The sequence below is a fragment of the Quercus suber genome, unplaced genomic scaffold, assembly GCF_002906115.3.
Source record: "Quercus suber isolate HL8 unplaced genomic scaffold, Cork oak 2.0 scaffold_785, whole genome shotgun sequence".
NCBI classification, from domain to species: Eukaryota; Viridiplantae; Streptophyta; class Magnoliopsida; order Fagales; family Fagaceae; genus Quercus; species Quercus suber.
Window position 1 is genome coordinate 103,717 of NW_027070221.1, and position 72,089 is coordinate 175,805.

The 72,089-nt window shown below is 33.8% G+C and overlaps 5 protein-coding genes and 1 long non-coding RNA gene across 25 annotated transcripts; 5 read left to right on the forward strand and 1 right to left on the reverse strand.

The window, feature by feature from the left end:
* Window positions 1–909: 909 nt before the first annotated feature.
* On the reverse strand, window positions 910–5,252 carry LOC136064868 (uncharacterized). Its single transcript, XR_010626521.1, has 2 exons — window positions 4,813–5,252; window positions 910–3,242 (listed from the first exon to the last, which is right to left on the reverse strand). It is a non-coding gene; the product is annotated as an uncharacterized LOC136064868 (long non-coding RNA).
* Window positions 5,253–11,707: 6,455 nt separating this feature from the next.
* On the forward strand, window positions 11,708–13,360 carry LOC111999913 (receptor-like protein kinase HERK 1). Its single transcript, XM_065767240.1, has 2 exons — window positions 11,708–11,748; window positions 11,837–13,360. Exons 1-2 carry the CDS (start codon window positions 11,714–11,716, stop codon window positions 13,014–13,016), a joined length of 1,215 nt encoding a protein of 404 aa, XP_065623312.1. The 5' UTR covers window positions 11,708–11,713; the 3' UTR covers window positions 13,017–13,360.
* Window positions 13,361–17,827: 4,467 nt separating this feature from the next.
* LOC111999912 (PWWP domain-containing protein 1) lies at window positions 17,828–23,801 on the forward strand. Its single transcript, XM_024032018.2, has 2 exons — window positions 17,828–19,104; window positions 20,853–23,801. The coding sequence occupies exons 1-2, from the start codon at window positions 18,084–18,086 to the stop codon at window positions 23,336–23,338; spliced, it is 3,507 nt and encodes a 1,168-aa protein (XP_023887786.2). The 5' UTR covers window positions 17,828–18,083; the 3' UTR covers window positions 23,339–23,801.
* Window positions 23,802–27,129: 3,328 nt separating this feature from the next.
* LOC111999914 (protein SRC2 homolog) lies at window positions 27,130–28,391 on the forward strand. The gene has a single exon (XM_024032020.2). The coding sequence runs from the start codon at window positions 27,324–27,326 to the stop codon at window positions 28,230–28,232; it is 909 nt and encodes a 302-aa protein (XP_023887788.2). The 5' UTR covers window positions 27,130–27,323; the 3' UTR covers window positions 28,233–28,391.
* A 7,903-nt stretch (window positions 28,392–36,294) lies between these two features.
* On the forward strand, window positions 36,295–40,858 carry LOC111999911 (putative disease resistance protein RGA3). The gene is made up of 2 exons (XM_024032017.2): window positions 36,295–40,493; window positions 40,579–40,858. Exon 1 carries the CDS (start codon window positions 36,552–36,554, stop codon window positions 40,443–40,445), a length of 3,894 nt encoding a protein of 1,297 aa, XP_023887785.1. The 5' UTR covers window positions 36,295–36,551; the 3' UTR covers window positions 40,446–40,493; window positions 40,579–40,858.
* Window positions 40,859–50,467: 9,609 nt separating this feature from the next.
* LOC112024212 (putative disease resistance protein RGA3) lies at window positions 50,468–59,515 on the forward strand. Of its 20 annotated transcripts, none has more exons than XM_065767220.1 (10): window positions 50,468–54,205; window positions 54,438–55,380; window positions 55,581–55,725; window positions 55,852–55,915; window positions 56,037–56,231; window positions 57,326–57,404; window positions 57,730–57,817; window positions 57,934–58,072; window positions 58,187–58,298; window positions 59,106–59,515. In XM_065767220.1, the coding sequence occupies exon 1, from the start codon at window positions 50,695–50,697 to the stop codon at window positions 53,290–53,292; it is 2,598 nt and encodes an 865-aa protein (XP_065623292.1). In that variant the 5' UTR covers window positions 50,468–50,694; the 3' UTR covers window positions 53,293–54,205; window positions 54,438–55,380; window positions 55,581–55,725; window positions 55,852–55,915; window positions 56,037–56,231; window positions 57,326–57,404; window positions 57,730–57,817; window positions 57,934–58,072; window positions 58,187–58,298; window positions 59,106–59,515. The 20 variants fall into 20 exon arrangements, with proteins under 20 accessions (XP_065623292.1, XP_065623291.1, XP_065623304.1 ...); XM_065767219.1 differs by having other exon boundaries at window positions 54,438–55,149; window positions 55,238–55,380; window positions 55,581–55,915; XM_065767232.1 differs by lacking the exon at window positions 55,581–55,725 and having other exon boundaries at window positions 54,438–55,149; window positions 55,238–55,330.
* Window positions 59,516–72,089: the final 12,574 nt, after the last annotated feature.

The window sequence follows — 72,089 nt, forward strand, 5'->3', positions numbered from 1 at the left end:
TCTATTACATAACTTGATTTGGGTAATTTGGTATTTATTGTTATCTATTTTATTTTTACTTTTTTTTTCTTCTCATCTCATTTTATTCAATATTTTAACTCGGCCACATTCTCCATATAATTAAATTATTTATATTTTCTCTTATTTTTTATTTTAAAAAATTAAACATATAATATTTTATTTAAATTCAAATAAATAAAATTGTACTCATTTTTTTAACATTTACACTTTTTCCAACCTTTTGCGTTCCCTTTACTTTTTCATCTTCCCACCATCCTCTATCTTAATATCACTCTTCATTTTTCCCTTTATCTTTCTTTATATTGTTTCTTCTTCTTATTATCCTTTTAGTAGAAATTTGACATTCTCTCTTTCATTATATGCATAATTTTTCCTTACAATTTTTTTTCTCTCTTTCTCACTCAATTTTTGGTGGATTTTTTTTTTTTTTTTTTTTTTTGCATATCTGCTTTGGGTTGATAAATTTTTGTGTATTTTTGAACTCAACTTTAGGTTGATGCGATTTAATTGTGTATTAATTTTTTTTTTTTGGGTTCACTTTGACTGTTAAATTTTATCATATTGCATTATAAAGAATAAAAGATAGTATATAAGAATGTAATATTATTATATTACATAGCATGATTTGGATAATTTGGTGTTTATAGTTATATCTTTTACTTTTACTTTTTTTTCTTCTCATATTATTTTATTCAACACTTAAATTCAACCACATCCTCCATATGTTCAATTATTATTATATTAGATTCTATATTTTTTAAAAGTCAATATTTGTTATTTGAAATAATGTTTTAAATTAGAAGTTTTTTATTTTTTATTTATTTTAGTGTAACATAATATATTTTGTAGTTGGATATTATATATAGTAAGATTAGTATGAAAACACAATGCAATAAAAAAGTTATCTTTTATTTTATAGTGTGAGAACTGTCATGCCCCAAACTTGATACCTGGATTTGTGACCATGACCGACATGCTAATATCAAGCCTAAACCTGATATTAACAAGAACCAACTTAACTCTTACAAAACTTTTAGCAAAACTTCCCTTTTTCATTCATTCTTGTTTCTTTACTTCTTGATATAACTCTTCACTTGACATTCAGAGCATCTACACTGTACTAAAAAATAATATAATCCACCAGTTACTCAAATTCTAAATTTCACATAATACATTTCTGAATACTTTGAGGTACACCACTTTCTTTAGATCCTAAAATACACAATACTACAAAACTAAACATCAAATTGCTAATTTGGAATCTATACTTTTTAAAACTAAAACCAACTCATTCCAAAACTCGACTAAGACTCCCTATGCTCCAAATTAAAACCTGTTGACTAAAATATAATAGGGTGAGCTGCGAAGCCCAGTAAAGGTAAGATATATGAGAATTTAATAAGGATGCATGTAAATCAATTCATTTCATTTTATAAATATTTGGATAAGATAACATCTTTTCATGCATAGTATTTTATACTATTTATAATAATAACTTATACGCTCTTCATATGAAAATAATTGTTCTCCTTTTTTCTTATCAGAATAATATTATCAAAACTTTTCGGATTGAATTTCTTTCATTCCTTACAAAGTCACCATATATATTTTCATTACAAAATAATTATTTTAACTTAAATCAGATAATCGGTAGCTTTGTCTTAAACTGGAAGCATCTTAAAGAATAATAAAACTTTCCTTCATAAACTTCTTTTCGTAAAATATTATAACTTTCATAATCATAAAACTTAACGTTTCATAAAAACAGATATCTGTTAACTTTTTAATATAAGCTTGTACTAACTTCTTCTTTTCATGAGAGTTTTTAACTTTCCACAATGCATTTAACAAAATAATTCTCTCCTGCTCCAAATTAAAACCTATTGACTGAAATATAATAGGGTGAGTTGCGAAGCCTAGTAAAGGTAAGATATATGAGAATTTAATAAGGATGCATGTAAATCAATTCATTTCATTTTATAAATATTAGGATAACAGAACATCTTTTCATGCATAGTATTTTATACTATTTATAATAATAACTTATACACTCTTCATATGAAAATAATTGTTCTCCTTTTTTCTTATCAGAATAATATTATCAAAACTTTTCAGATTGAATTTCTTTCATTCCTTACAAAGTCACCATATATATTTTCATTACAAAATAATCATTTTAACTTAAATTAGATAATTGGTAGCTTTGTCTTAAACTGGAAGCATCTTAAAGAATAATAAAACTTTCCTTCATAAACTTCTTTTCGTAAAATATTATAACTTTCATAATCATAAAACTTAACGTTTCATAAAAATAGATATATGTTAACTTTTTAATATAAACTTGTACTAACTTCTTCTTTTCATGAGAGTTTTTAACTTTCCATAATGCATTTAACAAAATAATTCTCTCATGATTAATAAACTTCTTTTTGTAAAATATTATAACTTTCATAATCATAAAACTTAATGTTTCATAAAAACAGATATTTGTTAACTTTTTAATATAAGCTTGTACTAACTTCTTCTTTTTATGAGAGTTTTTAACTTTCCACAATGCATTTAACAAAATAATTCTCTCATAATTAATAACACAATATAGCTGTTCATAAATACATATTGGTTAGTCCATATCTGATAAATCTATACCTATTTGGGAGGCTTCTAGCACAACAATGCTAGGCATCCAGCATTCCCCACAATGACAGGTATTCTCGGGATCACATCATAATACATATCTTCCAACCATCGAGGTAGGTTGGCTTCCTCCACAAGTTGGCCGTAACCAACAAGGGCGGGTACAGCAGAGCCAGTCCCACTTAATGGCCAATCATATAACATTTTCCATGGAAAGCCAGTAATTAACCCCTACTGGCAGAGTTTAGATCACCAGAGAACATAACCCGAAAACATTTCATACTTATACATCGTATTGAAATTCATAGTTTGCATTTCCATTGTTTTCTTTAAACATCATGTTCGTGGAATTAGTAATAGCATCAATATGCTTAAATCATATACATAAGGTTTCGAAAGCTCACAAACATATCTTTGTCTGAATAATGATTATATGTCATATCTCTAATAAAAAACCTTTTAATGCATAATATACTTCAAAATAACCTCATGATTTACGAAATGCCCATATAATTTATCCCTTACCTGAAAGCAGAGGAACTGAGAGCCTAAAGTCGAAGGAGCTTAAACTTGAAAACTGGTAACACCTAAACCAAAATCAAAACTTATTACTATCCATTATTCCTTATCATAAATTTACACATTTATCTCAAAGCCTATCTCTTAGAATCAAGGAAATCCTAATCCCACCTCAAAGAGGTTCCCTAAACACAAAATACATTCATCAACATCATAATGTACCAAACTAAAGAGAAACCCACATTCTCATATTCATATCATATCTCCAAAAGAGCCACTTCATTTCAAAAGGTGCTTTGAGCTTAGGGCAATAATGCATGCATAAACATAAAATCCTATAAGCATGGTCATGTAACCATATACACTCATAAGGCAACATACAGCATGTGGAACAAAATAGCTTCATAAATATAACCGTCGAATGGTTTAGAACCTCTCCTTTAGAGTACTAAACCTTGAACCAAGTTATACAAAATTAATCTATGATCTAAACATACCAAAAGATAAGCATATTAATTTATAGCTCAAAACATTCACCCTAACTTCAAAATTAAATCCACAAAGTTAGAGTTATCCTATCCTGTTTACTGCTCATTTCAGCAGCAAAAGCCCCATTTGTAAAATACAAATGGGCTGTCCACACATATCCAAATGTCATGAAATTTTACAGAACTACTTCCCTAGATGTCTAGTATCTATCATAAAAATTTCGGAGTCAAAGCATAAAACCATGATTTATTAAAAATCATACAAGACAACATGTTCAAATCTGTCCTGACAGAAATTTATGCAATTTAGAAATTAAACCATTATTTTTATATTGATCCAAATTCTGTGAGACCGCTTCCATTACATCCATATGTGTCTTAGATTTCATAAAAACTACTCCTAGCATCCTAATTCACAAAATATGATTTAATACATATTTTTCTTGTTGTAAACATCAAATCTGTCACAGAGACAGTTTCAGTACATATTCTTACAAAATCATCAATAAATAGCAATAGGCCTTATGAAATTGGGTATTTTTATACCCATACTATACATACTAAAATATGATAATAAGCATTCAATTGATCACAATATCATCCAACTTTAAAATCACTAAAATAGAATCATAGATCAGCCTCTAAAATCAGAATAGAGGATAAAGAAGTAAAAATAAACAAATGAAGTTTTGATTACTTACTCCCAAACTTTGAAGCTGAAATTTTAGTGTTAACCTTTTAATGTCTTCTTTAGAGAGGGATGTATTGTTTTGGTGAGAGAGGGAGGGCTGCCATGTAAGAGCAAAGGAAGAAGAAGGAACAAGAACAAGGAAAAGAGTAGAGAAAGGGGGGCTGGACTTTCTGATCTGGTGCAGCCAAGAAAATAAAATAAGGAGAGTGGACATGGGGTGGATACGTGGGATGCTAAGGAAGAAAATCACAGCCCACCTTTTTTTTTTCAACTTTTTGGCATTCACACTTACACTTTTCTACAAAGAATAATATCACTTTACACACACACACACACATATATATATTTATATATAACTTACAAGTTCATGATCTCCTAATTTCACAAACCACAAATACCATTACTAAAATTCCATGAAGAAATCATGTATTCTGAGATGAGAGTAGCTAGAACCCTTACCAAGTTTATGGTTCTTGAGGGGAATTAGAGGTAGAGAGCTTGAGAGAGTTTTCTTTCTTTTGGTGTTGGAGCCGTGGGCATGAGAAGGAGGGAGCTTCTTGATTGTTCTATTGGCTTGGAGAGAGTCAAGTAAGAGGTAAGATGGAGACTTATCTTTCTTTGGTGTGTGGACCCATGAGTTTGACAAAAGGAACCCAAGAGAGCTTCCTAGCTCTTTCCTTATGAGAAAAGAGAGTAAAGTGAGGGGAGAAATTTCAGATTTTCTTCTTGGACCCGTTGGAATAGGGAGGGAGAGTTTCATGGAATTTCTAGTTACATTGAAAAGTCAAAGAAGAGATTTGGTGGAGTTTTTTTCATTGCATGGCCGCCCAAGAGGTCTTTGGGTTTGTCCACATGCATGGTACTTTGTCATTAGGTGTGTTGAATTTCCATTGGTTGCTCGTGGGTGGAATTTCTACTATAATATCTCATACATCATACATATTTAAAACACCAACAACTACATATATATATATATATATATATATCTCATAACTTAACCATTTAATATAATTTTGCACATACTAACTATATATTTATAATACAAATAGTCATTTCAATTATTTATAATCTTTACAATTCTTATTCAAAGATATTATAAAATAATATGCTTATTAAATACTCTTATATTAATTATAAAAAGAAAGTAGCTTAAAATAGTAATTAACCACTTAAACACATAGTTTAATTATAAAATTGGGTCGGGATGTTACAAGAACTATTATACTAACTTATAACCAAACATGAACCCAAAAAAAAACTAATAACCATGAATACTATTAATATGTATGCGAATCTATTTTTCTCCAAAACATAGATCAACATCTCTTTCTTTCTCACAAATGATAAATCATATATCATAAAGTGAAAATATAAAATGAAATAAAATGAAAAAACAATTTTTTTTCATCATATGAACATATGAATAAATCCCGCAATATATAACTCTTCAAATTCATAAAACACATGATTACTTAGATTATATAGTAAAATAAGACCAACTTATCCATCATGACATTGCAATATTGTCTAGATATAATTATATAAAAGTAACATTTTGTTGATCTTGTCTTATAAACCAAAAGTACCATCTATATAGCTAATAATATCTTTAAAAAATAACATATGACGAAGAATTCTTAATTTAAATAGTAGATTATATATATAAATTATCTAATACAAACGTCTATTAGAAGATAGAATCAATAACTTTAATACGAAAATTTGGCAAAATGATTGAATAGAATACTACCTTCAACTTAGTGAGATTAAAATATTGTTTTATCTTCGACATATTATTATTCATTTATTTTGAAAAATTAAACATATAATATTTTACTTAAATTCAATTAATAAATTTGTCCTCATAAAGTGGAGGAATGTTAGGGACATATTTATTCTCACACCCAATGCATCAAAGGGAAAATGGCATACAAAACAAATTTCAATTTAGAAACACTAAATTAAAAAAAAAAAAAGAATTAATGAGGATATCAAACCAAATATAGCAAAAAGAAACTAATAATGCATATTTATTAATATAATAGAATCATCTCCAAATTTTGGTTAAAAAATTAATCAATAATCAACAATTAAATACAATACTACATTTAAACTTAAAACTAATCAAACTCTAACTATGGAAACCATATTTCCAATCATAACTAAAAAAAGATATCTTCTCCAGTAATAATTGAAGTTACATAAGAAATAAAATTAGAAAATTTTAAAATCATTTTTTTGACATTTCATTTAACCTAATTATATATATATATACACATATATATTCATTCACCCTTACTTTTGAAAATCTAATGAATGATGGTACCTCTCATTAACATCTCTGTTATGCAAATCATCAATCAGTAAATTTATGATAATAGTAAGAAACGTTACAAATAAGATTAAAAAAAAATGATAAAATTAATTAGCCACTAGCATTATGCAGTAGTAGTCTATGGTTTTACCTATATAAAGAAGTGAAATATATAGAGTTTATATATGTAAAGATTCACGTTAAATAAATAAATAAATATATAAACGTTTAAGAAAAAGTATATGTATGGTTTTTATTAACTTAAAAGATAATGAAAAACCAATTGTTAATAAATAATAACTAAAACAATAATATTATCACGCGCAACGCGTAGGTTTGCGACTAGTTTATATAACACGAGACAATTTGAAAAATAAAAAACCAATAATCCTAGTTTATATAATTTGCTTAAGCACTGCTAAACATTTTACCTCATGACCACTGCCTTGAGTCGTTGGCAGCCAGCACTCAATCTTTGAACCTAGGTGGGATGACTTTGACTCCGACTCTGACTGTGAATGACCGAGGAAATGAGCTTCCAATGACATATTTTTGGAAGCTTTGGAGGTTATTTAGTTCATGATATGGTGTTTTTCCCCAAACTTGAATGTGAGCTTGTTAGTTGTTCTGTAGTTAATTGGTTGAAATTTGAGTTACTGGAGAACACACACCAGTCACCACATGTTTGATGGGAAGGCCATTTTTCATGTCTATCTTGTATTCCTCATTAGATAGGCCTATTAAGTATTAGCAACAACTCAAGATTCCATTTTGATGTTAATAAACAATTGTAATTTTGAGCATCATCCATGACAACCCTTTCATTGTTGAGCTTCTTGACTATATGACAGATTCTTGGCTTATGGGGAGTTGGTGCTTTGCCCAAAATCTAACGAAAGGGTTGAGAGTTGAGAGTTGGTTCTTAACTCTTACCAAGCCCATATTAAACATATTATCAAATCCATTTGATTTTGATTTTCTTTCTTTTTGTTTGGTTAGGAGTGGAAAAGTGAAAAGATGAAAAAAAGTAAGTTTGTATAAATTTACTCATATACCCTTGATAAAAAATGGTGCCCAAAAAGTGACAAGCAAAAAAAAAAAAAAAAAAATCAAAATTTATTAAAAAATAAAAATATAAAAAATAAAAATCATGTCCTGAAAATAAAAATCATGTCTAGTTAAAAAAAAAAAAAAAAAAAGAAGAAGAAGAAGAAGACAAACAAAACAAAGCACCATGCCACAGCCTAGGAAATCAAAAGAAAAAGGGAAATAAAAAAAATAAAAAGAAGACAACATCCTAAGAAGGTTAAAAAATAAAAAATAAATAAATTTGAGTGAAACCCATGTGCACTGCCCAGGTCAAGCAAAAGCTAAGAAAAAAGAAAAAAGAAAAAAGAAAAAAGAAAAAGAAAAAAAAAAGAAAGGGGCAACAAGATGGCAATTCATCATTTACCCTCAAATTACTCCCTACCTAGTTTTCTCTCCATTTTGAGGGGAAAACTTTTTGGTGGGCCCAAAAATAAAACACTCGAGGCCCACCATTTTTTTCTCTTCCTCCCTTCTAATCAAACACACTCTAAAAATTTTTTTCATTCTCTCTCTCTCTCTCTCTCTCATCCTCCCTAAAATCCACTCTACTAAACTTTTTTTTTTTTTTGGAGAATCCACGTTAAGAGGTGTTCAATTTTCTTTCTTTTGCCAAACAGTGAAAAACACTGTTTTTCACCATATTTTTCTCCCTTTGTTTTCCATCCTCCCTATTATTCCCCAACCAAACACAGTGTAAGGGTTTTGATGGCAGTTAACCTATGAAAGGATATGTTGTGGTTAAATGCAAATTCTGCAGATCAAGGTTGGATAAGAGTGGAGATATGTTATTGTGGGGTCAAAGAGTTTGGCAACCCCGGCCCATTTTGTAATGAGCCCAAGGCCCACGCCGAGGAGGATGGAACGTCTGAGGACAAAGGTAGAAAGTCCAAATTGCCACGGAGCATCGCCGAGGACAACCCTGTCCTCGGCCAACCAAGGCCATAGAAAGGAGGAGCAACAGACCATCAAAGGTAGCTTCCCAAAGCATCCAAAGAGAAAGGACAAGTACAATGTGTTAGCCATGGAAGCATGGTGGAGGAGCAATTCCCAGATAAATTGTCACCTCTGCATTAAATGCCCACAACCAATGTTCTGGCCGCATTAATGAGGAAGTAATCCTTGAACAGTGCTGCCTTGGTTGCTGCAACCCACAGAAAGAATGGGAAGGCGGCTGATGGGACAGACACTCAAGTAGTGACCTACATGATCAATAAATGGAGGGCCAAGATCAACTGAGGAGGAATATATAATATAAGAAATCCTTCAAGAAAGGGAGATAGGCAATTAGAGGCAGAAAACACGATAGCAACTTGTATGATCCTTTAAACCTTCGTAGTGAAGTACTGGAGAAAGAATAAGAGCTACTAGTGCCTCCAGTGAGGGTCAAGGAACAGAATTTTCCACTTTAATCTACGTCCTTGTTATTCAATCCACACGTAACCATGTTTAGTTATTGTTATCCTTACCAAGACCTAGTTCTTAAACTCACTCTCTACAAATTTATTGTATTGGGCTAGCTGGGCCTGAGTTTACTCATCCAGTATTAGGAGTGCTTAAACCTGATCTCTATAGTTATATTTATTGATGTTGACAATCAATATCAATATATATATAAAAGCAGAGACCATATGCGGGAGTGCATGAGGTCTTGCCAAATGGCACTCTAATTTTGCTTTGTGTATTTTTTTTTTCTTTTTACCTCTTTCATTAAGTATTTTTACTATTATCCAAAAGTTCATATTAACTTATTTTACTGTTAGCTTATTAATGTCTCATTAATTTACTAAACTTACACCACACCTTTCTCTATTCTTCATGTCTTTTAGTACACCCACCATTTTAGTATTTTAAAAAAAGCAAAAAAATAATAATTAAGGACTAATAATAATAACTAACCAGATAAGGCCTTGAAGAAAGATAGAGAGACACAAAAATGTTGTGGATTGTTATATAAAATGCATTGTTTCACTATACATTACCAAAATAAAAAAATCTAAGACTGACAAAACATTTGAAAGAGAGAGAAAGAGGGATCTAAGGGGTTACCACCTTTGTTATACAGGCCACCTACTACCATCAAGACACCGAAACCCCTACGGGTTTTTTTTTTTTTTTTTTTTTTTCTTTTTAAAATTAAGGGCTTAAATATGATTCAATTGGAATAAATTCACAGGACAGTTACCACTAAATATTTCAATTAAATAACATATAAATTTGACATTTTACAAGCTATTACATCAAACAAATGATGTCATATCTTAATGCTAAAAAAATAAGAACTATTGAGGAAGTCTGAATACATCGGAAATGAGCAAATTTTCTTGTTCAGATGCATTTACATGTCTTCCTTAAAGCAGAAATACCGTTCACATAAAAAAACTAGATCTTCTTTATGAGTTTCATTGCAAAAATTGCAATAACCATTGAATTCAATTTATTCAGAATTTCAGAAAATCTCTATCTTGCTCAATTATAGTTTGAGATGTCTCAAAACTCTCATATTTAACTTGCTTAAAATTGTTTTCAGCTTTGGCATTGTTAGTATCCATTTTTGTAAGACAATAGATCACAAATACTCTCTCTCGAGCACGAGAAGAAGAAGTTATTACTTATAATGTATTAAAAAAAATTCATGCAATTGTGAAATAAAAGAAGAAAGGTGTGAACACACAAATCCATGAAGCATTAAGAAGAAATTGTATGAGAAATTTGGAGAGAAATGGCATGAAGGTGAAAAATTGTATGAAGACAAGTATTCATGTTGGTGGCATGAAAAATAAAAGAAAAAGCTGGTGACATTATTTGCATGACTCACTTAATGCTATGTTTGGATGTTGGGGGAAGGAGGGGGAGTAGAGTAGAAGGAGGGAGAATAATTTAATTACCTTGTTTGGATAATTTTTAAGGAATGAGGAGGAGGGATTTGGAAGGGTTTGAACTACTTTTAACCCCTTATTTTTAATTCTCCCAAATTAGAGAGATTTGAAGGGAGAGTGGAGCATATGCTTGACCGAATGAATTATCAAATTTACCCTTATCATATTAACAAAATTACAAATGAAATGACTAATTATTTCCCTTTTCCTTACTTAATTTTAAAAACATTCAAACAAGGTGGAAGATAATCATTTTCTTCTACTCTCCTCTCCACTACTCTCCTCTACTCTCCCCTCTCTCCTCTCTCAAAACTTCTAAACATAGCATAAGAAAGTGAGGTTCCATAGCTTCACTATGTCACATAGAGTTATATAAACGACAGTAGACATTGTGGAATATGCTAATGTAGATTTAACAACATTTTATCCATCAAGGACAATATGGTTTGATGGATTATAGTCCAATGCACAATTGTAGACCTTTTAAACAGAAGATTTTGCTTGTTTTCCCTCACTAAAAACAAACTCACCACACTAATATATAGGTTTTTGTTCAATTGGAACCATCATCATCATCATCATTCCTTTTGAAACTTCAACATCCTGATCCTTATTATCAATGGTGAAGTTGGGATTTGATTTTAGGGTGACACAATATATAATTGATGCACATATATATTAAAAGTCAAAGTTAGAAAAAATCAAGTTAGATTTTAATAAGATTCTCAATTTTGAGTCATGTTTTCATTTAACTTTTGTGTCAAGTAAATTATTGAGTGCAAAATATAAAAATCAAAGAGTTCAAATCAAATTAGATTTTAAAATTAAATTTTAATTGAAGTTTAATTTTGCATCAAAATGAGGAGGACGATAGGAATAATTATGTGATAAAATATGTAATAATTGTTTTTTTTCTCCAACGCAACATATTAAAAAGGTTACGGTAGTTGTTACCAGAGAAGCTATCAAATCATTTGTGGTAACTGTTTTTTATTTCGGATAGAAAAAAAGAGTAGCGGTCACCATCATGTGGAAGACCTCTTTTTATATATATATATATATATATTANAAAGAAATACTCATGCAAAATAAAAGAATCAAACAAGAACCACTCAAGTAAATGCCCCCCTGTAATAATTGTTCTTGTAAGTAGTGGGGCATTTGTCATTATAACTATAGTAGTGGTGTTGGGTTTGAAATGCAGGAAAGGAGTATCTGATCAAAGTTCGGCAGTGCTTCTTTATGGAGGGACAAGTTTTAACAAGAAGTTAACTGAAAGAAGTGTTAATGCGTCCCTCCCTCCTAATCTAAACCTCAGTCTGAGGATATCTTTTGCTGATATAAAGTATGCAACTAAGAACTTCGATGCAAAGTTTTTGGTTGGTGAGGGTGGATTTGGGAAAGTATACAAAGGAACTCTTCGGAGTGGAATGAAAGTGGCTGTAAAAAGAAGTGAACCAGGCCATGGGCAGGGTCTTAAGGAATTCGAAACGGAGATCATAATCTTATCTCAAATCCGCCATCGCCATCTTGTTTCTTTGATAGGGTACTGTGATGAGGAGTCTGAATTGATATTGGTGTATGAGTTCATGGAAAAGGGGACTCTAAGAGATCAGCTCTATCATTCAAATGGCAATCCTGAGAGATCATCTTCGCGATTTGAATTATCTTGGAAGCAAAGACTTGAAATTTGCATTGGTGCAGCAAGGGGTCTACATTATCTACACACTGGCCCAGCTGGAGGGATCATTCACCATGATGTGAAGTCAACAAACATTTTGCTCAATGAAAATTATGTGGCTAAAGTTGGTGACTTTGGCCTTTCAAAGTCAGGCCTTTCGGATCCAGATCATTTCACCATGGGTGTAAAGGGTAGCTTTGGTTATCTTGATCCAGAATACTTTAAAACCCTACGGTTTACAGAAAAATCTGATGTGTACTCTTTTGGAGTAGTACTTCTTGAAGTTCTTTGTGCTAGACCAGCTGTTGACAACTCGCTTCTAAGGGAGGAGGCGAGCTTGGCTGAATGGGGGATGCTGTGGCAAAGGAAAGGCCAACTTGAGAAAATTATTGATCCATTGCTGCATGGTAAAATCAAGGCTAGTTCTTTGAAAAAGTTTGCTGAAATTTCTGAGAAGTGTCTGAAGGCAAAAGCTGCTGAGAGGCCTGATATGCATGAAGTGTTATGGGACTTGACATATGCACTGCAGCTTCAAGAAATTACAATTGACAGAGAGCCACATGAAGATAGTTCAACAAATACTTCATTGGAGTTACAGTTGCCTGTTATTTGTCATTTGCCTTCCACTAGAACCCTGATTGAGGAGGAGGATGCACAGATTAAAGAGGATGATGGTTCAAATACAACAGCTTGTGAAGTCTGAGCCCCAGTTAAGGATTGATGGTGCCAGATAGTCTCCACTAGTTTTAGGTACATAATAGTTCATAGGTTCTGTTTGTGGCTTCTCATCACCATAAAATTGTAATATTATTGATGTAGTACTGAATATGAGTTTCAATTTGTGTTATTTTTTAAAATCCGAATCTTAGATTTTAAGGATTTATTTTATAGTTTTCAATTGTATTTACTTTAAGGTTTTCCTAGTCAAAATATGATGTTCCTAATATATTAGCTAATCTTAGGAACATCATTACTTGGGAATTGAGATCTTATTTGGAAAATGAAAAGTATAACTCCTACTTTAAAAAAAAATATATATTTATTTTATGGTTGTCTCTCCTCTCTCTCACCAACTGCCATGTGTTGTCCCTCCATTCTCTTTGTTGAGTGCCATTGCAAAGTTCTTTTTTCACCGAAATTCGAAATGGTAGAGTTTTGCTCACCACAATGAAATGTGAAACAGTATGCTTTTCAAGTGTGAGCAAGTGAGTTTTTGGTTCACCAAAAAGACTGGACAACAAAACACTGCTCAAAAGTCTTTCTAATATATGTAATAGAAATCTCAAATAGCATAATTGAATCAACTCTCACTTTCTTTCGTTGTCCAGGTACTAATACAAAACACTTGAGGGATCAGAATTCAAAAGGTAAATAAAATTGTTAGGACTATTGATTCTGCTTATGATACGGTTTTGATGGCTCCAAAAAATTTTGAACTATAAAAATTTAAGGAAAAAAAAAAAAAGTATATGTGTAACTTCCTCCAACACAGTATGTAGGTTTTAAAAAGACCATCATCATAACTTTTTAAATGAGTCTTGTGATATGTTTAAAAATATAAGTGAGTAGTTTTATAAATCATCACGTAGTGGGATAAAAGAAATTCTCCAAGCTGGTTTGAAGGAAAACCATATCCAAACATTAAAAATTATGGCTTCATAAAGAAAAAATTATGTTATATTAGAGGTCATGCATTAATTACATTAATTTAAGAAATAAAATTCAATTGGAATAAATTCACAGGACAGTTACCACTAAATATTTCAATTAAATAACATATAAATTTGACATTTTACAAGCTATTACATCAAACAAATGATGTCATATCTTAATGCTAAAAAAATAAGAACTATTGAGGAAGTCTGAATACATCGGAAATGAGCAAATTTTCTTGTTCAGATGCATTTACATGTCTTCCTTAAAGCAGAAATACCGTTCACATAAAAAAACTAGATCTTCTTTATGAGTTTCATTGCAAAAATTGCAATAACCATTGAATTCAATTTATTCAGAATTTCAGAAAATCTCTATCTTGCTCAATTATAGTTTGAGATGTCTCAAAACTCTCATATTTAACTTGCTTAAAATTGTTTTCAGCTTTGGCATTGTTAGTATCCATTTTTGTAAGACAATAGATCACAAATACTCTCTCTCGAGCACGAGAAGAAGAAGTTATTACTTATAATGTATTAAAAAAAATTCATGCAATTGTGAAATAAAAGAAGAAAGGTGTGAACACACAAATCCATGAAGCATTAAGAAGAAATTGTATGAGAAATTTGGAGAGAAATGGCATGAAGGTGAAAAATTGTATGAAGACAAGTATTCATGTTGGTGGCATGAAAAATAAAAGAAAAAGCTGGTGACATTATTTGCATGACTCACTTAATGCTATGTTTGGATGTTGGGGGAAGGAGGGGGAGTAGAGTAGAAGGAGGGAGAATAATTTAATTACCTTGTTTGGATAATTTTTAAGGAATGAGGAGGAGGGATTTGGAAGGGTTTGAACTACTTTTAACCCCTTATTTTTAATTCTCCCAAATTAGAGAGATTTGAAGGGAGAGTGGAGCATATGCTTGACCGAATGAATTATCAAATTTACCCTTATCATATTAACAAAATTACAAATGAAATGACTAATTATTTCCCTTTTCCTTACTTAATTTTAAAAACATTCAAACAAGGTGGAAGATAATCATTTTCTTCTACTCTCCTCTCCACTACTCTCCTCTACTCTCCCCTCTCTCCTCTCTCAAAACTTCTAAACATAGCATAAGAAAGTGAGGTTCCATAGCTTCACTATGTCACATAGAGTTATATAAACGACAGTAGACATTGTGGAATATGCTAATGTAGATTTAACAACATTTTATCCATCAAGGACAATATGGTTTGATGGATTATAGTCCAATGCACAATTGTAGACCTTTTAAACAGAAGATTTTGCTTGTTTTCCCTCACTAAAAACAAACTCACCACACTAATATATAGGTTTTTGTTCAATTGGAACCATCATCATCATCATCATTCCTTTTGAAACTTCAACATCCTGATCCTTATTATCAATGGTGAAGTTGGGATTTGATTTTAGGGTGACACAATATATAATTGATGCACATATATATTAAAAGTCAAAGTTAGAAAAAATCAAGTTAGATTTTAATAAGATTCTCAATTTTGAGTCATGTTTTCATTTAACTTTTGTGTCAAGTAAATTATTGAGTGCAAAATATAAAAATCAAAGAGTTCAAATCAAATTAGATTTTAAAATTAAATTTTAATTGAAGTTTAATTTTGCATCAAAATGAGGAGGACGATAGGAATAATTATGTGATAAAATATGTAATAATTGTTTTTTTTCTCCAACGCAACATATTAAAAAGGTTACGGTAGTTGTTACCAGAGAAGCTATCAAATCATTTGTGGTAACTGTTTTTTATTTCGGATAGAAAAAAAGAGTAGCGGTCACCATCATGTGGAAGACCTCTTTTTATATATATATATATATATATATTAATGAAAAGAATAAAACTTCATTAAAAAATAAAAACAGTATATATATATATAATGGAGAAGAACTTGTTTAGAAAATAAGAACTCTTTTAAATTCAAACAAAATAGTTATAATTGCTTAAAACTTATTTGCTAATATTGTTTGGATATGAAGATAGCAAACTCCTATATGCTAAGGTCTAAAATCCTAATGGTTGAGGAGTTTAAGTTTGGAAACAACTTATTTAGTTGAAATTGAAATTTTTTTTGCTAAATATACTGTAGATAAATGTAAAAGTATAGTTGTCAGTATCATACGATACGCAATACGTATCGTATCATGTACAAAAAATTTTGTATCGTAAGTGTATATCGTAAGTGCTCGTAAATCGTCCGATACATAAGTGTGTATCGTATGAATCATATCGTATCGATGAATCGTACATATCGTACAATACATAGACATGTGAGTTTAAAATGAGTTTTTTTGTTAAAATATGTGGTTTTATTTGATTTAAACAAGTTAGACTTTTTTAACACAAAATTATTGGAAAACTTAATTGAGTCTAATTCCCATAAGTTTTTTTTCCCCCTCCCTTCTCTTTCTCCTACAAAATTTAGACTATACTTATAACACTCACTTTCATATATGCAAATATATTTTCTATGCTATTAATAATAAAATGAAAATATAATTATTTTTTATTTTGTTATTATTATTATGAGTCTAAAAAGCTAGAATGCCAAGAAAAAATATATAGAATAAATTATTAGAATAAAAAAACAAACACAAAAATAGTAAATGTTGATAATAATGAAGAAAATGTCTAAAAAATAATGTTGTAAGATGCTGAACATGATGATAACATTGACTTAGATAGAGTTAATTAGATAAGATGATGAAAAGATATTATACTTTGGTTCATATATCATGTATTTTCACTTCTAAGTTTAATCAATTTGAATGTGCATGATACAAACATAAGTTAATTTGATTTGTTTAGTTAGTTTTGTTAAATTTTATTGCATAAGTAATGATTAAATTGGTATTTAATTGAATATATTTCGAATTTATAATGAGTATATCTTTTATATATGTATATCTATAATTATTTTATAATTTTATTAGATGTTTGTGTATCTTAGAATACACATTCGATATGATACATGATACATAAAAATTAAAAATCGATTCACGATTTGACAACTATGGGTAAAAGTTAGTTGAATAGTACAGTGAGACTCGTGAATAGTATCAAAAAATACAGTAAGACCCATAAATAGTAACAAAAATAAACTGAAATTGCAAATAAGTTGAAATTTTCATCTTGTCCCAAAACACACTAAATAGGACAATGGGGTACAGCAAGCACCCCCTTAATTAAGTTTAACCATAGCTTAATCTCAATCCTGGAATCCCAATAATATTAGTCGCAAGACATCTTAAGAACCAACTTTGTAATTTTGTGAATTTAAACTCAAAAATCAAAACAATTCTACTTACTTTTTTTTTTTTTTAAAATAAAAAAACAATTCTACTTACTAATAAGACTATTTGAGTCCATTTACATGAGTCTGAGACCCATCATTAAATGTACTCCACATTTTTCTTGTCAATGTCTTGGCCGTTTCACTCCATTTATTACTCAAACTAACTCCAAATTTTCAATTTTTTTTTCTTTTTGGCAAATATCATCTTAGTTAATTATAAGACACAAAATGTTACTTTTAATTTATTGAGTTTAATTATTTTAGTTTATGAACATTAATCTTATTATTGATAAACATAACCCACTTTCTGAATTATAACGCTGAAAGCCAAAAATTGCTAAAATTTACTTTTTGAAAAAATAAAATTATAGCCAAAATATTGTTTATCTTTAATTTTTTTGAATGAAAAAAAAAAAAAAAAAAAAACGCTCATATTTACAACGTGTCAGCAGATAAGAGGCCCACGTAAACACTCACTAGTAACTGTTTATGTATTCTATAAAACCCAAAATAAGAGTAAGGCCCATGGATTTTTCTCGAAGCCCATAAAGAAAATCACAATCCTAGAGATTTTCTCGATATCCAAACATCTCTCTTCTCTCTCTCTTTCTCTCTCTAGGGTTTTTGATTTTCGTAGATTCACACACTTTCTCTCTCATTTTCTCGGCAATGAATGCTCACTGATAAGAAGGTATGCGAGAAGGTACGCTTACTCTCATTCGAGCCTCGAAGCGTTTCGTTCCCTTAGGGTTTCGGAGGTAACGGCTTTGAGCCCCGTGCTCCTCCAATGAACAGAGGTTCCTCCGAGTACAACAGGAATTCAGATTTGATCGAGGAGTCCGAAGCGAAACCGGCGGCGGCTAGGGTTTTGGAAGAAGAAGGCGGCGCTGGCGGTGCCGATGGCTTGGATTTAGGAGCGGTTTCTGACGAAGCTAGGGTTTCATCGATGGAGCTCGATTCGGAAGCTCCTGAAAGCGCGAGATCCGAAGAGGCTAGGGTTAGGGCTTCTGAAGACGACGAAGATGAAGAGGAGGAAGCTAGGGTTTTTGATGAGAGAAATGAGAAAGGTAAGGCTTTTGAGTACAATTCATTGTTATCCGAATTCGACGAGTACGTTGCAAATGAGAAGAGTGGGGTTTCAGGAATGTCAAGGGCACTGAGTTTTGGGTTTGAAGTCGGTGACATGGTTTGGGGGAAAGTGAAATCTCACCCATGGTGGCCTGGGCATATATTCAATGAAGCTTTTGCTTCGCCTTCCGTGCGTCGAAGTAGGAGAGAAGGCTATGTATTGGTGGCATTCTTCGGTGATAGTAGTTATGGGTGGTTCGACCCGGCTGAACTCATCCCATTTGATGAATACTTCGCTGAGAAATCGCGGCAAACGAATTCGAGGAACTTCATTAAGGCCGTGGAGGAGGCTGTTGATGAGATGAGTAGACGGCGTGGTCTTGGTGTGGTTTGTAAATGTAGGAGCGCGTTTAATTTCCGGGGCACGGAAGTTCAAGGGTATTTTGAGGTGGATGTGCCGGATTATGAGCCCCGGGGTGTTTATTCGGTGAATCAGATTAAGAAGGCGAGAGATGGTTTTAAGCCGAGCGAGTTTCTTGCCTTTGTAAAGCAGTTAGCTTTGATGCCAAGAGGAGGTGACCTGAAAAACATTAGTTTTGTCAAGAATAAGGCTACTGTGTTTGCGTTGCGAAAGGCTCTGTTTGAGGAGTTTGATGAGACCTATGCTCAGGCATTTGGGGTCTCGGCAGGAGGTGCAGGACGCCCACCCCGTGAACCGGTTAATTTAGATCGGCCTCGAGGTATAAATTTCATGCGTTTCCCTCATACTTGGTAGTTATTTTGATTATTTGTTGCACCCCACATTGCATGCTCTTATATCAAAATCTGTTTATTTTAACATCAATCAATTTGGTAGAATGTATTACAAAAATAATTTCAAAGTTGCTATCTTTTTTGTTCCTGATAGTTTCTCTCAGTATGCACTGTGCTCATTGGATGATGGTAGCTAGTTCAAATATTTTAATTATTAATGACTCCAACCACTCCAAAAAGATAGAAAATTTAAGATTTACAAAAAGGTGAAACCTTAAATGAATTAGTGATTGAGATAGTGGGCTCTCGTTTTTCTGGTATTTTTGTTAGACTTCACTTATTGCTAATGAATTAGTAAAATAAAAAAAAAAATTACGATTAGAGATTGGAAAAAATGAAATTCACAATGGATTTCCTAAGAACAACAGGCAGTTGAATTCCTACAGGAGAAGGAACCAATCCCCCTTTCATTTTGTTTCAGAATTGATAAAATGGGTTGTAATGGATTCTTAAGAGCCCAACAAAGTACTGTCTCATAGATGTCATATTTAAATTGGCTTCTTAATGAGTCAATGTGACTACACTGAAAGTTGGAAAGAAAACCTTTTTGAATTTCAATCTTGATGGCTTGGAGCAATTGGGTCGCAATTTCCAATTTCCAAGAAGCTGATGAAGGAAAATAACATACATATTGTACTGAATCAGTTTGATAGTACGCTGGTATTCCAAGCAGTGTTGGGCACGTGAGAGATCCTTTTTAATAAATAAACTCTCATAAGTTTGACGTGGTAATATATTGACATTCTGTGTTAGTTTGACCCATGCATTGGAGCAAAGCGCTCCTTTTAAAGATTGAGGAGTTGATTTTGGGATTTATTCAAATCATCCGTGAGAGCTATTGCTTAATGATTGAGGGTGGTAACTGATTATAACTTTGTTTGAAATTTGGAATGGAGGTTGATTTGGACTACAGATGGTCTTTTTGCAAATAATTACGTAGAAAGCTTTGATTGCTTTATTAGAATTTCTAAGTCTATGTTAGGTGTCTTCTGTAGATTTTTGTGGCATTCAATTGGTGCCTTATGATCTATTTGCTGCTGAAAATGTTAGGTTATGTTTGGTAACAGTTTTTGTTTTCTATTTTCAAAAACTTGTAGTGCCCATGTGCTTTTATTTCATAGAAATGTATGATGGATCACTTTGTAATCTTAGTTTGTTCCCCCTCACTATTCTGTTGTATACTTCTAATTTATGAGAATAGTGTTTTTAAGAATTTTACATTACTTATCCAAAATAAAAAAGAAAATATTAAAAAAGAAATCTTACTGTACAAAGCAAATACTGCAGGTCTTTTTACTTCTGTACTTTTAGCAAATCCCTCATATCAAATTTCCCAATATAATTTTACCCTATTTTTCTTCCAAAATTAGGCCACTTATTCTGATATTTGGTCCATATGTGTTTAATAACCAAGCATTTTCACTCAATTTGTTTTCCGTTTATACCATTATACATTAATAAAGAATTGATGAGGCCTTTTTGGCTTTCTCTTGGTACACCAATTTTACTAGCCAAACTTGTAGATTGTATCCTCATGTTCCTCAAGCCCCTCCCTGTGATTGGCATTCATTTTGCATTAGAGCAATGTCCTATTGCATCCCTGCTATACAAGTTAATCACTTCATATGAGCACTTTACATTATTTGTTTTCTGATTGGTTTGTTGCCTTCTCCAGCTCCTTTGAGCGGTCCACTGGTGATTGCTGAAGCTCTTGGTGGTGGGAAGAGCTCTGCAAAAGCTATGAAAATCAAGGACCAGTCAAAGAAAGACAGATACCTTTTCAAGCGGAGAGATGAATCCATTAGCTTGAAGACCCAGCCAATTACCCCTGGACAGGCAAGTTCCTCTGCCCCATCTGTTTACATGGATGGTTCTGTAAAGACTGCAGCTGGGGATTTTGTCTTGCAAAAGAGGGTTCCAGCAGTCCCTGTAAAGCAGATTCCTGCAAAAGATGAAGAGGTAGCATTTACCAGCAAGGATGGTGTAACCCCAAGTTTAGATGGACCTGGAAAAGAAGCTGTATCATTAGACCTGGCTGCGGCATACAGCAGTACTCTTGGCCAGCAAAATATTTCTTTTGATACGAAGCCCGCTCTTGATAAGGGGAAGGGTTCTCTGCAGGAAATGAAAGAGAGGTCAGGACCAGGTGAATCTGCGGGTCCCACAAGCACAGGCTGGTCTGATTTGTCAGGGGAGGGGGCATCCCCATGTGTAAAAGATGGTGCATCGCTATCTTTTCATCAGGAAGATGAGGCAAAAATGTCAAAACCATACGAAAGTTCTCAACCATCTGAGCTAACCTTTCCAGCGAGACCTGAAGTGGACCATGGATTGGATCAAGTTAAGGATGGTCGTAATGTTGTAGATTCTGTATCAATTGATGCAAAGCATTCAAGTGGCATGAGTACTGATGGTGGAGTCAAGAAGAAGGCAAAAATTATTAAAAGAACTACTGGGGACTTAAACTCTGAGAACTCTGTTATGGGGGAGAAGAAGAAGAAAAAGAGGAAAGACGCTGGTACAGAAATGAGCTCTGAACATCAACAGAAACGTTTGGCTACTGGAAAAGTGGGGACCTCAGTGGGGAAATTAGCAGGAAAATCCACCCAGATTGGTTTGGCTCTGAGGGATGATTTTCGGGTAGAACAACAGAAGAAAAATGCTGGTGGAAGTAACTCCTCATTAGAATCTGTTGGGACTCTTCCAACAGTTGGAATGGGAAATGCTGAAATCGAACTTCCACAACTATTGAGTGATCTGCAGGCCCTTGCTCTTGATCCTTTTCATGGTGTGGAAAGAAACAGCCCTGCAATTGTACGACAGTTCTTTTTGAGATTCCGGTCCCTTGTTTACCAGAAAAGCTTGGCAATGTCACCACCAACAGAGACTGAATCTGTTGAAGTTCGTCCCACGAAATATTCATCTGGTGTTGGTGCCTCTGACACTTCTACTGGTGAGCATGTCAGGGATTTGCCATCCTCAAAGCCAGTAAAATCTATAGTCAGACCTGATGATCCAACAAGAGCTGGGCGGAAACGTGGCCCTTCTGATCGCCAAGAAGAAATTGCAGCAAAGAGGGTAAAGAAGATCAATGCTTTGAAATCATTGGCTGCTGAAAAGAAGGCGGGTCAAAAAATGCCTGAAAGTCAGCGGGGAGAGGGAAGAGAATCAGTGGCGCCGGCCCCACCAAAGTCTTCCAGACCAGATCCTGTGAAGAAAGTGGAACCTTCAGCTAAGACAGTTGACCCCACCATGCTGGTGATGAAGTTCCCTCCCTTTACATCCCTTCCATCTGTTGCAGAGTTGAAGGCAAGGTTTGCTCGTTTTGGGCCGATAGATCAGTCAGGTCTCCGTGTCTTTTGGAAGTCCTCCACATGCCGTGTTGTGTTCCTGCACAAGCTTGATGCCGAAGCAGCCTACAAATATGCAGTTGCAAACAATTCCTTATTTGGCAACGTGAATGTGAGGTGCCACATTCGGGAATTGGGAGGTGGTGCACCTGAAGGTACTGAATCCGGCAAGGTCCGAGGAGATGACAATTCCAATGAGACCCCACGGGTGAAGGATTCTGCAGCAGCTGTACAAAGACCAGCATCAGCGCTTGTAAACCAGTCTCCTCTAAAGCCGGCAGTCCAGCTCAAATCATGTTTGAAGAAGGTGTCCGGTGACGAGTCAGGGCAGGTAACTGGTGGTGTTGGTGGTGGTGGTGGTAGTAGTAAAGGTACCCCGCGTGTAAAATTCATGTTGGGTGGGGAAGAAAGTAGTAGGACAGAGCAATTGATGGTTGGTAATAGAAACAACTTCAACAACAATGCTAGTAATGCAGATGGTGGTGCACCTTCTTCTTCTGTTGCAATGGATTTTAATAGTAAGAACTTTCAAAAGGTCATTCCTCCATCTCCATCGCCTATTCTTCCTCTTCCTCTTCCTCTTCCTCCTCCTCAATATGCTAAAGTCCCACATAATAATATGCATCATTCAGAAACAGCAGCAGCAGCACCCAGAAATAGTCACAATCTTATTATTAACACTCCCACTGCACCACCCAATGCAAACACAGTTGACATCTCACAACAGTTCCTTAGCCTTTTGACAAGGTGCAATGACGTTGTCACTAATGTGACGGGCTTGTTAGGCTATGTGCCTTACCACCCTCTTTGATGAAACTGGTATAAAATTATCCCATCATCATCAAAAAATGGATAACATGGATTATAGCATGAAATATGCGGGCAAAAATTTCACGTTGAGAGGGCTGCATTATTGCACTCCAAAAGCTACTTACATTATTGATCGCTCATGGCCATGGGAGAGTGCAGCAACTGGTACCAAAAGAAACGTGGGGTCTTATCGAAGAGGCCAAATTCAAGAGCGTATCTTGGGCTTATAGATGATGTAATTCGAATAGTGGATACTCCAAATGTACTGATATTGATAGTGGCATCTTTGTGTTGTCTTTTTTTTTTCTTTTTTCCATATTTATTGTTGACATATGAGGTGTGGGCCATAGAATATCTGCTCACGGCATTTCAGTTTTTTTTTTTTTTTATTAGCTTTGTTTTAAACTCAAATAGTGATGGAAATTTGCTCATACATGCATTTTGCATGGCCGGCATTGCCTTAACATGGTGCAACAACACTTGCATCTACCTTGCGTTGGGGTTCTGCGAGCAAGCTTTTGAACTTTTTCTTCGTGCCCGTGAGATTTTAGTGCATTACTGGCATAGTTATTGAGGTCATTTCGGAATTTGCACCCAATTGTAGCTCTCAAGATATTGGGTTTTGGCAACCAAATTTGTTTTTGTAAAGAATGAATATTTTTAAGACAAATAAATGCCTACCCACATGTCGGAACTAAGCTTCAATATAGGCTTCACGAGCCCAGTTAAACAAGCCTACTTAGAAAATCACTAACAAAGCTTGGACCCGTAGTTGATACGTAGTGGAATTCTTCCCAAAAAGCCTGTTCCAATTTCTAAAGTATGCCACTGTGTCCCTATCAATCAATCGCTTTCGCATGTGCTTGGGAGGAATCTGTGCGTCAAATCGTCGTCTTTCTATACGTTAAAACTCAACGGCTGAATCAGGGTCCACACTCCACAGTGACTCCTCCTCCACATTCCATTCCAAGAAAGTCCCTTTCGAAAAGCCACTGTCTAATGCTCATTAGCCATGACTTGTTAGTTGAAAACCTAAATGCCTTTTTCCTATACCAACTAGCCCCACGAAACTAACGTTAGATACCACGCTGAATGAGACGTCACATGATTTTTACCTTGACACCCATATAAAAGAGTATACATGAAGCATTGACTTTTTAATAGTAAATAATAGTGGAGTGGTGTCTAATTAAACTTTTCCGATCTTTATTTACGAGACATTCCAAAATATATTCTTAAAAACTCTTACGGATCAATAATGTGCTAGATTTAAATTAAAATTTCTAGATTTATTTTGCTCCAACCAATGAGCTCACCATCCAAATATTCCTATGAGAGTAAAGTAGCAATGCTAATGATACACAAATTTTCATATCTTGATGATAAATTTTGATTTGAGTAATATCATTTTGCACGAGTTCATTTGTATGTTTTTAGACTCCTTAAAACACAACTGAATTAACCTAGTTAATTAGCCAAGTTATTACTTAGTCTAAATTCCAGATCTAGGTCATCATAATCAAACAATCATATCATGCATAGCAGTAGAAAACATTTTGCACGAGTTCATTTGTATGTTTTTAGACCCCTTAAAACACAACTGGATTAACCTAATTAATTAGTCAAGTTTTTACTTAGTCTAAATTTCAGATCTAGGTCATTACAATCAAACAATCATATCATGCATAGTAGCAGAAAAGTAAATAACACAATGATATGATGACTCAGGAAAACCAAACCAGTAAAAACTTGGGGTGGATTTAATCTAACTATCCTTAAGGTAAACTTGAATCCACTATAGAAAGAATTGAAGTTTTACAATAGAATTTAGACCACTAACATTTTATTACTACTTACCAATAGAAACTTACTGACAGGACTGCGTGCAAGCTCCGAGACCATGAACTTCTTTTTTGGATTCTCCAACAAGTACAAACACTCCCGCTTGTGTATCTTTAAGCTCTTATGGCAGCAACTGAATGATCATCAAGTTCTTGAAGAAATTTCCTTCTTGATAATCCTAAACTTGTGTAAAGGAAAGCTCATCATAGAGATTTACACAAACCGCAATATGAGCAACATCTAAAACGTGGCTAGAGTTTGCCTTATATACCTAGGGCAAAAACATAAAACCCTAAACGTTTTAATGAGATAGAGCTGAGTTGGAATTCTGCAGAAAAACGCATTCTGCCCGATTTTCGATTGATGGAGCCTAAGCTTCGATCAATCGAGCCAGGCCGAAATGTATAGTAACTTCTGCGTCAACTCAATTCCAACTTTACATAAAACACAATTTTGAGTAAGCCTAAACAAGACTAAATAACCTGTTTTGATCATGGTTTGCCAATATTACACATTAAAGTTCTAAAGAGTTCTAAATACATAAATTCCTAAATTTTTAGAACCTAACATCATTATTAACACATCATGCCAACAATTATTGAAAAAAGATTATGAAATTTATGTTACATTTTTCAAGGTTTTGCTAAATTTCTACACTATAAACAAAATAAATTGATTAAAATAAGTTCATCTAGACCCAAACAAAGAACTAAAAAAAATGTTTTTTTTAACCTCTAATTTCTTTAAAAGAAAAAATAAGTGGAAAAGGAGAAGAAGAAAGGGTTTCTATATACCCACATAACTTGCACAATGCATATTGTTTTCTTTTAATGATTTTATTGATAATTATTATGCTTTTTTCAAATATATAATTCAATAATGGAGAGAGAAGTTGAATGATGCCAACTAATTAAATTACACACAAGGCTCTTGACATGGTAAGTGGTGAAAGAAAAAGAATTTTCTTTATTATACTGTACAAAAATACTAAGATTCAAAAGTAAAAGTTACCACTGTACACCTTTAATGCGATGGTCACTCTACAAGTATAAGTACTTGTAGAATGTGGGGGTAATGGCTGAGGTTCAAATTTTTAGGAGGGAACTTCATACACACATATACTTATATTATGCTAGAATATAATTCTATCTTGTAAAAAAAAAAAAGTAAAAGTCAACATTTTACTTAAACCGCTGAGATAAGAAAAGTTATAAATGGTAATGTATCAGTTCAATTTTACGATTTTACTACAGTATATACCTTCCAACGAAATAAAAGGGCCAGTAACACGCAAAAAACACGTCTTCTAATATACACGGCAATAAAGATTACCTCCCACCTAAGGAAAGGAAACATCCCACAAAAAATAAAAACAAAAATAAAAATAATCTTTTCCCACTCCCTAGAAATATCAAGATTTTTCATGAAAAAGAAATCTTTTAAGCATTAACCAAAAACTCAAATATTTATTGTGACTTAACTCCTAATTCCTTAATAACTCTATCTATAAGTGTCAAAATTGATCCAAACCTCTCGTCTTCCAAATCCTATTACACAATTTAATTCAAAACGCGTATATTATTAAAATAAAAAAAATAAAAAAAAAAAGCTAAGGTTACATCTTAAAAAAAAAAAAAATGCTAGAATCACAATTCTTTATACAAATTTTAACAAAATTTATTACGTGGTTCATTATAAGTGGTCGAGAAAAAATAATAAGTTTATATAAGTCTACAATATCAATCATAACTCATCACTTAACAAGAATTGTAACAAAAATTGCCTAAATAGATGTGGTATTTAATATTTTTTTTTATTAATTTTTTTTTTTTCACAATTTATTTTTATATATTTTTTAAAAATTTTGGATTCTTATCTAGAAGGGTAACAGTTTTGTCGTCACCTCCATAAATACCTCTATTCGGTTCTCACACGGTCACGATACCTCCCGAAATTTCACATCTCTTTCCTCACACACTCTCTCTATCACTATATATAGCCAATTCTCATCCAAATTCCCATACCAACAACAACAATAACTTCTCGATTTTCTTTCTTCAAAACAAAAAAACACCTCCTTTTATATATATTTTTTTCATATCCAAATTTTCTTTGTTCTTCTTTGATCCGAGAAAACTTCAAGAATGGAGTGCAGGCATTTGGATATCACGTTGAATTCGGCCAAGGACTTGAAGGACTTGAATCTTTTCTCCAAGATGGACCTGTACGCCGTCGTTTCGATCCACGGCGACTACTTCAACAACAACAACGCCAGTCAGCAGAGAACGCACATCGACAAGGACTGCGGCCCGAACCCCAAGTGGAATTTCCCCATGAAATTCACCGTAGACGTCAGCGCGGCGGAGCAGAACCGCCTCGCGCTCGTCGTGAAGATCAAGGCGGAGAAGAAACTCGCCGGCGACAAAGAAGTCGGCGAAGTCCACGTGCCCATCAAAGAGCTCCTCGAGAGCTACGGCGAGGAATCGAAGGACGAGAGGCGCGCGAGCTACAGCGTCAGAACCCCGTCCGGAAAAGCCAAAGGGGTGTTGGATTTCACGTACAAGTTCGGCGAAAAGTTCACCGCGACTCAACAGAAGGCAAAGAACGCGGACACGGACACGCCTGTTACGGCGTATCCGGTAGGATACGGGGCGGCGGGACCTAGCGGTGGCCCTGCTCCCGCGTACCCTCCGCCGGGAATGCTGGCTGCTGGGACGGTGGCGGCTGCTTATCCTTACGCGCACCAGCCGCCGCCGCAAGGCGGGTATCCGCCACCGCCTATGTACGGCGGATACCCGCCTCAACCGGCTTATAACGGCGGTTATCCGCAGTATCCTCACCAACCGGCCCCGTATCCGCAAGCCGGGTACGGCGGGTACGGCGCCAAGCCGCCTAAGAAGAGTGGCGGCAGCGGTGGGAAGATGGCGTTGGGACTAGGAGCTGGGTTGCTTGGTGGGTTGCTGGTCGGAGATATGATCTCTGACGTGTCTGAGATGGGCGCTTATGATTCTGGATATGATGCTGGGTTTGATGATGCGGGTGGTGATTTCTAAATTCTTAGGGTGGTTTCTTGGGGTTTGGATTTTGATTCTTGATTTTTGATGTTTTTTTGGGTTCAGTTTCGTTTAGGTAGATATATGCTGGCTGTGAATGTAAATGGCAGTATGAGGATTTGATATCGTACTAAATAAATTGCCGGATTTAAATCTGTATTTTGTTTTGGATGATTTTTTGGTTATTGTACATAGATTTTTTTTTTTTTTCTTAAATCATGTGTTGGCTATTGAATCCCTGATCTGATTTGTGAAGGGGAACATTATTATCTAGTTCTCACCCTAAATTGTTAACAAATTCATGGAAAACTATTGGAATTTGTAGGGTTTTTGATAGTTATTTGAATTTCTCTCAAGTTTTGATGGGGAATATTGAGTTTTTTTTTCTCTCAAATTTAGATTTTAGTTGGATTGGTTTTGCTTTTGCACACTATTGATTCATGTTGCAAATTTTAATGTCCTTTTTTAATTTAGTGTTTGCTATTGAATCCTTGATCTGGGAAGCATGATTATCTAGTGTCTCACCCTATAAAATGGTAAAAACTTCATGGAGGGGATGTTGGATTTTGTTGGTTTTATCATTAATGTTGGGTATTTGTTTCTCTTTTCTGGGAGTGATGGGAATTGGGGTTGAGAAACGAAAGGCTTTATCTCAGGAAAATTCTATTCAAATTCCGTCACCTTTGCCAATTCAATTCATGTAGGCATGGCTAATTCTGAATCTTCCTTGTGTTCTGTATTCATGGTCAAGTTTTGGTGAGGGAATATCATGAGTTTTTTTATTTTTTATACCAAATTCCTTGAGTTCTTTTGTCTACTTTGAATTCTTGATTGCTTGGGGGTGATTTTCAACTCATTGTGTTTGGAATATTTACGGGCATGCAAGATGGGGAAAGGAGGGGACCTTAAGGCTTAAAATTGGTTTTAGAATATCACTCTGGTGTGAGTTGGTGCTAACAAAGTAACAATTAGTATTACTATTTAAGGAGTGATTTAGATTTTCACTATTTTGACATTAATGATAGAGAGAGGTGATACTCCTAATATTTTTTTTAGAAACAAAAATTAAAGGTATAAACTCCTAATCCTAATAGTACTGTAGTAATTATCAAAATTTAAAAAAAAAAAAAGAAAAAAAAAAAAGAAAAAAAAAGGATTTGATAGGGTTTGAAGGATATACCCATGATGGATAGATTTTTTTTTTTTTTTTTTCCTCAAATTTAGATTTTAGTTGGATTGGTTTTGCTTTTGCACACTATTGATTCATGTTGCAAATTTTAATGTCCTTTTTTAATTTAGTGTTTGCTATTGAATCCTTGATCTGGGAAGCATGATTATCTAGTGTCTCACCCTATAAAATGGTAAAAACTTCATGGAGGGGATGTTGGATTTTGTTGGTTTTATCATTAATGTTGGGTATTTGTTTCTCTTTTCTGGGTGTGATGTGAATTGGGGGTGAGTTGGGGGTTAGGAGACAAAAGGCTTTATCTCAGCAAAATTCTATTCAAATTCCGTCACCTTTGCCAATTCAATTCATGTAGGCATGGCTAATTCTGAATCTTTTCCTTGTGTTCTGTATTCATAGTCAAGTTTTGATGTGGGAATATCATGATTTTTTTTTTACCAAATTCCTTGAGTTCTTTTGTCTACTTGAATTCTTGATTGCTTCGGGGTGATTGTCAACTCATTGTGTTTGGAATATTTACTGGCATGTAAGACGGGGAAAGGAGGGGACCTCAAAATTGGTTTTAGAATATCACTCTGCTGTGAGTTGGTGCTAACAATTAGTATTACTACTGAAGGAGTGATTTAGATTTTCACTATTTTGACATTAATGATAGTACTGTAGTAATTATCAAAAAAAAAAAAAAAAAAGAAGATATGACAGGATTTGAAGGGCATACACATGATGGATAGTTATGGTAGCAGAATAGTTGCGGATGGGATAAAATGAAATAACAAGCAGTATTTGCGGATCAGGATTGCATTTTATTTTTTCTTTTCAAATATATTCAGTTTGTTATTTTCAATTTGTATTCAAATCTAGACAGGAGTTGGGTCCTATGTTTTAGGATTAGATTTTGATGAGAATATCTCATCTTAGAATTGGCTATTTATGTACTCAAGAAAAGATCAATGAGCTAAGCACAGATAATTCCAACTCTGAATTTGCCTCTCAATTCTAAGAGGAGAATGGCCTCCCTTCCACATCACTGTATATTCAGCCCCTCACTTGCTTTAACACCAAATCCACCCCACACATCCTAGTTCATAACAAGCATATATAGCCATTAAACCCAGAAAGGGTTGGACAAAGTGAAAGTGCTCGCTACCAATTGTGGATCTTGTTGCCTATATTCCTCAACTGAAGAGTCACCAGTCACCACCATTAGTGGATGTCGCTGCCTATTCCTCTTTTGATCATTTAGGTGTAATGATGCTTAGACAGAACTTTAAGGCTGGTGTGGAGAGCATTTATTCGCGTTGGGGTTGTATTTTTATGTGTTTGGCATCCCTTGATGATTGTGTAAACTTCCAATTCGGTTCCACTCTCCACTAAATCATGAAAGATAAAAAGAAAATAAACTCCTAATCCTAATAGTACTGTAGTAATTATCAAAATTTAAAAAAAAAAAAAGAAAAAAAAAAAAGAAAAAAAAAGGATTTGATAGGGTTTGAAGGATATACCCATGATGGATAGTTATGGTAGCAGAATAGTTGCAGATTGGATAAAATGAAATAATAAGCAGTATTTGCGGATCAGGATTGTATTTTATTTTTTCTTTTCAAATATATTCAGTTTGTTATTTTCAATTTGTATTCAAATCTAGACAGGAGTTGGGTCCTATGTTTTAGGATTAGATTGTGATGAGAATATCTCATCTTAGAATTGGCTATTTATGTTCTCAAGAAAAGATCAATGAAGCTAAGCACAGATAATTCCAACTCTGAATTTGCCTCTCAATTCTAGGAGGAGAATGGCCTCCCTTCCACATTACTGCATATTCGGCCCCTCGCTTGCTTTAACACCAAATCAACCGCACACATCCTAGTTCATAACAAGCATATCATATAGAGCCGTTAAACCAAAAAAGGGTTGGACAAAGTGAAAGTCCTCACTACCAATAGTGGATCTTGTTGCCTATATTCCTCAATTGAAGAGTCACCAGTCACCACCATTAGTGGATGTCGCTGCCTATTCCTCTTTTGATCATTTAGGTGTAATGATGCTTAGACCGAACTTTAAGGCTGGTGTGGAGAGCATTTATTCGATTTGGGGTTGTATTTTGTTGTGTTTGGCACCCCTTGATGATTGTGTAAACCTCCAATTCGGTTCCACTCTCCACTAAATCATGAAAGATAAAAAGAAAGAGGTGAAATATTTAATGCATAGTGTGTGTATTTGTCTTCCTTTGTATAAGAGTGTACTTTATCTGAGTCTAGTATACGAGACACATTCACATGTGAGATAGGAATGCAACACACTTGGGGTATGGAACCAATATAAACTTTCAAATTTAAAAAGGAATGATGTTTTAAATCCATTTCCTTTAGATGTTTATTTTTGAGTAAATATTGAAATTTAGCATGACTACTTGTACATTACTTCTATTTGAAGGTGGATGAGTTGCAAACATGAAGTAATGGCATGTTTTTGTAACTTCTTGATTTTTTGTTTTTGATAAATTTGATAATTACTTCTTGAATATTGAATTTAATAAAAAAAAAATGAAGGTGCCAAGATTTTCATTCTACACTTCCTAAGTTTGAGCATAATTTGGAAGTGAAAATTATGCAATAATAAATGAAATCAATTAATTAAAAGAACAGGAAAATTTTAGGGAGAAAGTAATTGTTGTGTGATTCATAGTCGATAATTCAAAGTTACTAATATTTTACTTTTACTTTGATGGTCCACGGATGATTCTTGCACAACAGCCATGATTATTTGAGATAGATTTGGTAAATTACAATTTTTTGCACTAGACTTGTTCGATTTTAGAAATTTTTTTCTTTGAATTGCTTTTCTCTAGAACAGGCTAGCAACGAGAATCCTCTTTGAAATCTCAGTCTCTAGGTAAAATATTATGGTTTGAAAGAAAATGATTGAGAATCGTCTTTTAGAGATTATTCTATTGAAATTGAATTTCACTATCGCATGGATATTTATATAAAATTTTACACTTCATAGAAGAAGGACGGAAAGCCAAAGTTGTAACTATTCATATGAGGATTTCAAAGGAATAAAATATATTAGAATAAAATAACGATAAGTATTCATCTGTTTGGTGATAATTTGACATCATTATAAAACGGTAGAATGCAATATTTTAGTCAAATTTCCTAAAATGCTCATATTTTTGTCTATTCGAAATTTATATTTTATATTAAAAAAAAAAAACATTTATGCCATCTTCTATGAAAATTTTTGTGGGGGAAAAAGCCCAAATCTACTTAATGGGCCCGGAACCCCTTGTTAAGGACTATTGTATTTCCGAGGATTAATAGGTGGTTGGAGCGGTCCATCTAAAGCAGGAAGCCTAGAAGCAAAAGGGGAGTGTCGTCCGAAGAGGTTACCATTGGTCTGAAGACGTCTTGCTCCTCGGCTATGATGAGCCTTGATCAAACGAACGTGTGGAAGGTCCGACTAATCTTCCCAACGATCCCAACGGTAATGATAGGTCCTGGGTGGATCCGGAAATGATCAGAACTAAAAAAATATTTAAAGGAAAAACTGCTACCACCGCATTTAATGAGCTGCAACAGCTTTTCTAGCCACATTTATATGGAGAAGACCCCTGAACAGTGCGACCTCAGCTACCGCTACTCACAAAGAACTAAAGTAGACACATGACGTGACATGCACTTGAGTAGATGCGTGGATGAAGAACAGGTGGACGATAGAGATGATAGGAAGGGATGCTATATAAAGAAGAAGGGTCCCTGATAATGGGGGATCGGAAAAGAGAAAGAGAAAGAGAGAGAAAAGCTTTACTGTAACTCTGAACGCTGTAATCACTGTTCACTTAATAAAACACCTCTTCGAACATTCATTCATGGAGTTATCTGAGTTTTAGTTCACGTTATCATCACTACGCGTAACCTAGCCAATTGTTCTGTGCTTCATAACCAGCCCAACTCTTTCGCCCACTCTCTACAAATTCATTGTTCTGAGTTCATTGGGCCTTTAACCCACATCCTTTGGGCTTGGGCAACAAAAACTGACCCCACAATTTTCTTTATACCATTTTTATGAACATAAAATCTAAATTTACCTACAGGAATATCATGATGTCTAACAAAACAAATTTGAAATTAAAAAAAAAAAAATATATATATATATATATCTAAATTTACCTACAGGAATATCATGATGTCTAACAAAACAAATTTGAAATTAAAAAAAAAAAAATATATATATATATATATATATTTGTAGACTTGGTAGAACTAAACTACATTATTTAAAAAGGGTCATTGAAATTAAAACATTCATTGAAACCTATTTTAAATAAGAAAATCATAAGGAATTATTGAAAATGGGGAGAAAAAGTATCTATGGAGTCCAAAGAAGCACTTCTAAGGAAAACACAATCAAACAATACTAACCTCATCACACGTGCTTTCGCGTGTGCAATGAGGCTTTTTTTTTTTTAGCAAAAAAAAAATGTGCTTTTATTTTATATATATAATTTTTATTTTGAAAATCTAATTTATAAGTGAATAAAAAAATTTGGAAATTAATAGCAGAGTGATCGTATTTTTTAGGCAATATTTTAGTGGGAGTTAGAGTTGTATTTTTACAGAATTATCCATTAGTTTTGTTTCTACTTAAACATAAGGTTGTAGGGGTATTTTTGAACTAAAAAATGAGTAATCCAAATAAGGAAAGCCTCTTAAATAATAGTATGGATAACAACTTTTCATTAGGAATCAAACACAATCAAGTAACAGTTTTGAGAATTTTTTATTTTTGAAATTTCGAAGAAACCTTCTTAATTCTTAACGCACTCAAGTTTTTGCCATATTAAGAACTATAATAACTCTTTTAATATATAGATAAATTTCTTTATTGGGTTTTGCGAAACCTAACCACTTTCAATCGTGTGAATAAGCATCTTTCTTACTTCACCTTAATTTCATTGATTTTGCTCAACTCAATATCATAAAAAGGGGGATTTCTCTAATCTACAAGCCCATTTCTTAGCCCAATGGGCAGCTCTTTTGCATTGGACTGGGCATCCAAACATTTTAAAAGGGATGGACCCAGCAGGCTCCTTCTGTCACGAAACTCATCTCCAACAAAGTGATATGTGTGCACGGGTTCTTTTCTCTGGGAAGAATAGAAAACTGCATTAACTCCAACGAATAGTAATACAATTACAAGATACAAATATTATTTCCCAAAACTGAGTGAAATGAATTTACGAAAAATTAGGAATTGTTTGGTTTCAAAAAGTGGTGTATTCAGTTTTTGTATTCTTTATTTTATATTCAAATTCTAAATTTGAATAAAAAAAAAGCATTTATTTTTATATTTGGTGATGTTTGGTTAGTTTTTTTGAATACTGTAAGGTTGAATTTAATCAATCATTCTGTTGGCTTTATTTCGTGCCAAATTTGCTTGTAATTCAATATTTAGAAACTCTGTATTTAGGTGGGAATAATGTAAGGGTAGTGTGTGAGAGAGTGTGAAGAAATGCTCAAGATTGTGTAGTGAAGTAGGGACTCGTGACTGGATCTCGCAGGTGACTCGCGACTGGCAAGCCACCAGAAGATGTACACGAGTGAAGCATGCAGAGAAGCTTAACCGTCATGCCAGCTGTAACACTACAGGACAAAAAGCCCAGACTGGCCATTCAGTTAGCTCGCGGTTTGAACTCGCAACTTAATCAAATCACCAGCCAGCTCTGTTTTGAAAAAATGACTCTTCGCATTCCAAGCACCCACCACTATATATAGATCATTATACCCACAAAATGTAGAGAGTTTCCAGAGAGAATTTTGAGAAAGAAACTCTAGAGAAAAACAAGATTGACTCATTTACAATCTTTTCATAAAGACTCTTCAAATTTCTTTACACTCACCTTCTTCATTGTTACATTCTTGAGAGGTTCTTACCCAAATTTTTTTCTCATCATACCCACATTTGTGAGAATGCTATTTGGTGCATTGGGAAGCAATTAGGAAGAGACCAATGTTTATTAGTTGATGCTATGGGTTATAGCGGAATTCGGTAAGTTAAAGAAAATAAAGGTTTGGTGCAACCTCATTGGAGTAATAAGTTTGGAAGGCTTAGGTATAATTGGTAGATTAGGCTTGGATGATCTTTTGTTGTTCATGTATCCCAACTTCATTCTTTAGTGGATTATTGACCGCTTGGAGGGCCTCGGAGAGGTTTTACGCCGAGGGTTTCGGTTTCCTCTTTGATAACACATTGCTATGTTGTCCTTATGTTTGCATCTTTCTTCCCATAATCTTTGTCATTTAATTTCTGCTATGGATGTGATTTTAATTGGTTTAGATTGTTTATTAATTATGTTATTAGCTTATGTTCATGTTCCGAACATTTATTGTTTGATAATAAGCTTAAATTGGTAATTTGTATATGGAGGTCTAAATGTTTATAATGTTTTACACGCTATTTGAACATTCAAATACATATTTTGGATATCGAATACATTATACTTGTATTTGGTCATTGTTTTATATTTTAAAAAAACAAAAATTAGTTTTTCTCACTCATATATATCACATTACTAAAAAAAAAGTAACTTTATGTTTTTACAATATTTACGAATATGTTTATTTATATTCATAGAAAATAAAACCCCCCCAAAAAGTTATATTCATTTTTTACCTTCAAATTCAACTTTTAGAATACGAATATAAATATTAAAATCAAACCAATTTTTGGGTTATAGGACCACTAAAAACTGAGAATGAAAAAAAAAAAGGTTTTTATTTTCATAACCAAAGAGGCCTTAACGCCTGTTTGGTTTTTTATTATTGCTCTTTGTTTTTTCACCTTTGTCTCAACTTTTTGTCAAGTGGAATCATCCATTATAATATTTGAGCTATGGCCGACCAACTCTTCCTTCGGAGCAGCTTCAGACTGTTAGTCTTCACGCGGAGTGATTATTTTATTTTTTACGCGGAATCACTCCTTATTTTATTTAGAGCAGTTCAACTACTTCGTTGGATTTCAACTTCAACTACTGCTTCTGCTCTCCATCCAAAAACCAGTTCAATTACTGCTTTCTGCTCTCTTGTGATCTAATCTATCTTTCAGTGTTTTCTTTCGCTTACCAAGAAGAAATGGCCGAAGCAATCCCGTTTGGCGTTGCGCAGACGATCATTGAAAATTTGGGCTCTATGGCTTTCGCAGAGATTGGATCCGTGTGGGGTGTCAAAGATGAGTTCGAAAAATTGAAGGATACTGTTTCCGCTGTTCAAGCTGTACTTCTGGATGCTGAGGAGCAGCAGGTCAAGAACCATCAAGTCAAGCACTGGCTCATGAGGCTCAGGGACGCAGTCTATGATGCGGATGACTTGCTGACCGATTTCTACACTGAAGATTTGCGTCAAAGGGTGATGGGTGGTGATCAAATGGCAAAGAGGGTACGTACTTCTCTTACTACTTTCTTTTCGAGTTCAAACCAACTTGCTTTTCGCCATGATATGGCTAAAAAAATAACATCGATGAGGGAGAGATTTGATGCAATAGCAAATGATATGAATAAGTTTCAGTTTTTAGTACGTACATCAGAAACAAGGGTTGTGACTAGGGTGAGGGATCAAACTTACTCATTTGTATGTGAAGAAGAAGTTATTGGGAGAGAAGAGGATAAGAAAGCCATTATAGATCTATTATTGGACTATGATGTGCAAGAGAATGTTTCGTTTATGTCCATGGTGGGGATTGGAGGGCTGGGGAAGACCACACTTGCTCAATATGTATACAACGATGAGAAAGTGAAGAATTATTTTGAGTTGCGCATGTGGGTGTGTGTCTCTGATGTTTTTGATGTAAAAACAATTGCTGAAAAGATAATTAGATGTGCTGGTTCAAAACTTGAAAACCCTGAAATGGAGCAAGTGCAAAATGAACTTCGTAAAGCACTCAACCAAAAGAAGTACTTACTTGTGTTGGATGATGTGTGGAATGAGGATGAGGATAGGTGGTATAACTTGAAAAGACTTTTGATGGGTGGCTCAAAGGGAAGTAAGGTGGTGATAACTACACGGACAAAATTGGTTGCAGAGATTACTAGCACCATCTCACCGTATTATCTAAAAGGCCTCTTGGAAAACCAATCTTGGTCTTTATTTAAGCAAATGGCATTTAGAAAAAGGCAAGAGATGATTAATCCTAATCTTGAAGAAATTGGAATGGATATTGTACAAAAATGTTATGGAGTGCCTCTTGTTATAAAGGCGATTGGGAGAATACTATACTTCAAAAAGACAGAGGATGAATGGTTATATATCAAGAATAAAGTACTTACAAATGTAACTCAAGAAGAAAATAATACTGGCATTTCACCAATTCTAAAATTGAGTTATGATCATCTCCCATCACATTTAAAGTGTTGTTTCACTTATTGTTCATTGTTTCCTAAAGATTATGAGATTTCAAAGCTGAGATTGATAAATCTATGGATAGCACAAGGATTTATCCAGTCATCGAATGAAAAGCTACATGTGGAGGATGTTGCTAATGAGTACTGTATGGACCTACTTTGGAGGTCCTTCTTTCAAGTAGGTAGAGAAGATAGTTTTGGGAATATAATTAGTTTTAAAATGCATGATTTAATCCATGATCTTGCACAATCAATCTCAAGAGTTGAGTGCACATATATTGATTCAAATATAGAAAATGTCAATGAGAATGTTCGTCACCTATCAACTGCATATCACAGAGTTCTTAAGAAGGATTTAAGCTCCATATTCAAAGCAAAGAAGATACGCACGCTCATTTTAAGAACTGATCCAGGTGAGGAAGAATCAAGTTGTCAAAAATCACCTCTTGAAATACTTTTTTCTAGTTTAAAATGGTTGCGTGCATTAGATCTACAACGCTCAAATATTACGACGGTGCCAAATTCTATAGAAGAGTTGAAATATTTAAAGTACCTTAATCTTTCCTTTAATAGATTTGAAGTTCTCCCTAGTTCTATTACTAAATTGTTGAATTTGCAAACGTTAAACCTCACTGGTTGTTATAATCTTAAAGAACTACCGGGAAACATTCAAAATTTGTTCAACCTCCGGAATCTTGAGTTGGAAGATTGTCGCGATTTGACTCACATGCCACCTGGAATAGGGCAGTTGACTTCTCTTCAAGTATTACCGTTGTTTATTGTAAACGAGGAACTTACTTGCGCTGGTCTTCCGGAATTGAACAAGCTAAATAACTTGAGAGGAAAACTAAGAATTACAATTAAGGTACGGGTGAAAGATGCCGCCTCTAAAGCCAAGGCTGCGAATTTGAAGGACAAGCAGTATCTTAGAAAATTGGAATTAATATGGGATGATGGGCTGGGTAACGATGTCGCAGGTGTTTGTGAAGATGAAAATTTAATGGAAGGCCTCCAGCCACACCAGAATTTAAAAATGTTGAATGTGGAAAGTTACCAGGGTGTGAGATTTCCGAGTTGGCTTCCTTCGCTGACTGGTCTTGTGATATTAGAAATATCAATCTCGCTGTGCCAACATCTATCGCCAATGTATCAACTCCCAAATCTCCGAAATCTATCTCTAATAAATATGGATGGTCTGGAATACATATCAGACCGGGAAATCACTGAGGAGATCTCTGCTTCATCATCATTTTTCCCATCCCTAGAGTCACTCAAATTGCGGAATTGCCCTAATCTAATGGGATGGTGGAGGAGGGATACAGTGGGTGTGGCAACATCAAGTCATCAATGCCAGCCGCATGTATCATTGCCTTCTTTTCCTCGGCTTTTACAGTTGGAAATTAGTCTTTGCGAAAACCTGACTTGCATGCCGTTGTTTCCAAATCTTGAAGAACATCTACGACTGAGAGTTTCCAGTTGCAATCCATTGCAACAAACAATGAATATGACAGCAATCTCTTCGGTTCCCTCTTCTTCGAACTCCTCCCCTCCTCTCTGCAAATTACAGTCTCTATCTTTGTGTAGGATGGAGGACATAGAGTTTCTGCCAGAGCAGTGGTTGCAAAACCTGGCTTCTCTCGAGGAGCTACGGATAGAGGGATGCAATAGACTAAAGTCTCTATCTCTGTCTCTATTTATGCAACATCTCACCTCCCTCAAGACGCTGCTCATTAGCGAGTGCAAGGAGGTTGATCTATTCTGTGATGAAGACACACAATCTGTTGGTGTCAGCCCTCAAATTACGGTACTTGAAAACCTTAAAATTTCCAATTTGCCCAATCTGATATCACTTCCCGAAGGGATTGGCAACTTTACTGCACTTCAGAAACTTGAAATTTACAATTTGCCCTGTCTGATATCACTTCCCGAAGGGATTGGCAACTTTACTGCACTTCAGAAACTTGAAATTTCCAATTTGCCCTGTCTGATATCACTCCCCGAAGGGATTGGCAACCTTACTGCACTTCAGAAACTTCAAATTTCCAATTTGCGCTGTCCGGTATCACTTCCCGAAGGGATTGGCAACCTTACTGCACTTCAGGATCTTGAAATTTCCAATTTGCGCTGTCTGATATCCCTCCCCGAAGGGATTGGCAACCTTGCTGCACTTCAGAATCTTGGAATTTACAATTTGCGCTGTCTGATATCATTCCCCGAAGGGATTGGCAACCTTACTGGACTTCAGAATCTTGGAATTCACAATTTGCGCTGTCTGATATCATTCCCCGAAGGGATTGGCAACCTTACTGCACTTCAGGATCTTGAAATTTCCAATTTGCGCTGTCTGATATCACTCCCCGAAGGGATTGGCAACCTTACTGCACTTCAGAATCTTAGAATTTCCAAACTGCCCTGTCTGATATCACTCCCCGAAGGGATTGGAAGTCTCACATCACTCGAAAGATTTGAAGTCCGTTTTTGCCCCAATCTGACATCACTTCCATCAGGAATGCATCGGCTCTCCTCTTTACAAACCCTGATAATCATTAGGTGTCCCCACTTGAAAGAAAGATACCAGAAGGGAATTGGCGAGATTGCTCATGTCCCAGATTTTCAATATCGAGATTAGTAAGAATTAAATTCTTGTTCGGCAACTAATATCCTTCAGCTTCTTCGGGTAAGAACTACAACTTGTACTATTTCTTTTCTTTTTGTGCCAACTTCTTTATCTTCTTCCAATTTATTTGCAATTTAATATGCAGATTTATTCAAAGCACTGTACAAAAAACTGAAAGGATGCCAAGGAAACATGGACGATTGCCTAAAATTGCTCACTGATGAACCCAATTCTTGTTTGACACATTTTGTTTGTAGATAATTCTTTTACCAACGAAAATAATAATATTTATAAAGCCTATATAGGTTTGAAATTTCTTATTCACAGCCATCGTTGAGAAAAATATTTGTCCAGGTTAGATAGGCAACTTATTACATAACATGTTTTAAAGTTAATTTATATATTCATAGCTTTGGCTTTTAGCATATTCCAGAAAGATATGGGTGCGTATTAGTTTGTAAACAAAGCCATCAGGTTGATGGATTATCAGCATAAGTAGTTGATTCAACATATTAGCAACAGTAAATGGATTATGACCAATTTTATGTTCCATAGAGTGAATAGCTGTTGTCCTGGACAAATATTCCGTTAATATGGATCTCAAAAGTTGAGACACCATAAGAGCAGAGCCTTGCTTTGCACTTACATAACATGGATTTTCTTTCATCTTTGATGTAGTCTTGAATGCTTAGGGCTGCTTAACTTAACATAAAGGCATAAAGTTATAATCCAGCCTTTGTTTGAAATCTATTAAAATCATATAAATTGGAATCTTGTATGCGCTCAGTCCAGGAATTCATTTTTCTGATAAAAAAAATAATTAAGTTGAAGATGGTAACAAATAAAATAACATAGATAACAGTTAAGGAGTAAACAAATGTTTATAAAGAAATGTGAGGCCTTAGTGCAATTCTATTGAAATCTAGTTCCTTGTAATACAGTAATTTCTTATTTGATATCTGTTATTTCTAGGGAATGCCCCTAGAAGAAAATCTTCTTGCATTAAGGTAAAATTTTGGCAGAGAAGAACTTAAAAATAAGGCTTTTTTATAAGAATATTCTCTAGAAGTGGTGAACTTTCTATATTCCTTCAAAAATTGAAATCTGTCTTCATTATGTACTAGAGCATTGGACGAAAATCTTCAGTTTTCTGTTTTTTTCCCACACAGGCGTGTTCCCTTGATGAGACATTGAGACTGCTTAATATTATAGAGCTGAATCTTTTCAGTTTTTGCACTCAAGCTCTGGAAATTAAAGTACATATGATATAGACGTTGAGAATATTTATGTTAGCCCATCTGAATTTTGAAATATAGTTTAAGAAGATTTAAATTGAAAATTCTGACCTTCCATTTCTTTTCTAGAAAATGTGAAGACAATATTAAGACATATGTCTTGAAATGATTTTTTGCAAGATCTCTGGCAGTAGAGCAAATGCTGATTATGGATTTCAGTAGTTCTGAATTAGGACAAAACCAACTCTTTAGTTTCACAACCTGAACTTGCTTTTGTTTCACTAGTTTTTTTTTTTTTTTGATAAGTAACGAAAATTTTATTAAAAAACGAAAAATAGCCAACCCGAGTACATTGGGAATGTACTATGGGGGCTTAAATCAATAACCAAGATTACAATGATCAAGTAACGTAGGAAGGGAAGAACAAAAAAAATGACAAAAGACCACACTCCAATCGAGGAGAGTGTAAAAAAAAAGACTTAATCTCTAACATAGAGCGTTCACACCCTTCAAAACTTCTAGCATTCCTTTCGCGCCAAATACACCATAACACACAGTGAGGCACAATTCTCCATAACTCTATATTTCTATGTCATCCAAACTTACCCTACCAAGACTCAAACAACTCAATAACCTTCTGAGGCATAACCCAATGGATTCCAAACAAACAAAACACCAACGACCACAACTCACAAGCAATGGGGCAATGAAGAAGAAGATGATCCACTGACTCCTCACAATTTTTACAAATATAGCACCAATCAAGAACTATCACATGTTGTTTGCGAAGGTTATCTGTTGTTAAAATCTTACCTAAGGAAGCAGACCATGAAAAGAAAGCTACCTTGGAGGTACCTTCGATTTCCAAATCATCTTCCAAGGGAAGGATAAGATGGTAGGAGGGTAAAACAAAAGATACAATCCTCTAACCTCAAAACCTTTACTCCTTGCTGTCTTCCAACACACCCGATCCGGACCTAATCCCCGTACCTTCGAAGAGTAGACCAAATCCATAAACAAATCAAAGGATTCTTGTTCCCAATCTTGTGGAGGACGACGAAATTTAGCATCCCACCTTAAGTTGCTCTATTTATCAATTTCATCTTGACAAACCTAGGCTTCATAACATTTGGCAAAACTATTTGATTACAGAATTTGTCCATATCATCTAAACAATTAATGAGGCTCTGTTAGCCACTCAATGTATCCAACATAAGGGAAGAACATAAAGATTTTAGAAGAAAATTTCTTAGTCCTTGGCCATTAGCAAACTTTGCTATTGGAGGTAAATAATTCAATTATAAGCAAAATTAAATCCTTACAATGATTCTTGGGAATTGAAATAATTTTTTTTTGCCATAGGTGATTCTTTGAAGCAACAATAAGGAACAAAGCAAAGTCACTCATAGTAGTTTTATCGAAATCTGATTCATAGCAACAACTTCTATTCTAGTTGATCAATGCCAATGGTAGGCAGGCAGCATTCCAGAATTGCTTCTATTCTAGTCTTTTTCACTTTTGGGTGTTTTATGATCAACCTTTGTTAGCAAAAAATAAACTGAGTGATGTGGAAGCTGATACATAAATCTGATTTGTATCATATACTATTTTCACGGCTTAGATATCTGTATCTTCATTCTATTTGGCCCATCAGTGTAACAAGCTTTTAAATGCTAATCTTCACTGATCTGACAGTATTGATTGTTTTAAGCATGTGATTGTAGAGGTCAGCATTTGGATTGGTTTTCTTTTGGTTGGGTTTTGATCAAGTTGTATGGAGTAGTTCTTCTAGCTCTTTTTAGCGGTCTGTGAGATATAATCCATATGATAACATTCCAAGTTTTAAGTCTATTTTCACTATTTATTTACAGAGAACAGAGAAAAAAAAGAAAACGGAAGTGAAAAAGGAATGAATTTCCTCACTCTTTTCTATTTCCTTTTTTCCCATTTAGCTGAGCTGATGAATATTTGACTTGAGATTTTTCACCGAAAGTTCTCTCCTTAATTATGCAATAGGTTTATTTATTTATCTATTTATTTGAAAATCGGCAAAATAGCAATTCTCAGTGTTGATTGGAATAATATTTCATCAAGTTACTTAGGTTTACTTTAGCTCCTCATACCTTGTACAAATGTTAGCACGATGTTTATCATTTGCAATCCTAATTCCTAATAGTGTTGTATATTATGTTTCTTCCTTTATTCTTATAGTTCAAATTTTAGAAACAAAAGGTTCAAATCACTGATATTCAAATTATTCGTTTCCAACATATTTTGATTGCATTGACTTAAAGCAATGCAATTTTTTTAATTAGGTCACAAGAAATTGTATATTAGATGATAGGAACCTTATAAGGATCATAGGATTTTAGCATATTCTAAAAAAGATTCCCAGCACTTTTCTCATGGTTTGATTTTCCCTTCTTAAACTCTCTTCTTTTTTGCTTGTCATTCTCAATCTCTTTTCTAATATCTTTTGAGTGGATGAGTTTCTTGTTTCATGATGATTTATCAAGATTAACCTAGAATGAGCTTGCCAACATATAGAAAGTAAGTATTATTTGATTGGTCAGCCCAACCAATTAATTTTCTGAGCAGTATAGACCCCTTAATTCTCATTCAATTTTTTTTAAAAAGATAATGAAGAAAAAAAAATCTCTTGAGAATTCCTAGCAAAATAGAATAAATTTAAGAGATCGAAGATTTTTTTAATAGGTAAGAGAAGAAAGTAAAATTGAGTAGAAATCATCTAGAATCTGTCATTAAATTCTAGTACTTAACTTTATTAGAGCCGTGAATAGAGTTATTTTTTGTTTATACAATATCCTTGATTTGTAACATTGGATATAACGGGAGGAGTAAACATATGATTTTGTGCCATCGTGATCGTATTTTGCAATGACATTAATTGTAGCTCAGTTAGTGTATCTGCAGGAACAATTCACACTATTAAGCCCTAGCATGAGTGATTTCACCTCTTTACTACAAACCTTTAAGGTGGTCAGATGTTTTTCTAATCTTGTCTTCTCTTATTTTAATACTCTCGAGCCATTATTAATAGTGGTAGATGAAGATCTAGCATCAGGCTGTGATAAAGAACTCTAACAATGCAATGAATGATTCACAGGTAGATTATGCCAACATAATAATACTGTCAAAATTTGTATATCTGTTTGTTAAAACTGATTGCCTTAATAAAAATTTACTTCCAAAAATAACACTATAATGATAAGAGTTGCTGCTGATCGTCTACTTGTGTATGTTGCATATTAGTTCTATTCGATAGAGAATATTGGATTTTGAACAATTTTGTGTGGCGGCCATATGTCATCTGATGGAAGGAAATGGAGAATGCATGACCTATAAGCTGTTTGAGAGAGATGGGAACAAAACTGATTATTATAGAGGAACTTTCAAATGAAAATTTTGATGCCATTTTCTTGGGTAGGCATCCACAATTAACTAATGATGATTCAGTGATTAGAAAGTATGGTAGTGTATGGTTACATCATCTGCAGCATGATTTTCTGCAATTTTTCATTATGAGAAAAGGTTGAATCTCTATATCACCTCATTCCTTTCCAAACATATCCTGATTGGATTGATTTTTGACCCTGTGCGGATTATTTATGAGATTGCCGGAAATTACATATCAGATTATAGGATTCAAGTCGAATTTCATTCTTCCCAACCAATGAATTTTCTTAGCAACACAGAACCCCCTCCCATTCCAGATTTTTTTTTTTTTTTAAGTAAAAAACAAAACCAAGAAAAGACTTAAATATCAGCAAATGCATTTTTGAAAGCAACAAATATTTTCAAGGATATGTTCTATTCCATTGTTTTAGCCTCGCAAACATGATTAATTATGAAGTTGAACATACCAAAATTTTAAAATTTCGAGAATGGGAGTACCAAAATAACCCATAAAAATAATAAATCAGAAACACACTATCATAGACCTATTTGAGAAGTAAACACTGTATCCAAAACTTGGACCAAAGTTTTATCAGCAGATTAACGAGAAGAATTGGGTCTTAGCTTGAAGAAAGAGCACCAAATGGGAAAGAAAAAGAATCTCACACATCTTACTGGCAGTAATATATTCAAGGCACTAAAAACATGGCTTATAATGTATCAAATTGGCAGGTCTTAGTGTAACAACATTGAAGTTTAAGGGTAATGTGCAATTTTGCTCATTCTCTTTATTTGTTAATGCAGGAACGATATCTGGATTGTTATTTCTTAGGAGCCCAAACAAAAAAATAATAATAATAATAAACACTAAAATTAAAAATTAAGTTAATATAAATAATAAATAAAACTAGCATCTATTTAATATTGACAAAATACCTATCAAAATATATATATATATATAATGACAAAGCATAAGAATATATATATATATATACATAAAACGATTGTTTCTTAACATATTTCTACTCAATCATTTGTGATCTATTAAAATGTAAATTGCTACAATCATCTATAATTAATTAATTCCGTAATTTTCCATTTTATGTATAAAATTAAAAAATTCATTATAAAATCATATTTTATTTTTTTGCAATGTCTAGTCTTTGATTTTTGACACTATTAATTATTGAAAATATTTTTTTTTTGTAATTACAGTAAAAATTATAAAGGTAAATAGAAGTAAAAAATATATATATNACAATGGAAAAAATAAAACTTCATGTCAAAATTTCACATGCATATGTCGCTGAAAGTGTGGGCATGTTCTTTATAGTCTTCACGCGGAGTCAAATTATCGCAGCTGTGAAGCTTTTTCTCAAGTGGAATCATTATTGATCAGTGGGGGTGGGGGGCCCTTTTTCAACTTTGGTACAGTCCAACCTTCTATCGGAGCAACTTCAAACTTATACCTTCTCTCACGTACTTAAGAATTGCTTCGAAAAGAACAAGGAATGAAGCTACTTCTCTTAATCTATTGTCAAGGTTTCAAATTTGAATGGTTATCACTTAATCTGCCCACTATTCTCTTTAGGATGATAAGGAATATAGTAAAAAAACTTAAATATCAGCAAATGCATTTTTGAAAGCAACAAATATTTTCAAGGATATGTTCTATTCCATTGTTTTAGCCTCGCAAACATGATTAATTATGAAGTTGAACATACCAAAATTTTAAAATTTCGAGAATGGGAGTACCAAAATAACCCATAAAAATAATAAATCAGAAACACACTATCATAGACCTATTTGAGAAGTAAACACTGTATCCAAAACTTGGACCAAAGTTTTATCAGCAGATTAACGAGAAGAATTGGGTCTTAGCTTGAAGAAAGAGCACCAAATGGGAAAGAAAAAGAATCTCACACATCTTACTGGCAGTAATATATTCAAGGCACTAAAAACATGGCTTATAATGTATCAAATTGGCAGGTCTTAGTGTAACAACATTGAAGTTTAAGGGTAATGTGCAATTTTGCTCATTCTCTTTATTTGTTAATGCAGGAACGATATCTGGATTGTTATTTCTTAGGAGCCCAAACAAAAAAATAATAATAATAAATAGAAGTAAAAAATATATATATATATATATATAGATATTCAATATAACTATATATCCTATATTATTCTTATTAAAAATATTATTCTTGTATGGAGCGATTCTTCCAGCTCTTTTTAATGGTTGGTGAGATATAATCCATTTAGAGAGAACGGAGAAAAAAAAAAAGAAAATGAAAAAGGAATGAATTCCCTCAAAAAAAAAAAAAAAAATTTCATTTAATTGAGCTGATGAGTATTTGACTTGAAACTTTTCACCGAAAGTTCTCTCCTTCACTAGGCAATAGATTTATTTATTTATTTATTTATCTATTTATTTGAAAATAGAACGGCAAAATAGCAATTCTTAGTGTTGATTGGAATATTATTTCATCAAGTTACTTAGGTTTACTTTAGCTCCTCATACCCTGTACAAATGTTAGCACAACGTTACATCATTTGCAATGTGATCATTTGCAATCTTAATTCCTAAGCGTGTTGTATATTGTTATGTTTCTTCCTTTATTCTTAAAATATATTCTTATATTTCAAATTCTGGAAACAAAAGGTTCAAACCTCTGATATTCACACTATTCTTTTCCAACATATTTTGACTGCATTGACTTAAAGCAATGCAATTTTTTTAATTAGGTCACAAGAAATTATATATCAGATGATAGGAGATCATAGGATTTTAGCATATTCTAAATAAGATTCCCATCACTTTTCTCATGGTTTGATTTTCCCTTCTTAAACTCTCTTCTCTTTTGCTTGTCATTCTCATCAATCTCTCTTCTAATATCTTTTGAGTGAATGAGTTTCTTGTTTCATCATGATTTATCAAGATAACCTAGAATAAGCTTGCCAACATATAGAAAGTAAGTATTATTTGATTGGTAGGCCCAACCAAATTTTTTTCATCCCAACCAATTAATTTTCTAAGTAGTATAGACCTCTTAATTCCCATTTAGTTTGTTTTTAAAAAAGATAATAAAGAAAAAAAATCTCTTGAGAATTTCTAGCAAAATAGAATAAATTTAAGAAATCGAAGTTTTTTTAAATAGGTAAGAGAAGAAAGTAAAATTGAGTAGAAATCATCTCAAATTTGTTATTAAATTATGTTGGAACATTTTAATATTAATTAATTAAAATGAATAAATATTACAACATAAATGTAAAGATGTGAGAATGAATATGAAAGATGGGGAATTAATGAAAATATTTAATCTCACATTGAAAATGAGAGAGACTATTTTTTTTCTTTTTAATTGTGGCGATTAATGAGCTAATATGAATTGAATCAAATATTGGTCTAGATATGTGCGCAAGAGGAGATGAAGGGTAGAGGTATCAAAAATCAAGTGACTACAATATACAAAAAAAAAAAAATTCTTGGTAAAGAAGAGTGTTCTTTCTGGTGGAGCCTTTTGCAAAGATATTAATTGTAGCTCAGTTAGTGTCTCTGCAGGAACAATTCACATTATTAAGGCCTAGCATGAGTGATTTCACCTCTTTATTACAAACCTTTAAGAAGGTCAGATGTTTTTCTAATCTTGTCTTCTCTTATTTTAATACTCTTGGGCCATTAGTAGTAGTGGTAGATCTAGCAGCAGGCTGTGATAAAGAACTCTAACAATGCAATGAATGATTCACAGGACTTAGATTATGCCAACACGGTAATACTGTCAAAATTTGTATCTCTGTTTGTTAAAACTGATTGCCTTAATAAAAATTTATTTCCTAAAATAACACTATAATGATAATAGTGGCTGCTGATTGTCTACTTGTGTATGTTGCATATTAGTTCTATTCGATATAGAATATTGGATTTTGAACAATTTTGTGTGGCGGCCATAAGTCATCTGATGGAAGGAAATGGAGAATTGGGAACAACATTCAAGGCATGGCCTATAAGCTGTTTGAGAGAAATGAGAACAAAACTGATTATTATAGAGGAACATGCCTTGATATTCTCATCACTTTCAAATGAAAATTTTGATGCCATTTCTTAGGTAGGCATCCACAATTAACTAAAGATGATTCAGTGATTATAAAGTATGGTAGCATATAGTTACATCATCTACCGCATGATTTTCTGCAATTCTAAATGTTTCATTATGAGAAAAGGCTGAATCTCTATATCATCACCTCACTCCTTTCCAAACATATACTGATTGGATTGATTTTGAACCTGTGTGGATTATTTATGAGATTGCAGGAAATTACATATCAGATTATAGGATTCAAGTCGAATTTCATTCTTCCCAGCCAATGAATTTTCTTAGCAACACAGACCCCCTTACCTTCCAGATTTTTTTTTTTTTAAGTAAAAAACAAAACCAAGAAAAGACAATGGAAAAAATAAAATTTTATGTCAACATTTCACATGCATGTGTCGCTGAAACTGAAAGTGTGGACATATTCTTTATAGTCTTCACGCGGAGTCAAATTATTGCAGCTGTGAAGCTTTTTTCTCAAGTGGAATCATTATTGATCAGTGGGGGGCCCTTTTTCATCTTTAGTAAAGCCCAACCTTCTTTCGGAGCAACTTCAAACTCTTATACGTTATACCTTTTCTCACGTACTTAAGAATTGCTTCGAAAAAACAGGGAATGAATATAACTAAACAATAATTTAACATATTTCTACTCAATCACTGTTTCTATTAAAAGAATATATAAAAATAATTGTTTCTTAACACATTTCTACCCAATCATTTGTGATCGATCTATTAAAATGTAACTAAACAATAATTTAAATTGCTACAATCATCTATAATTAATTCTGTAATTTTCCATTTTATGTATAAAATTTAAAATATCATTATAAAATCACATTTTATTTTGTTGCAACGTCTAGTCTTTGAATTTTGACACTATTAATTATTGAAAATATTTCTTTTGTAATTACAGTAAAAATTAGAAAAGTAAATAGAAGTAAAAAAATATATAGATATTCAATATAATTATATATCCAATATTATTCTTATTGTTTCTCAAAAAAAATTATTATTCTTATTAAAAAAAATTAATTAGTGTCGTCAAATAATTTTTAAAACTATGAAAACCATAATTTGACCCTTTCAATTACTCTAAAAATAAACTTATGAAATATGATGTTAAAAAAATGTGTCGTCTTCCTAATCAATTAATTTTTAAATAGAATAACACAACTTACGGTGGAGATGCTATCAGAGTCAATTTCAACAATTTTTTTAAAAAAAATACACAGAAAGAAAAGTAAAAAGAACTCGAACAAAATGACAAGAAGGAAAAAGTGATCCTACCACGTTCACGCGGAGTTGAATGGTGAAGCTTTTTCTAAGGTAGAAGTCCGTAGAATCATTATTAAGCTTTGTAGTGGGGTCCCTTTTATGAATATTGGTGAACCTAAGCAACTTCAAACCTTTTATTTTCTTCTCACACATTTGGCATTTCAACTTCAACCACTACTGCTTTCTGCTCTCTTGTGATCTAATCTATCTTTCACTGTTTTCTTTCGCTTACCAAGAAGAAATGGCCGAAGCAATCCTGTATGGCGTTGCGCAGACGATCATTGAAAATTTGGGCTCTATGGTTTTCGCAGAGATTGGATCCATGTGGGGTGTCGAAGATGAGTTCGAAAAATTGAAGGATACTGTTTCCGCTGTTCAAGCTGTACTTCTGGATGCTGAGGAGCAGCAGGTCAAGAACCATCGAGTCAAGCACTGGATTAAGAAGCTCAGAGATGCAGTCTATGATGCGGATGACTTGCTGACCGAATTCTACACTGAAGATACGCGTCAAAGGGTGATGGGTGGTGATCAAATGGCAAAGAGGGTACGTATTTCTCTTACTACTTTCTTTTCGAGTTCAAACCAACTTGCTTTTCGTGATGCTATGGCTAAAAAAATAACATCGATGGGGGAGAGATTTGATGCAATAGCAAATGATATGAATAAGTTTCAGTTTGTAGTACATCCATCAGAAACAAGGGTTGTGACTAGGGAGAGGGATCAAACTTGCTCATTTGTATGTGAAGAAGAAGTTATTGGGAGAGAAGAGGACAAGGAAGCCATTATAGATTTATTATTGGACTATGATGTGCAAGAGAATGTTTCGTTTATATCCATAGTGGGGATTGGAGGGCTGGGGAAGACCACACTTGCCCAATATGTATACAACGATGAGAAAGTGAAGAATTATTTTGAGTTGCGCATGTGGGTGTGCGTCTCTGATGTCTTTGATGTAAAAACAATTGCTGAAAAGATAATTAGATGTGCAGATGTTTCGAAACATGAAAACCTTGACATGGAGCAAGTACAAAATAAACTTCGTGAAACACTCAACCAAAAGAAATATTTACTTGTGTTGGATGATGTGTGGAATGAGGATGCGGAAAAGTGGTGTAACTTGAAAAGACTTTTGATAGGTGGCTCAAAGGGAAGTAAGGTGGTGATAACAACACGGACTAAATTGGTTGCAGAGATTACTAGTACAGTCTCACCGTATTATCTACGAGGCCTTTCGAAAAACCAATCTTGGTCTTTATTTAAGCAAATGGCATTTAAAAGAGGGCAAGAGATGATTAATCCTAATCTTGAAGAAATTGGAAAGGATATTGTACAAAAATGTTATGGAGTGCCTCTTGTTATAAAGGCTATTGGGAGAATATTATACTTAAAAAAGACAGAGGATGAATGGCTATATATCAAGAATAAAGAACTTACAAATGTAACTCAAAAAGAAAATAATAGTGGCATTTCACCAATTCTAAAATTGAGTTATGATCATCTCCCATCACATTTAAAGTGTTGTTTCGCTTATTGTTCATTGTTTCCTAAAGATTATGAGATTTCAAAGTTGACATTGATAAATCTATGGATAGCACAAGGATTTATCCAGTCATCAAATGGAAAGCTACATATGGAGGATGTTGCTAATGAGTACTGTATGGATCTACTTTGGAGGTCCTTCTTCCAAGAAGCTAAAGAAGATGATTTTGGGAATATAATTAGTTTTAAAATGCATGATTTAATCCATGATCTTGCACAATCAATCTCAAGAGTTGAGTGCACATATATTGATTCAAATATAGAAAATGTCAATGAGAATGTTCGTCACCTATCAACTGCATATCACAGAGTTCTTAAGAAGGATTTAAGCTCCATATTCAAAGCAAAGAAGATACGCACGCTCATTTTAAGAACTGATCGAGGTCAGGAAGAATCAAGTTGTCAAAAATCACCTCTTGAAATACTTTTTTCTAGTTTAAGATGGATGCGTGCATTAGATCTACAACGCTCAAATATTACGACGGTGCCAAATTCTATAGAAGAGTTGAAATATTTAAAGTACCTTAATCTTTCCTTTAATAGATTTGAAGTTCTCCCTAGTTCTATTACTAAATTGTTGAATTTGCAAACATTAAACCTCAGTTATTGTTATAAGCTTAAAGAACTACCGGGAAACATTCAAAATTTGTTCAACCTCCGGAATCTTGAGTTGGAAAATTGTCACGATTTGACTCACATGCCACCTGGAATAGGGCAGTTGACTTCTCTTCAAGTATTACCGTTGTTTATTGTAAACGAGGAACTTACTTGCGCTGGTCTTCCGGAATTGAACAAGCTAAATAACTTGAGAGGAGAACTAAGAATTAGAATTAAGGTACGGGTGAAAGATGCCGCCTCTAAAGCCAAGGCTGCGAATTTGAAAGACAAGCAGCATCTTAGAAAATTGGAATTAATATGGGATGTGCTGGGTAACGATGTCGCAGGAGTTTGTGAAGATGAAAATTTAATGGAAGGCCTCCAGCCACACCAGAATTTAAAAATGTTGAATGTGGAAAGTTACCAGGGTGTGAGATTTCCGAGTTGGCTACCTTCGCTGACTGGTCTAGTGAAATTAGAAATATCAAAATCGATGTGCCAACGTCTATCGCCAATGTATCAACTCCCAAATCTCCGAAATCTATCTCTAGAAGATATGCTTTGTCTGGAATACATATCAGACCGGGAAATCACTGAAGAGATCTCTGCTTTATCAACATCTTTTTCATGTCCCAAATTTTTGATCATAAGGCTTCCTCCCAGATTGCCTAAGATTGACCAACTTTATAATATCTCGGGGTAATTCTATAAGTGAGTAACAACTATTGAGTTTTAGTGTCTGCAAATTCAGTAACTTGGTAATGGTATTAGGGAGAAAATTTATTTTATTTTCAGAAAGAGATCAAGATATCGTAAATGCTTCAATTCTCCAATTGAATGTGGCACTACACGTAGACTTAAATTGCTCAAATCTAATGCACGCAAATACTTAAATTTTGAAACAAATGCATTACAAGTAAAGTTACCCAAATTTTCCCTACGCTAGATGTAAGAATTGTTCGTATCTTCCTTTTACTAGGCTTGGGAGTTGATACATGGCGAACTTTTTCAATAAAACTTTTCCCACTTGAATTTAATATGGCACATTCCATTTGAAACATAAGACTTGCAAGATCATGCATGAGATCATGCATTTTACATGATTTTATGTTGCCCAAGTCATCATTCTCTACATCTTGAAAAAATGACCTCCAAAGTAATTCCATAAAGTATTTTCTACCAATATCCACAAAATGCTGCCTTGGACCTTCTAGCACAATAAAACCTTGCGCTATCCAAAGATCAATAAGTGTATTTACATAAATTCTATGATCTTTTGGAAACAATCTACAATAAGCAAATCATTGCTTCAAGTGTGATGGAAGGTGATCATAACTCAACTTAAGAGTTAATGAAATGTTATTTTCTTGTTGAGCTATTTTTGAGAGTTCATTATCTAAAAAAGATTACTCCCAATTCTTTCTTTTCTTTGGGTCTTTCTACTAAAATACATTTGCATTTATATAAAAGTAATTAAACCCAACAGGAAAAGAAGCATGCTACTGGTACCACTGCTCATATGCAAAAGCAATTGAATCATCGAAAAAGTCCCAATTGTACTTTTGCTTGTTTAAAAACTTTTGGGCTCTGCAATTGTGCAAATAGTCAACAACTAGGTGGGTTGGTACCTTCTTTTTCCTTTATTTTCTTCTTTATAAAATTTTTGCTGAAAGTGTTGTACATAAACCTATCTTTTGCTTCTTCATCCAAATAATTTCTTTTGTATGTCATAAATAAGTTGTTAAGGTGATATACTTGGTTTATTGATTTAGGTGCATAAATTTGTAATAGCTTTCATAAAAGTCAGATTAATTAAGAATCCTTATCTTGTTTTCTTTCCATTGGCAGATTTAGTTAATGAAAATACAAATCCAAAATTTGCACGCAAGATGCTACGGATGTTGTTGAAGATCAACTTAGATAACTAATCTAGTACCAGTACTTGGTTGCTGAAATTCATTTTTATGTATAAGTTTCTACCATGCCATGTTTTGCTCAAATTTTAAGATATTTTAACACAGAGATCTCTATGCTTTCTTGAATTATTGTTGTGTTACTTGTGTAGTGATATTGGATTAAAAGCACAGCTTGAAATTTAGAGCGTAAAAATGCGCTAGATTTTGGATAGATTCTACTCTATGCGTTTTGTTACCCAAAAAAAATGAATGAAGTGAAATACTAAAGGTTATGTTTGGTAATAGTTTTTGTTTTTTATTTTCAAAAACTTATTTTTTGGGAATATAAAGAAAAACAGTTTTCTTGTATTTTTGAAATAAAAAACATGTTTGGTTAGTTGAAATTAAAAAAAAAAAAAAAAGTTTTTTGAATGATTTATTTTTGAAATCGGAGGCCAAAATGCAAGTGATTCAAACAAATAAACCACTGTGTTTTTTCTGTAAGCCAGCATAAAACATAGCGTTAAAAACTTTCTGGTATTTTCTTCTCCTTACTTGTCAGCTTGATGCTTGGTGGAAAAGGTGGGAACTGCTCCAACAATGCTCATTTATCCTTGAGATTGGAATTGAGTTTTGAAGGATCATACAATCCATTATTTCTAAAGGTTCATAATCATACGTCTCCTTCAAGATTAGTCCTTTTGTGTTAATCAAATACCCAACTTTCTCCTGTTTTCTTTTGTTTAATTTCAGTTAAGGTCCTCAATTATTTGATTCTGTATGCAGATGTGAGACAAGGTTGGAATTATAAACCAGCTAGAGTTGGTTTTTCATAAAAAATGGCTGGTACTACTTATACATCTACAAGCAAAAACTTGAGTCTTAAGGCCCGCTTGGTAACGTTATTTAAGTATTGTGAAAATAAGTGTGGGTGAAAAAATGTTGTGGAAATAAGTGTTGTGTTGTTTAAACAACGAAAATTGTTGTTTAAACAACACAACCAAACAAGCCCTTAATTATGTCAATCCTTATCTTGTAATAGCTTTCATATAAGTCAGGATTAGGAATCCATATCTTATTTTCTTTCCATTGGCAGATTTAGTTAATAAAAATACAAATCTTTTTGAGGATAGCTTCAGTTTTAGGCAACTGCTACTTGGGATGTTCTACCACTACCTAGGCAATCAATTCAATTTTTCCTCCTTATCAGGTTTTTTTATTAAAATCAGAATATCACATAGGTAATCACTTCAATTTTTCCTCCTTATATTTGTTTTGCTAGTAAAAACTGTGAAACGGATTGCCTATTTGATGCCTAAGAAAATAACAATATTCATAAAACCTTTTGAAATTTCCTGTCTTCTCAGGGTGCGATAAGGAATTCCCCTTATTTGATGAAGGATTCATAGGCCCTAGATTACGCAAACCATGGTAATGCTGTCAAAAATCACATTTCTGTTCGTTGTCACTGAAAATTTTTCCCAAAAAAATAATGATAAGAGTAGAAGCGGATTGTCTACTTGTGTATGTGAATTAGTTCTATTCAATACAGAAAATTGGATTTTGAAGAATTTTGTGCGGCTGCCCTAAGTTTGCATCAGCTGGAAGGAATGGAGAGCTGGGAAAAACATGCAAGGCATGCCTATGAGCTGTTTGAGGTGGATGTCAACAAGCCAATTATGTTTGAAGGAACTTGCCTTTGTATTCTTGTCAGTTTCAAATGGCAAGTTTTGATTCAATTTTTTAGGCACGTATTCACTATTAACTAATAATGGTTCTATGGTTATGTATTCCTCACGGCATCTCATGATGATTTGGTTGATATAATGGTTTTTGGAAATTCTTTTGCTAGGATTTTGGGTTAGTCTCCAATTGGGATACTTAGAAACTCTTTTAGTTTTCCTGGCTCCAAGTATTATGAACAAAAATGAAGGATCTTTTGTGATGTCACTATGTCAGTATAATACATAAATTGTGATAATGTGTCATACCCCCTGTTTTAAATACCAGACCGGACCGGCCGGTCCGACCGATTCAACCAGGAATTGGGAGCCAGTCCGGTCTGGTTAAAACCCATAAAACTGGTCAAAAACCGGAGTTGAACCGGAAATTTTTAAAAAAGCGGTTTGATGATCGGTTTGGTTTTTAAAACCATGGTCATACCCACTAATCGCAAGATGGTAAAATTGGCTTGTTGCACTAATTTTTTTTTTTTTTTTTGGGGGGCAAATTTGTGTCTTTCTTTAAAAAAAAAAATAGTCCCTTTGTGTATCATGAGTCTTCAGCTAGTTAAGCATAGTCCCAAATCTGCCACACAAATGGTATTTTAATCAGAAATTAATTGTTAAAGTACACAACTCTCCTGTATTGTCAAAGTGTTAACGATATAGTTTAAATATTACCATTCCCTTAAGCATATATATTTGTTTCTATTTTTCATTTGCTTTTTAATGTCTGAACTCTGAAGATAAATCTTTAACAATAGGTATACATTTAAACATAAATTATTTTCAAATTATTGGTATCTGCATTCTAATTCATAGGATCTTGTCAGTCATACACTCGAAAAACAAATTTGACAGAAACCAAAAGAAGGGTTTATCTTCTTTAAATCTATCTTGCAGTGTCACACTTCAACAATCCCACACATTGACAAACTCCATCTGCCTATACTAATTTATGCAGAACTTCAACTTCTCAATTCTATTATATTCCTAAATGGAAAAAATCCTCCTCTCATCTCTGTCAACTGCCCTCCTTAAATTTCTAATCATCACTGCACATAAAGTATCTGAAACTCAAGTTGGTAAAGTGATATACCTGGTATGTTTGTTGATTTAGGTACTTAAACAGATCGGAAAGTCTCACTTGCTGATATTGGAGTAAAAATGTGTTGTGAGATCATTTAAAAAGTAATTAGGTAATTCGTTGGTAAATTATTATTATATATATATTTTGTATAAGTTTCTACCATCTTTTGCTTGATTTGTATCAACTTTCTTGAATGATTGTTCTGTAGCTTCATTGGATTAAAAAACAGCTTGAAAAATAGAGTTTGGAAAAGCACTCGATTTTAGATGGATTATACAGTATGCATATAATTATATAAAATGTATGAATTGAAATATATACTTTTAAATAACTGGAATTGTAGATACCAAAATTAATGAGTTTTTTTCTATAAAACACCTTATAACATGGCATTGGAAACTTCATAGTATGTTCTTTTCCTTACTCTTTAACAGGATGCCAGGTGGAAATAGGTTGGGACTGCTTTAATCTTTGAGATTTGAATTGATTTTTGAAGGATCATACAGTCCAAGATTTTGAAAGGTTCATACAACTCCTTTAAGATTCAATCCTTTTCTGTTAAGAAAATACCCAAATTTCTCTTGTTTTCTTTTGTTTGAATTTGGTTAAGTTTCTCAATGATTTGATTCTGTATGCAGAAATGATACAAGGTCAGAATTCTAAATCAGTAAAGAGCAGTGTTTCTTCAGGAAAAAAAATCTGGTACTACTTATGCATCTACAAGGAAAAAATTGACTCACTTCTCTCAATCCTTATATTGTAACAATCTTCCTAAAGGTTAGATTAAGAATCCTTTTTGTTCTTTCTCCATTGGCAGATTTTGTTTAATACAAGAAATATTCAATTTGCATGCAAGATGCTACGAATGTAACAAGTTTCATCTTCTACCAGTACCTTTTTGTGGATATCTTCAGCTTTAGGGCAACTAGACAATAGCTACATGGGATGTTCTATCAATATCTTCTGGTGCATCAGTATTTCGTTCATATCAGACTATTGAAAGGTAGTAACTTCACACTTTCCTCCCTAAAGTTGCTTTGCTAGTGAAATAGATTGCCTATTAGAATTCAGTTTGATACATTTTCTCTATAATTCTTTTATCTATGAAAATAACAATATTCATAAAGCCTATATTTTTTGAAATTTCTTATTCACGATAACTATTAAGAAAAATGTTTATCCAGTAGGTGAGTTATTGTATAACCGGTTGTAAAGTAAAATTTTATATTTTCTGTCGCTTTGGCTTTTTGTATATTCAAGAAAAATCTGGATGCATATTTGTATACAAAGACATAGGTTGTTCATTCAACATACTAGGAATAATAAATGGATCATTACCAAATTTATGTTTCATATACTGAGTTGCTGTAGTCCTGGACAAAATTTTGGTTGTTCTATTATGATGGATCTTTAAATTTAAGACATCATCAAAGCCTTGTATGGAAATTGGAAAATGGTTTTGAACTTACATAACATGAATTTCCTTTCATCTTTGATGTGGTTTGGAATTATTATGGTGCTTAACATACCATAAAGACATAGAGGTATAATCCAGCCTTTGTTTGAGATCTATAATAATCATTTAAATTTGGAATTTTGTAGGTGCTGGTCCAGGAATTCATTTTAATAATAAAAAAAGGTTTTTGAACTGAATGCTTGTTGGTAACAAATTAGATAAAAATGGCTAGCAGTCAAGCAAGAAACAAATGGTTATAAGGAAATATGAGGCATTAGTTCATTTCTATTGAAATCAAGTTCCTTTGGTTTCTAGTTTCTACTATTGTCTTATTTTGATATCTGCTATTGCTAGGATCAAGTGCCCCCAGTAGAAAAATATTGTTACATTGAGGAAATAATTTGGCAAGGGAGAACTGGACACCAAAGCTTTCTCATAACAATATCCTCTAGAAGAAGTCATTCAGAACTCAGCAAAAGATGCGTTTTTGGCATTGCCATATTGCTCTCAAAATTTGAAATCAGTCTCCATTGATTAACTAGAGCATCAGAGAAAAGCTTCTGTTTTCTTCTTTAACTTTGTATAATTAAAATGTTTTAGTGATTCAGTTTTTGTACTCACTGGGCCTGAAAATCAAAGTTCATATGGATGTTTGAGACTATTTATGTTCACCTATCCAAATTTTGAAATGTATCTTTTATGTAAATTATAGTGAGCATTAAAATGTTAAAGTTTTATTTTGATGTGGTTTTAATATTGTTTCAGTCCTTGTTTCTTTGATTTGGATGGCCCTGTAATCCCTTTGCTTAATGTTTCTTTTCTATAAAATGGTGAAAAATGTGAGATGGTTTTTCAGAATATCTTTAGCAGTACATCTACTGTGGGCCACGTTATGACTTTCAGTAGGTCTGGGGCAAGAGGACAAAGCGAAGTCTTTAATTTCACAGACTGGAAATGCTTTTGTTGTCTCTGAAGCCTAATGCCAAAATGAAAATGAATTGGTTGATTCCATTAAACTGTGGGCCACGTTAACGGCCTTTGGAGTTGAATCTGTGGGCCCAGCTTAAATTGCTCAAAAATGTTTATTTGGTCAGCCACATAGACCAAACTCATGGGCTGTTCGCTTGAGTATTTGTGGGCCTAACAAATTTTCAAGTGCTAATTCGAAACCATGGGGACCAAGTCTATGGGCTGACTTTGTGGATCCAAATTTTTATATGTTTCCTGACTTAGTATTCTTATGAGTCTTTTGGATGGGCTGCCCAAAAATATAACAGAAGCTAATTGTTTTTTTTTTTGGCTAACCAACAGAAGCTAATTGTGATTCTTGTGTGTTGTATAGTTTGTATAGTTTCCACTATGTTTCTCCCATTCTAAATCATTTATTTATGTCAATAATCGTATTATAAATATACAACATTCTAATTCCAATGAATTTTCCTACTGCTAGTCTTCTACAATGAGATAGACATGCATGCAAAATTCTTTTTTTTCCTTTCTATCTGCCTTATTCTCAAGTTAGCAGGCTCTGTTAACTACTTAACTGCATCCATTATATGGAAAGAAAGAACAATTTTAAAAGAAATATTTTTGGTCCTTGGCCAATAGCAGACTTTACTATTGGTGGTAAATGATTTAATTATAAGTAAAAAATTTCTATTATAATTGATCCTTTGGAAGCTGAAATAATTTTTATTACCAAACGTAACGATGTGAAGCTACAGTAAGTGATAAAAAGCCCGTCATATACTCGTGTTTATATTTAAGTCTGATTTGTTTGTAATGACAATTTCTATTCCAGTGATCAATGGTTGTCTGCATTCCAGAGTTACTTGTTCAAAAAGAAATTAATGGTAGCTCAGTTGGCTTATTTGCAGGATAATTCACACTATTAAGGCTAGCATTAGTAGATTCATCTCTGCGTAGAACTTTAAGACGGACAGATGTTTTTGTATTCTTATATTCACAAGGTATGATGAGGAATTTCCCCAATTTAATGAAGGATTCACAGGCCCTAGATTATGCCACCATGATACTGCCGTCAAAATTCATATTTCTATTTATTGTAACTGATTACCTTATTTGAAAATTTTACTTCCCAAAAATATATGATGATAAGAGTGGCAGCTGATTGTCTATCTGTGTATGTATATTAGTTTCTATTCAACATAGAAATTTGGATTTTGAGGAATTTTGTGCGGCTGACATAAGGGTGCATTAGCTGGAAGGAATGGAGAGCTGGGAACAACATGCAAGGCATGACTATGACCTGTTTGAGAAGGATGTCAACAAGCTGATTATGTTTTAAGGGACTTGCCTTTGTATTCTCGTCAGTTTCAAATGGCAAATTCTGATTCAATTGCTTAGGCACATATCCACTAACTGGATACCAATCTCCTCTCATCTCTGTTAACTACCCTTGTTATCATTCTAATCATCACTGCACATAAAGTATCTCAAAATCAAGTTGGTCAAGTGATATATGTGGTTTATTTATTGATTAGGTGCATGAACAAATTCAAAAGTCACACTTGCTGATTCTTAGATCATTTCAAAAAAAAAAATTCTTAAATTATTTCTTTTTGCTTAGGCCTTCTACCATGTTTTGTTAGATTTGTAGGAGATTTTAGTGCAGAAATCTCTATGCTTTCTTGAATGGTCGTTCGGTAGCTTCATTGATTAAAAGCATAGCATGAAATATAGAGTTTAGAAATGCACTCAATTTCAAATGGATTATGTGTTATGCATTTAATTATAAAAGGATGAAATTGAAATATAAAATAATAAATAACTGTATAGTTTGGGATTGATTGGGACATGCTAGGTTTAGTTGCAGATTTATTATTTTGTTAGTATCATTGGCTTGGGAAACATAATTCTAATAGTTGGAATTTTGTTCCAGTTTGTCTAATGTGGACTATTTGGATTGAATGTAATCAGCATTCTTTTGAGGATACTTGGAAATCTCTGGCTTAGTTGTTAGATTTATGCCAACAAACCCTGTTTGATTGGTCTCAGTGTTGGGGACTCTTGGATTGTTCTGCACTTATAGATTTTCTTTTGTCTCTTAGAAAAGTTTAATGATTGTTGTTTTTTTTTTTTAATTTTTTTTTTTTTTTTAAAGTAACCAATCAAGAAAATCTTCTTTTAAAAAATAACCATTAAAACTTGCAATTCTCTTATAAGGTCTATATGAAATTTGCTTACCAATAGGTTGCCCGTGAGTTATGTCTCCGCTGCAGTTATCCCTATTGTTTCCATTCTTCAACGGCGCCATCCTAGCATAGATATTTGTGAGTGCTTGTTGTACGTCACGTAATACTCGCTAAGTTATTCGTCGTTGTTGTGGTGGTGGTTACGGTCTCGTCGGTTAGCAATCAGATCAGGGTAAGTCAAGGCTCTGATACCAACTGATGTCGTGGAAACCTGAAGAGAAAGCACACACAATGCTCTCTTTGATGGACAGAAACTAAACTGTTAGTTCCTGGGTAGTAAACCTCGAGTCCACGAGGGGTTCCTTGAATCCACAAGGTGATAGGTCTAGAATCCACCAGAGAATACAATAGACATAAGTCTGAATTTTTATTGATAATAAACTATGAAAAACGTTTACAGACTTAGAGGCCTATTTAAGGGCTCCTTAAAACTTGATATACAAGAAAATATAACCTAAAATAACTCTTAATTGATACCTAACCATAACAAGAACCAAATTTGATCTAAAATAGCATTTAATGCACCTAAAAACAAGGAAATAAATCACCTAAACCTAAAATAACGTTTTTTTACATAAAAATACCAAAAATAATAAATTACAATAATTAAATAGTAAATTGTGTCCTACATCATTGATGGTATGCAAAAGTAAATTAATTGAGTTTTTATCATTTAAAACTAATGGATTGTTATTCGATTAATTATTTTATAGCCATGGTTTTCTGATTTAAGGTTGTACGGATATCTTTGATTTAGATCCTAACTTCAATTTCTGGTTTCAGAATAGTGATGTGACGATAATTTTAATATCTTACAACAGTATACAATATTAAATATCTTGTAAATATCTGTGAGTCTTGTAATTACCTATGGATATTAGTTTAGTTTAGTAGTTTTTATATTGTAGTGTGTAAATAAAGTGTTAAGCTAGAAGCCACTTGTCATGTTTGTATTGGCTGATTGTTGGTCAAATTTGGCTACTCTGTTTTCTGTTGTATATAAAGAAACAGAGTGAGATATTTAATTCATACACGAAATCATTTTACACAAAGCTCCAGAATGTTCATTCTCTCTCTCTGCATGCTTTCATGCCTCTGCATGCTTTCCGCCATTGCTGAACCTTCTTCGAGCTTGCGTTTTTATTTCCAACATGGTATCAGAGCTGAACTAACTTAGAGAATCGTTCATGTCTGGTATTCTCTGATTCTTCCTAGTTCAATTTCGTTTTTCCTTTGATTTCTTGGTGCTTCTTTCAAATCAATTAGGAATCTTCTTCATCGTGTTTCTGATTGATTCTTACACTAAGTTCATCATTTTCTAGATCTAGTTTTCTTTAGCATATTGAAATCTAGATTCCCCTCTTCATAATTGGAAATTGATTTCTTTCAATTTTAGGTTTTCTTTAATTCCCAATTTGCAGTGAGTTCATCAAGATTGTAAATTGAATCTTGATTTGATCGGACTACATTGCATCAAAGTGTTCATTTCTTGTTCCTTGAAGTTTTTCTTTTTCTGAAAGGACAATTCTTGACCTTTCGTTTGCTAAATCCTGTTTTGGGACTCTGAATCTTCAATCAAGTTTCATCTTTTTCTTGATAAACATTGCACTAAGTATGACTGAAAGTACTTCCAGTGCTAATGCTCCAACTGTTCAGCCTTGGGAAATTTCCTCTAGCCCTTATTTTCTATCCAGTGGTGATAATCCTGGTATTTCGTTGGTGGTTCAACCTCTCACTGAGGAGAATTATAGCACCTGGAGTAGAACTTGTTATTAAATATCCCCAAATAAGATTTCAGTCTACTCTACTCTACTCAACCCAACAACCCCGGATCAATTGTTTAGAGTATGCAAGCAATTAATCTACATGGTTTAAAGCTCCACATGAATAAATTAATAAATAAACTTACAAACTGATTGGTGATGAGCTATATCTTTTAAACACACCAAGCAATTTGACCTACTAGAATGGTACCAGAGAATTGGGACAGTGTAAAGCTTAAGAGCTTCTAAGCTCTTTGCAAACATGATCTAAAATGCCCAGAAATTCTCTCACAATGACAAATATCTGAAGTGGGTTGTCTTCATGTTTGCTCACACTGTGAGGAAGAGCTGAAGCAAGAGAGTCATTCGGCCATTGTGAGAAAAAAAACAAGTGAGAGCTTCAGGAGGTGCAGTCTGAAAAGATAAAGAGAAACACAGTGAGAGTGTGAGAGAGTGAAAAAATAAAAAGAGACATTTTTCTTTACTCAAGTTACACACAAGAAAGATAAATTGGTGGAGTTCTCATGGAGTTTTTGAGTGCTACAGCCATGGAAAGTTGAAGTACTCAGAGGAAGATTTTGTTACTGGCTTTATGGCGAGATTGTATTTACTCCTTGAGATTTATTTGTTGTATATCCAATTTATTGTAGACTCAAGTTTAGCATAAACTTGATAGTTATAATCTCTATTTCATAGTGGATATTTTTCGGAGCTGCCCCGTGGTTTTTTCCTCTACACCGGAGGGTTTTCAACGTAAGATTTGGTGTTCTTATGTGGTTGTGTTTTTGTGGTGCTTGCTGAAATTTTTTGTTTCCATAATATTGCTATTGTTTAGTAGTTATATATTTTAATTCACACATAGACATTGAGGGGATTGGGATTTTTCCCCAACAATTCTGTACTTAGACCAGAAACACGATCAAGGCCCATTCTTTTGTAATCTTCTTCACTCTGTTCAACCCCCATGATGCTATCTGAAGCTCTAATTCCCTCAGACAGGAGTATTTCTTGAACAACAAAGTGGAGTAAGGTAGTTTTCCCATCAGTGCCTTTCACATGAGCAAGTTTTAGGAGGGTATCAAGCTTAAATGCTCTAGCACCTCCTCTACTAGTTCCAACATTCATACGATTGCCTGTTTTGAGCACAGCTTCAAGTAACTTTAAGAAAAGCCTGCTTGATCTGAGTTCCTTGCAGGCCTCCTAGTAACAACATAAATAAGAGTCAAAGTGATCATTATATTAGAAATGTTGGTTTTGATCAAAACTAATATGTTTATAATTGATGGTTACCTCTAGCATTGAAAAAGATTTCTTGAACTGAACCACCTCATCTTCAAAAGTTTCTCTGTAAAGCATGGCTTCAACTCGTAGAAAGGCAAATGGTATTTCAAGAATTTCTTTGAAAAACTTCTCTACAGACTCCAATTCATTAATGTCTCCTTCATAGCTAGAGAGCTTAGCCTCTTCTTCCTTGGTAGGTACCATCTTCACCAATGCCTCCAATTGTTGCAAACCCAAACCTTTCCCTTCTTCCCACCATTTGATAAAAATTGTAATCTGGTGATGGCATGAGTATGTCTACACTTGTACTTGATATAACACCATGAATTGTTTGTTGGAGATATATTCTCTCTCCTCAAAAGTATGGAATGATCATTTCCATTTGGAAAGGATCAATTTCATGGTTTATATTAAACATTACAAATTCAAAGGTCTATAGAAAATGACGTCTACACACGGTAATACAAAAATAAATTCTTGATCTTGAAATGGCCTCTCTCCATATATTGGAAAACCTTAACTTTTAGAGAGGATCATGTTCTAAAAGTGATGAGAACCATTTTAGTAATTTGCAATCTATAATCCATTTGCTGGAAGTACAGGACTACAGGACAGGAGCCATCATTCTTCATTATTGTCTTGACCAAAAATCTTAAAAAATTGACACTGGAACTTGAAAGTCCAATTCTAACATAAATGAATTGCTTAAAATTCACCTCTCAAAATAATTTATGGGGCATATATTGTTGGAATATATATAAATAAACAAGTTTTGATTGAACAGTACAAACCCTAAAAAAATTAGCAATGACAAAAATAAATAGATAGAATTAGAAAAATCTCACAAACTATAGAATCACGCAAAATGCGTTGTCTTTAAAGGTTGATTCGTGCCACCCAGATTAGAACTCGATGTGAATGGCTCTCTTGGCCGAACAACCCCCCAAGATTAAACTATAGTATTTTCTTCAAGTTGATCACACACTCAAGCAAGAAGAACTAGGAACAACCTTACTTGCCTTTCCTTTTCTTAACAATTTGAAGCAAAAATTTTTCTGTGCAGCAAAGAAATTTTTCTGTGCAGAAAAAAAGAGGAAAACAGAGGCATACGGTTGGAGAAGATGAGAAAAAAAAGATGAATGAATAGTGTGTGTTGTAGGGTTTAATAAGCTAACTAAGAGCTGCTCCCAATGGTTACTGTGCAGCCAACGGGCAGCACAATAAATGCCCCAACGGGCTGCTGAATTAATGCCCAACGGGCAAAACCAAAATGGGCTGAAATGAAAAGGAAGGGAAAAGGTGAGGCCCAAGAATGATGTAACAAACCCAAGCCCAAGCCAACACCTAGCCCATTGTGATCCAACTTACCACCTAAGATGTGCAAAGCCTTATAAACTCATAACAAGATTCATTCCTAACCAATGTAGGACACAAACATACATTAAGTGTTTGAAACACACAGACTCCAACATATATAATAACTGTGTTTTAGTTCACATTTATTGTTATTCCATGCTCCTCACAACTTCTTTCTCACAATGTGGAAAAATAGGCACTCAATCACAATTGCTTATGGTTTAAAGCTAAGTTATACCTTGTATTAGTGCTTTACACACTTCCTCAACAGTCACATTTAAGGCTTTTGACAGTATACTTATGTTTTGTAGTCTCTTTGGCTCAAAGACATACTTGCTTGGAGGAGTCTTCTTCTTTTCTTCATCACTCTTCATTGAGTTTTTTAAATTGTCTCCAAAAAGTGATTCAATCATTTCCTCATCTAACCTGTTTCGTGATTCATAATATGTTCAATTATATATAAAGAGTTTTTAAATTGTCTCCAAAAAGTGATTCAATCATTTCCTCATCCAACCTATTTAGGGATTCATAATATGTTCAATTACACATAAAGAGAAGAAATATATTGTAGCCAAAGAAACGTATGAAAAATTCTAAAGCTATCACCAATTTTACTACAAAGGGCTTACAAAATGACGTGACAATTATTGTGATTTGTGCTACTTCAACAACATAAAATAAATAGTTTTTTTTTTTTTTTTGGTGATTGGTGACACATGAGTTTGTAAGATTAATGTAGTAAAATTTTTAGTATCCTAACATTGTTAAGAACGTAATGTAAAGCAACTTACTTAAATGAATGTGGCAGCATATCCCACACCATAGGTTGATTTGGGGCAGCTTTTACCTTGTCCCAGTGGAATGGCTTCAGTTTTGGTAATGGAGCTGCATGTTTCCCCAATGGAATAGATTGAGGCGGTCGAGATGGTGGAGGATGTTGGGTGTACACGTGTGAGTAAAATTCCACATTGAATAAAGATTAGAAGAATGAGTAATTAATATAACATAATTGAGCACATATCCATTCGGTTTAGACCTTTTGGGTTAAAGTATGTTTTTATATGTTATATTAATTACTCAAGAAAACTTCCCAAGGTGTTTATCTCCCTAACAAGTGATATCAAAACCCATGGTGGTGTGGGGCAAAGGTGGCAAGGGTATCGAGGTTCCTTTCGCACTTGGAGCAGGAATGGAGTATGTGTACTTGAAACCCTTTCACAAATGGAGTAGGGCGGGTCCCTTTTGCAATTAGAGCGAGAACGGTATATTACACCAAGCAAGCCCATAAAGCCCACACAAACGATCTTAGAAAAGGCCTAAAAATGAGTATTATTGTCAATGGTGCTAGACAACGATGAGGTGCGAGGTTCCTATGGAGGATAAAACCAAGCAAGCCCATAAAGCCCATACAAACGATCTTAGAAAAGGCCTAACAAAGGAGTATTATTGCCAATGGTGCTAGACAACGATGAGGTGCGAGATTCCCATGGAGGATAAAAGATGTGCAGGGTTGACACATGAAGGCCCATGGATGATGCAATAGTGAAGGAAAAAGCCCATTAGGCAAGAGGGAGCGAGTAGGACTTATTCATGGCCCACAGAGAGATTTTGAAACTCATAGAGAGGCAGAGACTCACACATGAGGGGGAGATTGTTGGGTATACACGTGTGAATAAAGTCCCACATTGAATAAAGATTAGAAGAATGAGTAGTTAATATAACATAATTGAGCACATTCCAATTGGGCTTAGGCATTTTGGGTTAAAGTATGTCTCTATATGCTATATTAATTACTCAAGAAAGCTCCCCAAGGTGTTTATATCCCCAACAAGTGGTATCAGAGCCCATGGTGGTATGGGGCAAAGGTGGCAAGGTTATCGAGGTTCCTTTCGCAGTTGGAGCAGGAATAGGGTATGTGTACTTGAAGCCTTTTCGTAAATGGAGCATGGTGGATTCCTTTCGCAATTAGAGCGGAGACGGTATATTACACCAAGCAAGCCCATAAAGCCCACACAAACGATCTTGGAAAAGGCCTAACAAATGAGTATTATTGCCAATGGTGCTAGACAACGATGAGGTGCGAGGTTCCCATGGAGGATAAAAGATGTGTGGGGTTGACACATGAAGGCCCATGAATGATGCACTAGTGAAGGAAAAAGCCCATTAGGCAAGAGGGAGAAAGTAGGACTTACTCATATTCATGGCCCACAGAGAGGTCTTGAAGCCCACAGAAAGTAGGACTTATTCATGTTATATAAGTTTAGAATTGTAGCATTATTTTTTTTCTTTCCAAATATAAGTATAAAACCTATATTAGTGAAAATTTAATTTTAAGGTAATCTTGTGAATATTTTTCATTTTTTTGCTTTTTTAAGACTCATATCTCTAATTTCTAATGTTTATTTTCTTTGCATTTTTTTTCCTAAAACTAAAAAGTTTGGCCTAAATATAAATAAATTTTTGAGACAAAAAATTGAAAAAAAAAAAAAAAAAAAAAAAAAAAAAAACCCTACAAAACAATCAAGTTAAGGCCCAATTAATCCAAAATTGACTAAAATAGACCAAACTGAATTGGACTGAATGGACCAAAGTGTATTAAAATAAACCAAAGTAGACCAAATGGACCGTGGTGGATGGAAATTGACCGAATTAGACAGGACTGAATGAGCCAATGTGGACTGAATACACCAAAGTGGACTGAATGAATCGAAGTTAACCAAATAGACCAAAGTAGACAAAAATGGACTGAATTGGACCATAATTGACCGAAATGCTACACTAATATGCTTAACAGGGAGATAGCAACAATAAACATTACACTTAACGTTAGAGGTTATATAGATTAGTGGATCTAGCAAGGTGTGACAAAAAAACTCCTCCAATTCAATGAAGAATTCACGGGCCCTAGAGTATTCCAACACAATCATGCTATAAAAAATCATATTTGTTTGTTGTAACTAATTGAATTTTTTTAAAATTTTACTTCGTGAGAAAATATAATGATCAGAGTGGCAGCTGATTGTGTACTCATTTTTGTTTCATATTAGTTTTATTCAATACCAAAAAAAATGGACTTCGAAGAATTTTGTGCGGCGGCTAAGAGTGAGCATCAGCTGGAAGCAACGGAGAGCAGGGAAAAACATCAATGCATGCATATGAGCTGTTTGAGAAGATTGGCAAACAGCGGATAATGTTTGAAGGAACTCGCCTTTGTATTCTCATCAACTTACCTCCTCCTGGCATCGAATGATTACTTCCTAGCTATATTGATATTGGGAATTTTTTTTTCCAGGATTTTGGTTAGTTTCCAGTTAAAATACTTGAAGTGCTCTTTGTTTTCCTGGCTTCAAGAGATATGAACAAAAACGAAGAATCTCTTTTGATGTCAGTATGTGCTGCAATTTTAGATAATCCCATTGGCAAAGAATTTGAAAGACTGACTGAAGAATGGACTTTCGGGTTGATATTGTAAATACCATATTTTTATAATACATGAATTGTGATAATTGCGTCATATCCACTAATGGCAATTTATTACAGTTGGGTTTTTGCAATACAGTACCGGTTAGCTAAGTAATCCCAAATCTTCCACATAAATGATACGTTAACTGATTTGAATTCCTCTGGAATTATTGTCAAAGTGACCAAATTATCCTTAGCTCTTTTCACAGCCACTTTCTTGGGTACTCCAACTCTGTCTCCCATTATTTCAATAATTTGCCACAATTCACAAATCATATAGACCGTCAGAATCAAATCATAAAAATAGCATTCAACAAACTCAATTAGGCAAAAGCATGAGTTTTCTGAACACAAACTCAATTAAATTGGAAATTTTTGCACACCACATGTATCATGTTATATTCTCCTTTCTTTTTTCTGAAGTTTAAGTTATATTCTCTTTCGATATCCTTTAGTTTCTCATCAGACTTAAAATATTCTGACAATCAACACATTCAGTCATAAATCCATTATGAGGCCCTCAGGACCAGAATTCCTGCCAGCAGTCACTAAATGTGGTTTAATCAAAGGAAAATGCACAACAATCTAAGATTAAGGTTATATATCCATTAATCACAACTCCTCAAATTCCAGCCATTAAAATATTTTAATGTTTTTTACTTCTCATAGCAAAATGCATAATTTCCCCCTACTGACATCAATTAAGGTCCCAAATACCTCCTCGATGCTTTCAACAGGTTTCCCATCAAATTCATTCACAACATCGCCAGGACAAAATCCAGCACGATCAGCAGGGGATCTACGAGTCACCTAATAAAATAATCAGAAACCATCAAAAATGAGAAGATGCCTTTTTNAGACCATAATTGACCGAAATGCTACACTAATATGACTTAACAGGGAGATAGCAACAATAAACATTACACTTTAACGTTAGAGGTTATATAGATTAGTGGATCTAGCAAGGTGTGACAAAAAAACTCCTCCAATTCAATGAAGAATTCACGGGCCCTAGAGTATTCCAACACAATCATGCTATAAAAAATCATATTTGTTTGTTGTAACTAATTGAATTTTTTTAAAATTTTACTTCGTGAGAAAATATAATGATCAGAGTGGCAGCTGATTGTGTACTCATTTTTGTTTCATATTAGTTTTATTCAATACCAAAAAAAATGGACTTCGGAGAATTTTGTGCGGCGGCTAAGAGTGAGCATCAGCTGGAAGCAACGGAGAGCAGGGAAAAACATCAATGCATGCATATGAGCTGTTTGAGAAGATTGGCAAACAGCGGATAATGTTTGAAGGAACTCGCCTTTGTATTCTCATCAACTTACCTCCTCCTGGCATCGAATGATTACTTCCTAGCTATATTGATATTGGGAATTTTTTTTTCCAGGATTTTGGTTAGTTTCCAGTTAAAATACTTGAAGTGCTCTTTGTTTTCCTGGCTTCAAGAGATATGAACAAAAACGAAGAATCTCTTTTGATGTCAGTATGTGCTGCAATTTTAGATAATCCCATTGGCAAAGAATTTGAAAGACTGAACTGAAGAATGGACTTTCGGGTTGATATTGTAAATACCATATTTTTATAATACATGAATTGTGATAATTGCGTCATATCCACTAATGGCAATTTATTACAGTTGGGTTTTTGCAATACAGTACCGGTTAGCTAAGTAATCCCAAATCTTCCACATAAATGATACGTTAACTGATTTGAATTCCTCTGGAATTATTGTCAAAGTGACCAAATTATCCTTAGCTCTTTTCACAGCCACTTTCTTGGGTACTCCAACTCTGTCTCCCATTATTTCAATAATTTGCCACAATTCACAAATCATATAGACCGTCAGAATCAAATCATAAAAATAGCATTCAACAAACTCAATTAGGCAAAAGCATGAGTTTTCTGAACACAAACTCAATTAAATTGGAAATTTTGCACACCACATGTATCATGTTATATTCTCCCTTCCTTTTTTCTGGAAGTTTAAGTTATATTCTCTTTCGATATCCTTTAGTTTCTCATCAGACTTAAAATATTCTGACAATCAACACATTCAGTCATAAATCCATTATGAGGCCCTCAGGACCAGAATTCCTGCCAGCAGTCACTAAACTGTGGTTTAATCAAAGGAAAATGCACAACAATCTAAGATTAAGGTTATATATCCATTAATCACGAACTCCTCAAATTCCAGCCATTAAAATTTTAATGTTTTTTACTTCTCATAGCAAAATGCATAATTTCCCCCT

What these genes read in the sequence shown, in the direction of transcription:
- LOC111999913 (XM_065767240.1), top strand. Translation starts at nt 11,714, where the DNA reads ATGCAAAATAAAAGAATCAAACAAGAACCACTCAA. An exon ending in ATCAAACAAGAACCACTCAA is followed by an intron (nt 11,749 to 11,836) that starts GTAAATGCCCCC and finishes TTTGAAATGCAG; the next exon opens with GAAAGGAGTATCTGATCAAA.
- LOC111999912 (XM_024032018.2), top strand. Translation starts at nt 18,084, where the DNA reads ATGAACAGAGGTTCCTCCGAGTACAACAGGAATTCAGATTTGATCGAG. An exon ending in TAATTTAGATCGGCCTCGAG is followed by an intron (nt 19,105 to 20,852) that starts GTATAAATTTCA and finishes TGCCTTCTCCAG; the next exon opens with CTCCTTTGAGCGGTCCACTG.
- LOC111999914 (XM_024032020.2), top strand. Translation starts at nt 27,324, where the DNA reads ATGGAGTGCAGGCATTTGGATATCACGTTGAATTCGGCCAAGGACTTG.
- LOC111999911 (XM_024032017.2), top strand. Translation starts at nt 36,552, where the DNA reads ATGGCCGAAGCAATCCCGTTTGGCGTTGCGCAGACGATCATTGAAAAT.
- LOC112024212 (XM_065767227.1), top strand. Translation starts at nt 50,695, where the DNA reads ATGGCCGAAGCAATCCTGTATGGCGTTGCGCAGACGATCATTGAAAAT.